The sequence below is a fragment of the Silene latifolia genome, chromosome Y (genome assembly GCF_048544455.1).
Source record: "Silene latifolia isolate original U9 population chromosome Y, ASM4854445v1, whole genome shotgun sequence".
NCBI lineage: Eukaryota > Viridiplantae > Streptophyta > Magnoliopsida > Caryophyllales > Caryophyllaceae > Silene > Silene latifolia.
The window spans coordinates 205,861,671-205,933,759 of record NC_133538.1 but is presented as its reverse complement, the minus strand read 5'-3'; the positions used below and the strand labels follow the sequence as shown (position 1 = coordinate 205,933,759).

Genomic DNA, 72,089 nt, shown 5'->3' with positions numbered 1-72,089 from the left:
CTTGCTCTTTGTCTTGCCCTGTGAGCTACTAGTCTCACCAGGCCCACTCTTACCGTTTCCTGGCTTCTTGAACTTTGGCTTACCTACAGCTAGGTCGCCATGAGCCTTGCCCTTACCTTTAACTTTGTTGTGAATCTTGAGAACATCCTTCTTCATGCTCCCACTCAATTTCATATCCTTCTCGGTCTGTACGAGAAGGGAGTGTAGCTTATGAGGACTCTTTTTCAAGTCATTCATGTAGTAGTTCGCCCTGAAAAGGGCAAAACCATCGTGAAGAGAATGAAGCATTCGGTCAATGACAATGCTCTCACTAATTTTACAATTCAGTGACTCCAGTTTTCGACATTCTCAATCATGTGAAGAATGGCAAATGATATTGTAATAAAGTTAGTAGGTTTTATGAGATAAAATAAGCTAATGATCACTAACCTACAACTAGCCTTACAAGCCTAAGGTATAGAAAAGAACAAAAAGAAAAGTGAAGGACCATATATTGGTCCCTTTTGCCTCACCAAACCGTGTGGCCTCTCTTCTAATTAGAGGGCTTTTGTTCTTTTATTATCATCACACTCTACCATTCAAAACACATGCAAAAGGTTCATGAATTATTTATCTCTTTAATCTTCATCAAAAAGGATGAATTTTTGATTCAAATTTGTTCAAAAGATTACTAAAATTATTAATGTAATATATGAGTGTTAGTAATCAATTTTAAGGTAAACCACAATATAAATATCTAGTACATATTAGTTTGTGAGTTTGAGGGATAGTCTTGGGTGCAACTAATTGGAGGGCTTCTATTTTGAGGTCATGTATGTTCATCCAATATTGGAAAGCTCAAGAACTAACAAGAAGGAGATCTTGTTGGTGCCCATTTGACCGAAATTCATATGGTGAGAAAATGATTTCTTCACTTATTTATTTTAGTTTGCATGCATAAGATCTAGAATTTATTTTATGATTAAATAAATTTGAAACATATAAGAATATGGTAAATAATGAGATATAGATTTATAACAGTTATTGCTTATTACTCCCTACTTTGTATCTATAAATGAATACTCTAATAGTTAGTAGTATATAGTCGATGACGGGTAACACTACTTTTAGGCTGTTTCAGTACCGTCGCCGGTAACCTCCGTTTTTTTGAATGATTTTGGTGTATTTTGCTATCATCGGGTTGATTAGGGTATGTAAATAGTTGAGGAACTCATCATGGGTAAACCTAGAGACGTGTAGTGCTTGATGTTGGTGACTTGGTGGCCTGGTGGGTCTTAATTCGGTACTAGAATATTCTTCCAAAGCACAATCGAGCGACACAACCAATATTCGTCTAAAGCTTTATCAAAACGGTTCAAGATGCATCGTGTGGAGAGTCTGGTCACTATGTTCAGCATAAAAGATACCTTAGGCTTCAAATATCCTGACAGTTTCTTTGGTGAACAAAATGTTCGTAACCACCATCAATCTCAAGTAAAGACCAAGTTACCGAAATTGCAAAAATAGTTATGTACGGCGATATTGCGGGCTTTTTTCTTTGCAAACTACTGGATAAGCATTCAAATAAAGAATGTGTATATAACAAGGGAAGGGAGAGGAAGATAATGGTGGTGGTGGTTTGTGGTTTGGTAGTCGGAGCAAGGAGAACGAAGATGAAGAAGTAGGCATGCCAAGGAAAAGCAACATACACAAACCTCTCGCTATATCACGTGGCGATAAGTTTTTGAAATTAAAAAAAAAATACATCTCGCTGAATCATTCGTCGAGAAGTTAAAAAATCTATAAAAAAAAGGTGCTCGCAAGAAGCTTAGCCTCAGTCTTGTCTGCCGTGGACTCATTTCGTGTAAATAGTTTAAAATAAGCCCTATTTTTATAAATATTTTGGTTTAGAACGCCATTTAAGAAAAAAATTCCCATGTTAACACCATGCTCCACAACCAATGACATCTCAAACTATAATTCGCCAGACGAGACATTAATATGATTAATACGAATAATTACAAATCGCCTAATCAAAGTTTCGTTATTACTCCCTTATTCAATTGTTTTTTCATCTTTCATTATAATACATCTCACAAAAAAAAAAAAAAATGACTCATACTTTAGCTCAGATGAGCTACATCCGGTTCAGTTTAATTCAGTTCAGCACCATTTCGTTTAGTTTAGCTCCTTCCAGCTGAAAAGAACATGATCAAACTTTGTTCTTTTTGTTTTGTTATCAAATCCAACTTAGGCACGAATTTGAATGTGCTAGACTATCAATACTCAGTTCAAACCATTAAATTTAACCTACAAGTAATTTTATATTCACTGTCCAACTTAGTAAGGTGTAAGGTGTTTGAGCGAGAGATTGGAGTATGGAAGCAATGCATTATTGGACTCGGAACTTTGACAGTCTTACCGTCCCATTTACAAAATAACCTCAAGATTTGTTGGTTAAACATATTGACCACTTGAAATTAAAGTTGAGTTTGATTGGAGGTTGATTAATAAAAAATCAGTTTGTGTAAATAAATGAAAGGTCGTTTTAAATATAGCGGTGAAAATCAAAAGACAAATAAAAAGGAGTTGGATCAGTTACTTTATTTAAACGCAAGATGTGAAAGATCATACGACAAAAGTAAAAGCAATTGATATTTTTAAAATCTTTAAGTAGAATATTAAAAATTGGCCCGTGCATTGCACGGGCATTAAATCTAGTATATATATAAAAGAGGCTTTTTTCAGGCAATTCTAGAGACTCAAACTATTTTAAAACACTTAAATAAAATAATCAATAAATAATAAATAATTAAATCGGCATACTTAGAGATAAATATAATTTAAGGGTCCAAGTCTTATCTTGCTATTAACTAAATCATATATAGAATTTTTCATTCATCATCGTGTGCGAAAACCCTCCTCAGTGCGGTGACGGTCTCTCTTTTTTCCTTGCACCCGTAAACTCTTCAGTTTCTGACTAGGGATGGCAATGGGTCGGGTTGGATCGGGTTTTGCAACATCCAAACCCGATCCACTTACTTATTGGATCCCAGATCCATATCCATACCCGATCCATATCCAAAATTTTAAAATCCATACCCGCTCCATTATACTTTTTTCAAACCCATACCCGCTCCAAATCCATACCCGATCCACTGCATAATCCAAAACCCAATACGAAACTTGATTTGACTACATAAAAAATTAATCTTATATAAGAAAATTTAAATTTCAAGGTTAATAGAGCCTAAGTTTTCAATAATATCCACTTGGATCGGGTTTGGATTTGGTTCGGGTTTTTCAATAGTGGATATGGATATGGATTTTTAAATAGTGGATCGATAATGGGTTTTTAAAGAGTGAGTTTGGATCGAATTTTTTCCTTCGGTTCGATTCGGGTTCGGTTCGGTTTCGGTGATAATTGCCATCCCTATTTCTGACAACTCAAGTGGCCCGTATCTCGAGTTAGTTTCAAACCAGTCATATAATGATCCAATCAAAAACCACTTTGTGGCTGTCGAGTTCGACACCTACAAGAATCCTTGGGACCCAAGTGATAATCATGTCGGTATAAATGTGTTGGGTTATTCTCTCTTCAATTGAGGGAATTTACACAACAATTAATCTAAGATGTTTCATATGAGATGAAACTCATCTATTGAATGTGTGAGTTAGATGCATTGTTTTCTTCAATGCTCAAAACGCCATCATCGAATGAATGTGTGAAACATTCATTTAAGCTTTTAAGGAAGTAGTAACTCTCTCCTCATGATCACCTATAAATACGTGAGATTAGAGAGTTCATTTCATCAATCACAAAAATACAAAATATATTATTAATCCACAATAATTAGTTTATTATTATTGTGAGAGTTATCCTCTTTGTGAGAGAAGAAAGCCATTATTAATAGTGAGAGATATCCACCTTATTAAGGTGACGACTTGTAATCCTACTACAAATATTATAGTGGAAGAATTGGACTACTCGTCCCGCGGTTATTTACCTATTTGGGTTTTTCCGCGTAACCAAAAATTCTATTGTGTCTTTGTCTCAATTTAATTTACTCACTTTATTTATTTTTCCCGTAATTACACAAAGAGGGAAATACGAGTTTTTCCCAACAAAATGTTAATTCCATAGTTTCAGAAGCTACTGTCAAATGGAAGAGTAGCATCAAGAATGGATCAACATCGAATGCTTGGATAACATATGATGATTCTTCTACAAAGAATCTGAGTGTTTTCCTAACTTATGCTCCTAACCCTATTTTCAGGGGCGATTCTATTACAGTCTGTATGTATGCGCACAGGCATTAAACAGTAATAAGAAGATTATTATTGTTCATGACCATTGTATGAGGCTTCTATTTGATTGATTCACGTCCTCCTATATAAATCCTAATAAACTATCAGGATTGTTATTTTTTTATTTTTATGTTTAGGCAAATTTACATATTAATTCTTTTATTATTATTTTTTTAAAAAAATTTACATATTGATTGTTGAATGATGACTAAAAGGGTTATCAACAGCAAGTTTAAATCAAAGGGTTTGATTTCATAAATTTTTTATTTAAACAAATATATTTGTGTAAGATGGATTTACACAAATTCATGGTAAAATAGGATCCTTTATTAACAACTTTTACTCATTAATAAGGCTAGAGGCGGATCCCTTTTACAATTGGAGTAGTAAGAAACCGTCTAAGATCACATCTTTGGCATATGTAAAAGGGAACGAGGATGCGAGCCCCCATCTTCCGCATATCTTGTGATACGTGCATATTATATAGTCTTTTTAGCCTATTTCAGCACGTATTTCTATGCATTTTTGTACTGTTTATATAGTATTATGCCCCGAATTGGCTACTTTGGTTCGTTTTGTCCATTTTGTAGAAATGAACGCGAAAGTAGTGGAATCGTACCCTTCTTTGTCCTTTTTGCATGCATTTAGAGGAGACGGGATTTTCCAGAGTGAGATACTGCATTGGGAAGCGTGAAGGCACGGATTACGAGGCAGTCAGGCATGGACTTGAGCTGAATTGAAGACAGAAGACTCGATCGAGTAGTTTAACCACACGATCGAGTGATTTTTATGGTCCCAGTTGGTCGATCGAGTAGTTTTCTACTCGATCCAAAGGTGCTGAAATGAGAGTTACTCGGTTGAGTAACTATTCTACTCGATCGAGTAGGTTGTCCTGAGTTTTGCTCGATCGAGTGGTTTTATTCCACTCGATCAAGTGGTTTCTGCTGTCATGGGCTTTAATTAGCCCGTGAGTTATTTTATTTCGATAAACTTAGTTATTTTCCTATTTAACCACGCATTAGCTAGGTCATTAGTATCATATTTTATTCACTACTTAGCTTTTATCTAATATTAAAGACTGCGTTACTTTTCCCTATTCACTGAAACCTTGTTCTCGGGATTGTTTTGCTCGGATTTTGTGTTCTTTACGCCAGATTCGCACAATTGTAATCCCTTTCTCTTTTCTTAATAATAATCTCTCTTTTGCGTACTTTAATTTCTTGTTTAGTTTCATTTACTCTTTGCCCTAATTTACTTTTATGCACTTTATTCATCATCTCATTATGTTTATTGTTGATTCATCATTTGTTATTAGTTTTGGTATTAATAGAAATATGAGTAGCTGAATCTAATTCATGTTGGGATTAGGGGATCTACGGTAGGAATGTGACGATATAGTGAATAGTTTAGATGAGTTAATTGTGAGATCCTGTCACCATAGCAATTTAATTGTATTTTACCGACTTAGTTGAGTGCACGCTTCTGAGTCATTCCTTTAATCTGGCTAAAATTAATCCTAGATCGAAAGATTAGACTAAATAGGCCTGCTATGAACAGTAGACTACCCTGACGAGGATGAAAGTTAAGTTAGTGGTAATTTAAGATAGAAAGTGGACCGAAAGGACCTTTCTCTTATCCGTCTCACATTAGTTTGTCTAAGCTGTTTACAGTTGAGTCACTGGACTACCGTAGTGAACCGAATTCCTGACATGATCCCTCTCTATCTGATAGTTTAATCTATTTCCTTGCTTTTACTGCTCTTTTCTCTACTTCTCTTCCTTTAAACCTTTAGTTTAGAAAACAATTCAAACAACCCCCCCTATTTGTGACCAAATAGACGGACTTTTACAGATATCTTGCCTCCCTGAGGAGATCGACCTGACTTCCCTAGCTATATAGTTAGTTTAGTTAGTTTTTTTTTGATAGGTACACGAAAGACGTATCAAATTTTGGCGCCGTTGCCGGGGAGGCAATTGCCCTATCTGTCTTTGTATCGTTTATTTTATCCGTCTCATGGAATTTTTATTCCTTGGGGCAGTTCTTATTTATTTTCTTTCAGTGTTGTTTATGCCCAGGTCAAACAGGTTTGAATTAGTTTCAGCTGATTCAGAGCCAGAGAGATTATTCAAGCATAGACTCCGTCTGCAGAGAAAATCACGAAAGGAAAACTTGAGTACTTTCGAGCCAGAGCTACATCATTCTCTTTTCGCAGAAGACATTCCTATTTTTGCCGATCAACAAGTAAAGATGCCAAAGCTTTCCAGTCATTCGGTGCCTAAAGCATCCTCAATTCCAAAGGGTTTCAATCTTCAGACTGAGGACGGGAATACATTTGACATCCGTCCTTCCTACATCAATCTGGTGGAGCGAAATCTTTATAGAGGTGTGGCAGGTGAAGACCCAAGGAAACACATGGAGGTCTTTACAGACTACTGTTCTACTATCCCAGCCACTAAGGGGGTAACTCAAGACAAGATTAAGGAGGTTCTGTTCCCTTTCTCTTTAACTGACTCAGCCAGGGAGTGGCTGACTGACTTGGACCGCACAGCTGCAGGGGTTACAGATTGGGAGTCTCTTCCTCTTGCCTTTTACAAGAGATATTTCCCTCCACAGCGCACCAATCAGCTGAGGGCTAAGATTACCAGCTTCAAGCAAGCTCCCGATGAGAGTTTATATGAGGCGTGGTCCCGATTCAAGAAATTGGTGAGGTCTATTCCTTGCCATGGTTTTGACCCAAGGTTTATATCTAATCAGTTCTACAATGGGCTGTATGATGACCACAGAGCCATACTTGGTGCGTCATCTAATGGGAGATTCCAGGAAAATACCGACGATGATAAGGGATGGGCCCTTATTGAAGAGACAGTGAATCATAGTGCTGAGTATGGAAACCCGAGGGATGGTATTAGAATAGTTCATGCAATCGATAAGCAGGTTGTGGCTCAGCTGGAAGCCATGAATGCTAGATTTGACAAGTTGGAGCTACATTCTGCTGGGGAGCCTTAGACGGTCCATATGCTTACTAGAGGGGAGACCGTTACATGTGAGAGGTGTGGGAGCAATGATGGTCACACTGCTGTTGGCTGTCTTATGGAGAAGGAACAAGTCCTTGCCTTTCAACAATATAGGCAAGGAGGGGGTTCCTATTACAACAACCAAGGGGCAGTCCATCCCAATTTGAGGTGGACTAGTCAAAATGTGCTCAATCCTACCCTCCTTCGCACCAAAGCAGCAATTGTATGTTCCTCCACATAAGAATCAACAAGGCTTTCAGAAGCCTCCTTCCTTCCCTCCTCCCAATCATGGTGCATCATCTTCCGGTGGGGTGAGTTAAATAGGTGAGCTAAAGTCTATGTTGCAGTCTTTTACAAAGCAGTGGCAGCTGAGTGATAAACAGAAAGATGCATCCATTAAGGCACTTGAAACTCAAGTTGCCCAGTTAGCCACGAATCAATCCACACGAAAGCAGGGTCAATTACCGTCTCAAACTGAGAAAAATCCACATGAGACGGTAAATTTAATCAATTTGAGAAGCGGTCGTTCATATGAGGGACCGAAAATGCTGAAATCAGACCCGAGGAAGGAAAATATGGCTGATGAACAGTGTTCTGCCAAGGGAAATGAGCTGACTGTAACACCCCCATACTCCAAGTGCCTTACCAGGACCACTCAAGTATAAGGATGCTACCATCTCGCTTACCCGAGGCAATGATAGTCAAATAGACAATAACGAAACAACATTTAAATAGAAATATTTTAGTGAAAGGTTACAATCTCAAAACCAAAACCAAAATACGAATACATGTTCTCAAAACCAATTGTCTACTGAATTAACTAAAATGTTTATTAAACTACTAAGCTACAGCGGAAGACTTCTATCATTAGATGGTGGCACATCCCAGCTATCCCAGTAACTCGACTCATACCTGCTCAATAACTGCTCACCATCCCCGAATGGATCACCACAGTTTTTAAAACATTAAACGGGGTCAAGATTAATCACATAATTTATATAAACCAACGATACAAGAAAAACAAACAAATCAATCATCACAGATATTCTCCGAACTCCAAACCCAACTCCACAATCCCGACTACACACTAAAGTGTGTAGCTCGCTGAGTGCCCATCGCAACAGTCACTCCTCGCCAGCTGGGGGACCGCAGCCGTTCCCACCTAAGCCCTGCTCATCTCCATCGAGCGATAAACCCAAATCCATTAATGTGCACATCCCTTCTGTGGCGGGTTCCACAGAAGGCAAATCATGGGCGTGAAGCCACTCCCGCAAGTGACTCCACTCAGCCATGGACGCACCCCGAAGAACACAGACAGATACAATCAATCACAACTACTATCAGCAACCAAATCCAGCAATCGTCACGATACGAGTATGATAATATTCAACAACCACAAAACACCACAACACATTATGGGACTAATACTGAGTAGGGAAACCCTACCTGGAAAGCACAACACAGTCAGCCGATCTCACAGCTGATATCAAAACGCTTCATCTACGAATCCTCCTCCTAACATACAAACATATAATCACTACTAAACACAAAGTACAACAAAACCCCCAATTCCCATCATTAGGGTTTAACCAACTTTAAGGAAATGCTATAAAAACGGTACATAGATCTTACCCTCGACGCAAGGATCACAACGGTACAAAGAAAGGTAAAATCCGACCTTCCAAGCTCCGGGATTTGCCAACAATGCGATTGAAGCGAAGAACGTATTTTGATTTCTCTCTTTGAAAGTAATTAGGTTTTAAAAGTGTTTAAAGAAAAGTGACGGAAGTTATTATATACTTAATTGCATTATTAACAAAACCCGAGAAAACATCCCCCGTAAACCGGCTACTCGATCGAGTAGCTGAGGTACTCGATCGAGTGCTCCCTTACTCGATCGAGTATCTACGTTACTCGATCGAGTACCCAACAGGTTAGAAACTATTTTAAACTGCAACTCACCCTTACTCGATAGAGTAATGCCTACTCGATAGAGTACCCAGAGACTCATAAATCCGTAGTATTACAGTCTTCCTTTCTTAAAAAGAACTTCGTCCCCGAAGTTCAAACCACAACAAAAAAAAGACTCACACTACAACACTCCCGACTCAACAACCAAAACAAACTCAACATAAAACATGTTACTAACTCAAACTCAACCCGACTCCACGACAACAACCATACCGACACAACATAAAAAGGTATAAAACTCTTAAAAACTCTTTGCGATCATCTCCTACCTCCCTAAAAGAAACAAGATTACGTCCCCGTAACCATACATACCTGATAAAAAAGGAAAGGGTAACGCTCTCTCATGGCCTCCTCTGCCTCCCATGTAGCTTCCTCAGTCTCGTGGTTAGACCAAAGGATCTTAAGCAAAACTGTCTCACCACTCCTAGTCTTCCTAACCTTCCGGTCAAGAATCTGCTTAGGTACCTCAAGGTATGATAAGGACTCATCTAGCTCTAAGCTCTCTGCCTCTAACACATGTGATGGGTCACTCACATACTTCCGCAGCTGCGACACATGAAACACATTATGCACTCTCTCTAACGCAGCTGGTAAAGCCAGACGATATGCAACCTCTCCAACCCGCTCTAAGATCTCATAAGGCCCGATGAACTTCTGACTTAGATTGCCCTTCTTCCCAAATCTCATAACCCCACGCATAGGAGACACTTTCAGAAGAACCTTATCCCCAACCTGAAACTCTATATCCCGGCGATGTAGATCTACGTAACTCTTTTGCCTATCCTGAGCTGCTCTCATCCGTTCCCTGATCATCTTAATCCGTTCAACCATCTCATGTACCATCTCTGGTCCTAGAACCACTGCCTCGGCACTATCGTCCCAACAAATCGGACTCCTGCATCTCCTCCCATATAAAGCCTCAAACGGTGCCATGCCAATACTAGTGTGGTAGCTGTTGTTGTAAGAAAACTCTATCAAATCCAACCTCTGTTCCCAGCTACCACCAAAGTCCATCACACAAGCTCGTAACATATCCTCAAGGGTTTTGAATGTTCTCTCAGTCTGACCGTCTGTCGCAGGATGAAAAGTTGTACTCATATTCAAAGTTGTTCCCAAAGATTCTTGCAACTCTTTCCAAAACCTTGAGATAAACCTCGCATATATGTCAGATACTATGTCTCTAAGGACTCCATGTAACTTAAGCACATTCTTCCGATAAGCCATAGCTAATTGTGCTTTAGTCCATGTATCTTTCATTGGAACAAAGTGAGTTGACTTCGTCAGTCGATCCACTATTACCCATATCATGTTGTTACCCTGTTGACTCTTTGGCAAACCCACGATAAAATCCATAGAAATGGATTCCCACTTCCACTCAGGTACCTCTGGAGTTTCGCATCAAAGAAGCGACAGGTATGCTCATATGTAACGATTCTCGGTGCCTTTGAGAATTCGTTAGTGAGCGTGGTGAAAATCTTGTTTGCACCTTGGGCAATGAAGCGTCTCTGCAAATTGGTTTCCATTGCAAAGATGAGTACGTTCTTTATCGCACCCGCTTCCATAACGAAATCACTATAAGCGAGTGACTCGTTGACTCCTGCATTTGGGCATGGGTTGACCGGTATTGGCTCGGGCTTAAATACCCGAGCTTACCGTCAAAGATGGCGACATTCCGTAGTGCCGCCGCCCGATCCGCAAAATTGGACCCATCATTCTTCATTCGAGTGGACTGATTCATTTGGTCCATGAACATTTTAAGCCAGGACGAACGATCTAGTGTGGCACTAGGCATTGGGATTGCGTTATTTCCACCATTTGTTGTAACAAAGATTATTGATAATAAGCGTGTTCTACATCACGAAAGAAGAATAAAATAATAAGCATGCATCGTTTTTATTTTAAGTCTAATGAACTAATGTCATAACGCGAAGACTCAAAAACATTTATACAATTGACCTCCCTCAAGAATTATATAAATGACCCCAAGACTCAATTCTCAGAAATTGATAAGCTAACCTTTTAGCTAATTCTACCGTTAGAATTCTTGGTCGATAAATTTATGTAAATACTATCTTTAGTCCATCATAATCACGAGAAACTCTTCGGACTACAATGTTGAGGTAAACTAAGTCAACACAACTACTTACCCAACGTAGAAGGGGTCATATTAGGCCTACCGACGAAGAAGGGATTCATAGATGTTTGCCCTTATAAAGACTAATCTCAATTTCCATTTTAGAGGAAGATCCCATCAACTATTTTTAATTCATTTTAAGTGAACTATCATCTAGCATGCGAGAATGATTTAAACTAAAGTGATGGCTTATAGACTGTGACATCTGCATGTCCATGAAAACTAACATACAACTATATGAGTCAATTTTCATGCATTTTAGTAGTAGGTGGTTTGGTTTTAGGCGGAATATGATGCAATTACTAGCATGTGAATGAAAAGCAATAAAATGAAAAACGTAAAAAAAAACAAGAAAAGTCCTAGTGTGGCCTATCCTATCAAAATGAACAATAAATACAAGTTTGGAATCCATCCTTGGACCCGAGAAGCTTGTCTTGATGTTCCATCTTGATCCATGTAGCGGGAGTGAGCTTGAATCTTCATCTTTAGTCTTCTTTGAAATTACAATAATTAAAATTACATAATTGACCTATTAATTACATTCTAATTTCAAAACCCAAAACTAAAATAAAGGAGATTCGAGATCTCATAATTACATAAAAATCATGTTTCCTTCATTACGAAAACATGATTGACTAAGGCCACACTAAGTATTACAAATTACAGCCGATTGCAAAAATTAAATACGTAAATAAAATTCATTCATTCGATTCATTCAACAAAAATAAAAGCATCAACTAAAATAAATTAAACATACATAATACAATACATTAATTATGTTGATTAATTTATCCAAACCACCTATTTAAATTGAATTAAGTGACAATTCCGCAATTTAATCACATTAATTCATACTCAATCCATATTAAACTTGTAATATGAATTCTATCCGTCAAAATTTTAAACTGCTTTAAAATAACTCGGTATCATTAAATTGTGAACCGATTCACAATAACAAATTGGCCAAAATAAAAAAAAAACAAATTTTTTTTTTAATAGTCACGGCTGAAATAAAAAAAAACAACCCCTTTCCTATTTTAATTTGGTAAATAGGAAAAAAAACAAGGAAAAACTTTCCATAAAAATTTTTCTCCATCTTTTTCGGCAAAAGGCAATAAAAAAAACTTTCCTAATTTTTTTTCTTTTCTTTTTCTCGGTTTACCAAAACCAAAAAAAATTAACAAATTTTTTTTTTTTTTCGGTAAACCCTAAAAACGCCCTTCCTTTTTTTTTCTTTTGCGGCACTTATGCCCTAATTCAAAGATATGATGAAAAAGTTTAAGTTGCTATTAGGATATGATTTAGCAAATACATTAACAAACATGATTAATCGTATATGCTAAAACTATATAGCAAAAACAAATTCTTATATCAATGACATGATGATACTATATGTAATTTAACTTAATCTGCATTAAATCAAAATCTACCAAATTCTTCATATGATAATTTTAACCGATTAAAACAATGATATGATCTATAGAAATTGGTTATATATCATCAAACAAAAGAAAAAAACGGCACAATAAAAATTTCGAATCACAAAAAGAAACCCTAATTTTTTCGAAAATCAGGTTATGTTTACATACAATTTTTATGAAAATCATCAAGATTAAAATCGTAGCCTAGTGCTCTGATACCATTTGTGGGAAATAATCTGTATACTTCCCCTTAAATTAGAAGTATTATAACGATTTAATAAAGATGATCTAAGGTCATAAAATAAAATACATAAACATAAGTAAAAAGATTTAGAATTAACCTCCGGTCCTAGCAAATATGGCCTAAGAACAATACCAAAGTAGGTATTCGCCTATTGGTTGCACCCAAGACGATCTGAGATATGCCCTTTGATTATGCTAGAAATCAATCTGAAATTTTCTGTAAAATTTTATTGTCTTTGTGTTCTTGTGATGAGAAAGAGGAGGCAAGGTCAGAAAAAGTATTAGGTTAGAAATAATTCTCTACCTTTCTTTTTATATAGACCGAAATCCGAAATCAATTAGGAAAGAAATAACCTCCTAATTTTCGGCCAAACAGACCGAAAATAAGGAGTGTATTTTCCTTATTTTGGTCTTTCCAAAAATATATAAATTGTGTTAAATTGTCATCTAGTGAGGATCGAACCCATGACCTCTTGGCTTGTGTACCCTCACTATTACCACTATGACACATTCAACTTGTTGATATTAAATACAACTGATTATATTTAACTACGAATTAACAGATTAATTCGTCCAAACTAACCTTATATATATTTAATTAAATATAACTTATTATATTTAATTTACGAATTTACAGTTAATTCGTCTCAACTTAATATTATTTAATTTTCATTAAATAATTATCTCATCAACACATTGACTAACTTTTTAGTCATTTTGGGCATCAATGTAATTTTATTTCTATAACCACATTTCTCAAATACGTCCTATAGGTGTGACCTTTAGGGACCAGTTGATCACCGCCATCTGTATGATAATAACGTCAAACTTTCTAGCAAGCCAACCATTATCAGGTAAACGTTAATCAACTGAGTAAATATACGAAGTATACCCTTGTGAACCTGTAAGAGATTTACAAATGTTATCACACTAATTTGTGGAGGACACCAGCTCCAACATCCCCATCATCCTAAGAAAGTAACGGGCAGGGGGAAGGTGGACCTGTGCGAGCTTTCGCTCGGGAAAGGTGGTCTGGGCCAAGGTTCTCCAATGCTGACGGATGACCCTCCTAGGGGCTGTAGTGTCGCCCGTAGAGAAAAGGCCAAGTCTGCGACCAAACTCCTCCAAAGTCATCGGAAAGGTCCGGTTGAACAACCGGAAAGACACCGAAGAAGTAGTAGGGGCAGCGTCGTGTGCCCCGGAGGAGAAGGTGAAGGAGCTGAGGAACTCAAGACTCAGCTCCAGAAAGGTACGACCGCTCATAGTGATAAGTCCGGCCATCCCCGTGCCCCGTAGAAGCTCACAAACCGACTCGTAAATGCCGAGTCTCTCAAGTGCCGGTTTATCTAAAAACCGGGAAGGTACAAACTCACAGCCTAGGAGGTGATAAAACCTCTTACGATGAACATCGTTAATAAAAATTACTTGCGGATAGTCGGGGTGAGAGTCGAGGGAGGTGTCCTCTCGGACCGTAACCCTGCCAGAAGGAGAGGCAGCTGAAGTGGAGGGAGCGGCAGAAGTAAAGGTAGCAGGAGCTGGTGTAGAACGGTAATGTCCACGACCTCGGCCCCGACTTCTAGAACCCAAAGCAGAAGCCCGTGCAGTGACGGTGTGAGGAACTAGGGCCGCTCTAAAGGTAGCTGCAACTGCAGGCGAGTCCGCCACAGGTGTGAAAACGGCGGCTGGAGTAGAAGCTATGGCTGCTGTGGCCACCACTGACGAAGAAAGGCTAGCAGCAGTGCTAGTAGTAGTGGTGGCCGTAACGGAAGTGGCAGCCGAAATAGAGCTAGCAGCAGAGCTAGCTGGAGTAAAAATGGTACCGGCAGCGGAAATTAGGAACACGGGTGCTGCGGTACTAAATGAAGTGGAGGCGGTGGTAACAGCAGGGACCACCGTCTCAGTCAAGGATGGACTAGAAGTCGGGCTAGTGGAGGGCAGTGAGCTAGACTCCATCCTGTATACCAAGGGCAGGGGAATTTTATAAGAAAGACTATGAAAACAGTGTGATAATCAGCCTGGTAACAGCATGACAGTTCCCCTACCAATCGAAAAATTCGACTTACATCACAAAAGTCCCAACTTTCCTCAAAAATTTCGAATCATAGCATGTAAACAGCGATAGGGGCGGGAAAGCAAGTATCAACAGCAACAATTAGACAACAACTGAAGATAATTAAACATGAAAGCATGAGAACCCAGTATGATAGTCGAAAAATTCGACTGAAACAACCCTAATCGCGAATTTCGCGCAAAGTCCGAATTAAACATGTAAAAGCAATGAGGAAAGGGGATTGATCATCAAGCAAGATAGACAAGGGCAAGCAATGACAGTGTAAGTCGAAAAATTCGACTAATCAAGCAATTTCGAAACCCTATCCAAATTACCTCATAAAAATTCGAAATAAATGAAATTAAAATGCAATGAGGATGGAGGAATTACTTACTTGATGAGAATAACCTACAAATTGCAATTAATCTTCAAATAACAAGCTAAAATTGGCGATTTTTTGATCGAAAACCGCAAACCCTAAACCCACTAATAAACCGAGAATAATGGCACAAATCAAGGGGAAAATAAGGGGCTTTGAATGATTAATTAGCAAGAAACAAGATGTAGGTGACGGATTTGGTATTAGAGCAAGAAAAATGGGGGATTTGGTATTTTTTTTATCGCAAAAGAGGAAGGGGATGACGAAAGATAGGAGTAAAAATGAAATAGAAATCAAGAATAAAGGAGTTAAAGGAAAACTCCCTGCGCCTCTTGCGTTTTCACTCGATCGAGTGGTTTAGAACTACTCGATCGAGTGCTTTATGGATCCATCTACTCGATCGAGTAGAAATTCACTCGATCGAGAACTCCTCATTTGTGCTTTACTCGATCGAGTGAACTGGAATCACTCGATCGTCCTCATTTCACTCGATCGAGTACAAAAAGTACTCGATCGAGCTCTTTTTCTCGTGTAAGCTCTTTAATTCGTCATTCTTCCTTTGAATTTGCGTAAAAATTCCCCAAACCTGCATAGAAACACGCACAACAATATTCCAAAATATCAAATACGCGAAGTAACAGTCTATAGTCTTAAATCTACGCTAAAAAAAAGTCTAAAATCTAATTGTCCTAATTAAAAGCAATAAGAGAAATTCAACGAAAAATTCAAAAATTGTTTTTACAAGGTGTTACACGGGGCATTTCCCCGCTCACTTCCCCAAGCAATTCAGTAGCCCCACGGAGGGCTCCTAACTGGAGGATGTCACCTCAGCAACATTGATCGTCCTTTTCAGCTTCCATGAGCTTGAACTTGAATCATTCGGAGGAGAATAGTTCACATCCACATATGCTCGAACTTTTCTCACCCTCGCTCCTTTATCACCAGCTCTAGCATCGTCACTCCCAACTTGACTGACGTTAATTGCACAATGCCCTTTGACAGCTCTGATGGGTGCATTTTATATAGACCTTTTAGGCCATATTAGCACGCATTTCCATGCTTATTTCGTAGTAATTTTACTACAAATATCCCCCGAATAGTCTACTTTGGTTTGTTTTGTATTATTTGCAAATATGAGCCGGAGAAGATCATAATCAAGCCTAAAACATGTCCCTACGCATGCATTTAGGAGATGAGTTGAGTCAGAGCTTGGAAAGTGCTATTTTGAGATGCGCATTGGAGTAAGGAAGTTAGGCGAGCCAAGAGAGTGCTTCAATTTGCTAGTTCCTGCTTGTAAGAACCATATTTCGAGTTATACAACAGCTATTAAGGTGATTCTAGTTGGAGGTGAAATCTTATCCTCTTAGCTTTCCAACGCCACTAACCACGCATTATTTGTCCAAGTAACGAAGAAATGGCGGCCATTTGAACTTTGGTGCGCAAAGCAGAGTTACGCGCTGAGCTCGATCGAGAGCCCTTCCTTTTGCATCTTGATCGATCGAGAGCTTATGTACTCGATCGAGAGCTTATGTACTCAATCGAGAGGTCTAGTGACTCGATCGAGAGGGGTTATCGCGTGAGCTTTAATTCCGTTTTGTAATTAGGTTTGTTTAAGTTAGTTTTAGTATAAATAAGAGGCGAGAAGTCAGAATTAAGCCTCTTTTACTCTCTCACGCCTTATCACTGTTCCTATAGCGAGGAAACGGAGGAAACTCCGTCTTCCATTCTTATTTATTTTCCGGATCTAAACTCTTGCAATCATTATTTATCGGTATTAATCTTAATTCCTTCTCTCTTTTCTTCTTTTATGCTTTGGTCCTTTATTATGCGTAACTAAATTCCTTGCTAGGACATTAGGGGATCCGTGATTATATTAGATTAGCAATCGATTTTATTATGATAATGCTAATATGATTTTTGTTGTTTTCGCTGCAATTAATTGTTATAGTCTAATTGAGTCGACGCAGTTAGTCTATAGATCTCAGTAAACCTTGACATGGACCGAAAGGTTGGAAAGGGTGAGACTCATAGCGATACTTTAGGACGCGGTAGTGAGGGCGAGAGCTAAGCTATTTGTGTTTTAGGGCGAATTAAGGACCGAAAGGTGACGTTCGTTACCCCTTAAATCTTTTTGCTTGACCTTAGACCTTGATTGCTAAACTGATTAATCATGGTGAACCGACTCTCTTAGCTATCCCTCTTCCCTTGCTTTTCTCTTACTCTCTCGAACTCGTAGTTTAGAAAACCAATTATTTAAAACCCCCACTTGTGACCGAATAAACGAACCGTTAAAACAGATATCTTGCCTCCCTTCGGATCGACCCTTATTACTACCTTTTAGTAATTTGGTTTTATAAATATTATTTTTGATACTAAAACGACGGCATCAAATTTTGGCGCCGTTGCCGGGGAGGCAATTGCCCTATCTGTTTTTTGTTTCGTTTATTTCTTTCCGCCTCGGGAATTTTATTCCTCATGCGGCAGCTTCTTATCTCCTTTGCTAGTGTTGTTTTGATAGGTCTTACAGGTCCTATCGGTGGTATTTCGGAGGAGTCCACCTATGTTCCGTTCATCGGAGCAACAGGTGGTATTTTGTGAGAGATGTGGCACCGTGGGACACGATGCAGTTTACTGTTTTGCAGATCGTGACCAAGTTTATGCTTATCAACAGTATAAGCGAAGTCACTATGTTTCGTTCCCACCTTGCAGTTATACACCGCCACATCCGTACTATCAACAAGGCTACCAAGAGCCTTCTTATTCCTATTCACCGCTGCAACAACAAACGCCCCCTCCTGCTGTCCAAAATGAAGAGATGGATGAATTAAAGTCGCTAATAGCGACACTTACTCTTCAAAAGCAACAAGTTGAAGAAGCAAGAGAGGCCTCTATCAAAGGTCTTGTGCATCAATTTGCGCAATTGACAACTGAGCCAGAGGATGTTATTTATGACTCGGATTTCGATGACTCGGATTTCGAGAAAGTCTTCAATGTTGCTGCTTCTGATTCAGCTATGGAGTTGGTCGATCGAGCAACTGAAACAGCTCGATCGACTGATTGGGATGAGGATTTCCCTTGATCGAGTGACTCAGTTGCTCAATCGAGTGGTTTTGTTGAAGAGGGTTCTCGATCGAGCGACCACATTGCTCGATCGATTGGTTTTGGTGAAGAAGGGACTCAATCGAGTGATTTATTCACACGATCGAGCACAGTAACTTTGGTCAGCACTGTTTCATCACCCGAGGTTGTCCCGACTAGCGATGAGAAGGTAAACGAAGGTCATTCCAACGCATTAGAAGGTAATATTTCTTTTGTTGACCCCGCTATAATTTGTGTTATGCCTTCCGTTAATTCATATACTGCTTTTGAATTTACGCCTCCGCCCCAACTCGGGAGCAATTTGGAGGAAAATCGTTCTGTTTCTTCTTGCGCAGGTCTAGTGAAGTTGAAGGACCCGGGAAGGGGATCGCAAGATTCTATCCCGCCAAAGAAGAAAGTGCGGAAAAGGGTTGATAGAAGAGTGTTGGACGCTATAATAAGCCGCTGCCGTGCTGTTGCTGTGCTTAGGGGGCCGATTGTGAAGCTCTTAATGGTCGAAATAATCGCGCATTGATCGAAGCCGAGTAAGAGGCCGTGGATTTGCTGACGAAAGATGGTCAAGCTGGGACCTATCTGCAAACTAGCGGTGTCCGGGAGGCAACCCGGAGTTTTTACTATTTTTATTGTTACTTTTTAAGACTTTCGTTTTTATTTCGTTGTGTGCTTAATAAACTGCGGAATTTTTAGCCTTGGTATTTGGCGGTATTTTTGGGACGTTATTAGTTGATTGCAGGTACAACTACGCTATTTTGTCGCTTGCTGATGCGACAAAGGATTCGGTCGAGTCTTTACTTACTCGATCGAGCGACAAAGCCACCTGAAGCACTCGATCGAGTACCTCCTTACTCGATCGAGCAGTCCCAATTTGCATGCCCTCGATCGAGCTCCTTCCTTGGTCGATCGAGAGAAAAGCTGGCCATATGTACTCGATCGAGCGGCTGTTTTGTCGATCGAGTACCTGCACCTCCCATATCTGGTTCGGTTTGGGGAGGTCCGTGGTTTGCGCGTTTTTGTAAGTTTCCGACTCATCCTCTCTTTAGTTTGCATTTTCTTTTCCTTTACTTTGTACAATGGGGACATTGTACAGTTTGTTTTGGGGAGGGTATGCATCCATATCGTGTCTGCATGTTGTTTTTACTGCATTTATGTAATCACGTTTCAATTTCTGCATGCATTGTTGTTTAATTTCAAAAATAAAAAAATTCATAAAAATCAAAAAAAATTCGAAAAAACCAAAAATATTACGTTTAATTTTGCATATTACATTGAGTCGGATTGGAGTAATTCATTGCTGATAATTGTTTTTTCTGCTTGAGCCTTGCATTGTTTCACATCTTTTAGCAAAAGTCTTTTGCAATTTCTCGAATTTCGTTTCAAAATTTGTTGAACAAGTAGACTTGACTGAAATTTTGGCAAACTACATTACTTTCTCGAGGTTTAGAGTCGATTTAATCGGTGTCATTTATGACCAGTTTATTTAGGATTGTGAGTAGTTACTCCCTGCATGTCGTGTAACATTAATTTGCACAAGTATGACATTTAATTGCTTTTTGCCTGCATACATTCGGGTTAGTGGATGGTGTCACAGGTTGGAGAGTACTTGCAATTTCCTTTTTCTCATTCTTACCCATTAACTCCACTTTTAGCCAAAACTGCCAGTTGACCCATAAACTACACCCAAATCTTAGCCTACCTTGCGTTGAGCTAGTTTAGTGTTGTTTTGTGGTACATGTTTATCGTACCTGTTTTGGTTTATATTCATTTGTTGTGGAGAATTTGGAAGTTGATGTCGGAATTGGTTATATGGAAATATTAGCTGAAAATCAAGAGATGAAAAAAAAAAGAGACTGAAAAAAAGGAGGAAAACATGAAAAAGAAAAGTGAAATTCCCAAGTTCTAATTTGTATTTGTGAGGGAATTGTTAGCGCATAATAAGCTAATTGGCTTTTTGTTTCCGATTCATCTTCTATTTGGATTTTAGTGAGTTTTATGCCAAGGATGGTACTGAGTTTATTATTATTGGAGTAGTAAGTCGGATGGATTTATTTGGTTTGATAGGTTCTAGCTTAACGCTTTAACTCCTCTTATCCAATATTGTTTTGCCCCTTTCTACCTATTACCTCACTTATCTAAACTTTTGCAAGTATTCGGCATGTGATTGATCCTGAACGGTTGGAATGTATGCGTACGGTAGTTAGAATTACTTATCATACTATATTGCATGCACGATTGTGTTGGTCGCAGTTAGGTGAGCGACTGTTATTTCTTCTTTCTCTTTTACATATAATTTGCTTACCATTTGCTTTGTTGAGAGAAGAGTGACCCGGGAGAGTCCAATTTTGAAGTCTTGCAAGGTCAAACGTTCAACATCTTTTTAAAATATGCATAAGTTCGTTTGCGTGACATTGAGCTTTTAGTAGTTGATTCATGAGCATTAAATTGGTTCAAGTCGACGGTTTTCAGTTTGTCCGTGTTTTACTCCTTTCTAGTTAGTCTTTAGTTAATTGCATGAGTTTGCTTGAGGACAAGCAAGGGTTTGGTTTGGGGAAGTTTGATGCGTGCATTTTACATAGACCTTTTAGGCCATATTAGCACGCATTTCCATGCTTATTTCGTAGTAAATTTACTACAAATATCCCCCGAATAGTCTACTTTGGTTTGTTTTGTATTATTTGCAGATATGAGCCGAAGAAGATCATAATCAAGCCTAAAACATGTCCCTACGCATGCATTTAGGAGATGAGTTGAGTCAGAGCTTGGAAAGTGCTATTTTGAGATGCGCATTGGAGTAAGGAAGTTAGGCGAGCCAAGAGAGTGCTTCAATTTGCTAGTTCCTTCTTGTAAGAGCCATATCTTGAGTTCTACAATAGCTATTAAAGTGATTCCAGTTGGAAGTGAAAGCTTATCCTCTTAGCTTTCCGACGCCACCAACCACGCCCTATTTGTCTAAGTAACGAAGAAATGGCGGCCATTTGAAGTTTGGTGCGCAAAGTAGAGTTACGCGCTGAGCTCGATCGAGAGCCCTTCCTTTTGCATCTTGATCGATCGAGAGCTTATGTACTCGATCGAGAGCTTATGTACTCGATCGAGAGGTCTAGTGACTCGATCGAGAGGGGTTATCGCGTGGGCTTTAATTCCGTTTTATAATTAGGTTTGTTTAAGTTAGTTTTAGTATAAATAAGAGGCGAGAAGTCAGAATTAAGCCTCTTTTACTCTCTCACGCCTTATCACTGTTCCTGTAGCGAGGAAACGGAGGAAACTCCGTCTTCCATTCTTATTTATTTTCCGGATCTAAACTCTTGCAATCATTATTTATCGGTATTAATCTTAATTCCTTCTCTACCAAAACTGAAGCTTTTCAGAAGAAGTCTAAGCAAGCATCCCTCAACAAAAGAGGAGGAAAGGAAGACGGCGTGAACGAGCCTACTCATTACACGGTTTCACGATCGTTCTGGGATAAAGTATTGGGTGTAAGTTTGTCTATTATTTCACACTTTTTTTTGTTTTCAATGCAACATGTTTATTTTATGTTAGATTTTTTGTTGATTTTCTAACATGTATGTTTTTTTTTTCATTCGAAAGGAAAGAAGAAGTCAAAGCCGATTGCGACGTGCGAACCAAGTTTCGGACACGCATTCCAGGGTTGACCACAAAGGGGTTAGAACTTGGACTAAGCCAAAAGACAAGCAATTATATCTAAGTTTTCCCTAACACTTAATTTTTGTTAATTTATTCTCTTTTAAAATGTCGTATATAAGGTGGTTACCATATTAACTTACAACCATTTGTTTAATATTGTAGGAAGCATTTGAACAAGAAAAAGCCGCCAATCCAGAAAAACCGGATAATGACATATGGTATGAGTTGGTGGATGGCTTCAAGAAAGGGCAAGTGTATGGTACCTAAGTTCAACACCGCTTTCTATGAGAAAACGCGTAGAAGATCGACTTCAACAATTCCCAGCAACACGTATCAACCGAGAATTATTAGTCAACTTCAAAGTCAAATAAGAGAGCGTGATGAACGTGATGCCAAATGTGATGAAGAACTTGCCAAACGTGATGAAGAATTCCGCCAAATGAAGGAAAGAATGGAAATGTTTGAGAATTGGTGGCAAGGTTGTAACCCCGGACCTAGATCCAACTACGATCCAAATGATCCGCATGGTCCACATGGGGGGAGTGGATCCGGTGTTGGCTTCCAAGTAAGATGATTTTAGCATGTAAGCTTGTAAAACTTGAACTTTAGACTTGAACATTAGAATAGCTTAGCTTGTAAAACTTTCATTTTCAATATATGAAATGAAGTTTGAGAAAATGGGAGGTGTTGGGTTGAAATGTATGGTGTTGTGTGTGTTGAAATTTGGGATGTATGGTGTTGTGGAACATCGGTTTGTATGCAGGTTGTAAATATTTGGCTAGCAATGAAAACGAAAGAAACCACCAAAACATACAAAGGGCTTTGGCGATCGAATTGAGATTTGGCGATCAAAATTGGGCCAAAATTGGCGATCGATTTGAGGTAGTCGCCAAAATGGCGATCAAGTTCGATCGCCAAATCTGATTTCGCCGCTAAATTTCCTCACCAAATCAATCGCTCGTCACCCAAATTTGGCGACTGAATTGAGGTTTGGCGACTGAACTTCAGTCGCCAATTTGGCGACTACCTCAAATCAGTCGCCAATTTGGCGACTACCATATCAGTCGCTATTTTTGTCATTTGGCGACTGATTTTTCAGTCGCCAAATTTGGCGACCGACGGTAGTCGCCAAAGTTAGAAAAGGCGACTAAGGTCCGCGACTGACGTTTGGCGACTGATTTCAGTCGCCAAATTGATTTTAGCGACTGATTTCAGTCGCCAAAATCAGTCGCCTGTTTTAATTCTTTTTGTAGTGTGGTCATTTTTATGTGGTCGATCTCACCATATTAGGGTATCATATCATAGTATAATTTGTGATTGGAATTAGGTCATTGGCACTCTAGAGTGTAAGCCCCTTATTCATGTTCGGTAATGTTAAATATACATCCAATCAAAACTCTCTAATGCATATCCTTTAATCCTTTGTTAATGTTTAAACAATGGCAACCTACTCATAATCAAATTTCATTCGTATAAATTGCATTAACTAATAAAAAAATTTGAGGGAGATTGGAGATAGTCTCTAAATAGGTTATTGATATAACATTGTAATCATTTATCGTTTTCATGGCCATTATATAATTATATTGTTAATCATGACTTGAAACAACTCTTTAACTTTGTATATATTTTTATAATAAGTGTACTCATTTTATTTTTAACTATGTTTTCATCTATTTTATTGCCCGTGGTACTGTTTTGTATTATAATTATAAAATAAGCTCATAATAAATTTATTGTGAGACCTTCTCTAAAGACATTTACCCAATGTTTCTCAAATTCAATTTGTTAGTTGTTAGATTATTCGATTTACTCGTGCAAGGAAAGGGGAGATGCTGTAATAACATGATAATCGAAGATCGGCAACAAAACACTAAGTTCACAGTAAAAAAATTTAATCAAGATACTATGGCAATTGTTATTGTTTTATTAATTAGTATAGATAGTTAGATTGAAAGTTATGAACACTTCAACATGACTGGCCACTTTAACAAATAGCTATTCACATAGGTTTAAAAACGTAAAAGAAATGATTTTGAGACTAACAATTATCTAAATTGCATGATTAAACAATATTGTCTAATCGAGTAAAAACATAATGCCTAAAAAATTTAAATTCATGCCATCAAACAATTGTATATACTATATAGGATATGAATTTTTTTTAAAAAAACCCACAAAATTCTAAAATTATGATAATATGAAGAGCTTAAAATATAGAGAAGTTAGTAAAAACAACAATAAAATATGGTGGTATAAATTTTATGTTAACAACAAAAAATAAATTTTGTATATTGGGCTATTTAGTTAGTGGGCCTATTTTTAAGGAATCCTAAAATCTATATTAAATGTGGATTGAGGTTTTGGAGGGAAAAAAATGTTATAGTTGTTGTTTTATTATTTTATATAGATTATTCAACCATATTCTAATATTACAATATATTATTACTATTGTAGTAATACAATATAATTGGAATTATTAAGGATAACTAGTATATTAATCTAGTTAATTAATATAATAGTTTTAAGGGATTGTTTTGGGTGTAATCAAGAGGAGACTTTCTATTTTGAAAGTTTGAGTTTATGGAGGATCATTCCAATGTATTAAGCTCAATAACAAGTGAAGGTAGAAGTCCTTACTTGTGCCCAAAATTCGGTACATTTACAATGTAAGGAAACTCGATTTTCTTCCTTATTTCAGTATTTTGTTATGCATGAACTAGATCCACATAAATATAAATTATGGGTAATTTATAAAATGAATTATATGAACCAAACAGATATAAATTACATACATAATTTATATGACATTCATTCAAAAATGAAGCAAGTAACATAAACTTAAAATGCTATAAAAGTCATGCTAAATCGCCATTTTACAATCTTTTGATATTTACGCTCGATTTTAGGAATTTAGCGATTTTTAACCATTAAAAATAAAAAATCAACAATTAAATCATATTTAATCTGAAACTAATTATCTAAACTCATTTAGAACTAAAAATTTAGTCCCCACTAATTTGTTGATCACTAATTAGTTCGATTTGATTCTAATCGCTAATTTTATCGGTTTTATCATAACTATTATGAAATAAATCCAAATTAATCATAACAATTATGAAAAATTTGTAACAAAAATTTTGTATACTTTGTAATATTTCCAGAAACCCAAAATAGGCAAAACATTTGTCCAAAAATCAATTTATATCAAATACACAATTTAATTGTCTTTTTCATAACTTTTATTATATAATTCCAAATTCATCATAAAACTTATGGAAAATCATGAAACAAAAAATTTAAATATTCTGGAACATTTTCCAAAACCTAAAAAAAGCAAAAGTTTGACCCAAAATTTTTGAAACATTTCCAAGACAAATACATCCACAATTTATCGATTTTTATGGAATAAAAACCAATAAAGACCCAAGATTAATCAAATTAATTTCTAAATTTCACTTCTAGTAAGTAAAATATGCATGTGACCACATATAATTTTCTCATGCCCAGAAAAATTCATTTATTAATTTTTCACAAAAATAATTACATTTATCGATTTTTATCATATAAAAATCAATAAACATGCAAAATTAACTAATTAATTCCGAAATTTGACTTACACTAAGTATGATATGCATGTGTGACTATATAAAATTTTCATAGCAAGAAATAATATGAAATTATTTTTAGTTAACTTTTAATCAAAATTGAGCATTTTGACTCGATTTTTAGTCGAAATATGATAATAATTAGATAAAATTCCATAAATCTCCAAATTTGACCATAAAAATTTTAAGGTCAGATTATTAATATGCAAATGAAATTATTTGAATAAAACCATTTTTTATCATATATTTTTCCGTCTCACCAAGTTATTTCATAACTTGATGAAACAATTTAAAATGAACACGCGTGAAATAACTGAGCTCTGATACTACATGAAAGTCCTAGAACGCTAATTAGACTCTCTAATTAGTTACTAAATTACACTAATTTTGTAATACCCGGATTCTTTGGTACCCGCAAAAATACCTCTGGGTGCGCGAGGGACCCACAGTGGACCTAGTGGAATATTGGATGGACCGAGTGAGTGCGCACTAGATCTAGTGTGACCTAAACTAGACCTAGTGGGGCTCCAGTGGACTGAGTTAAGGGTTTACTTGATCAAGTGGCTGACACTTAGTCGAGTGAGTGGCACTCGACCGAGTGCCATTGTGCAGTACCCGATAAACACCAATTTCGGGATTACACTTTATCTTATCCAAATTATTTCCTATCATATGAGGAGCAGGGTAAGTACAGGTTGTTAAGATGTCACGCGGGAGATAGGACGAGCATCAGACTTGGAGTCGAGTAGCATAGATAGATGGCTTAGATGGTAGACAAGTTGTATAATGTCTAGATCACATTTATTATTCATTCATTCATTCATTTGTAATCACTAAACTTGGTATTTATTTAAGTTGTTTCTTAATTGCAACACCGATTTCACCGCCTCGGGAAACCGAGATGGTAACATCCTCCAATTGCCTTGACCGGGCCCGAAGAAGGTGTTACAAATTTAGTATTTCGGTAATCTAGTTACATGCATACAAAAATAAATATAAAAAGATTCAATAAGATAAAGTGTACAACCTATTCTTCATCAAGATACTGAGGCCTAACACCCTTTTCCCGCATTAGTCTCAAAACCTCTTTTTACTTTGTAGCCAAGGATCCATTACTCTCATCAACATTAACGCGAAATCGAATCGAAATCTAATCGAAATTGAAAATCCGGAAGAATACACGTCAAAATACACCCAACTCTTCCTATAGGGATCAAAATACACCCATTAACCTTCCACGAATTAAAAATAATATTAATTAACAAAAAACTAAATTGTATCCAACATCGATTTCAACTATTCTACCACAGAATAATCACATCTTCAAAAAAAAATTCGTTAATTGCATAGGAAAGTAAGATTATTACATGAAATGAGACAACATAACCAAAAGAAAAAGAAAATGAAAAAACACAAAAAATTGTGCAAAATGAGATCATACTCATGATATTACAGCTACACTCTATGAATACGATTCATGTAAGCTCGTCACAACTCAATATGGATCATCCGAAAAATTGCTTATAATTTAACACTGAGATTTGGGTGCAACTTTTACAAAAACAAGGTAAAGGCTTTAAGAAGCTACAAGAAACGAATAAATAATTTATTTGTTTCGCAAAGTTGACAAAAAGAAAAAAGAAATGATAATGTTGCTGCTGTGGGTCATAGATAAGACAACAGGGAGAGATAGAAAGTCAGAGGTAGAAGAGATAGGACATAAGAATTGTTGGATAATGTGCTAAAATAAGGCGTATAAATCTTGCGGATACATGTATCCCCCCTTAACTAAAAGTAAGACTATATACTATTCACTAATGAATAGTATTTTTGGGATGAATAGAGGAACTCTGATAGATGATTTTGTGTGTTTGGTTGGCGGGTCAATGCGTTGGGCTTAGCTCTTACCTAAGAAATCAATTGCCCTCTATTGGCTCAATACGCTGCGTTTTACTTTGTTTTGTTAGCCCTCAGTTTTTCCAACCTACCCTTACTCTTACCTCTCTATTTCTTTACAATTAGTCTCCCTTTTGACATAGAGTATCCGTCACAAGGGAGAGAGAGGTGGGTTTGACACCACACTGTGTTAAATGGGCGAAAAAGACCCGTCTAAAAGCCTCCCCACATTTTGATAAATAAAGAAGAGAGAGGGGCGGATTTGACATGTCAATATTAAACAAATAATAAAAAATCTTTTGCCTTCCCCATGTGCACGGTTTTTTACCCAATTTTGCATTGTAACCACAATTCTACCCACAGTCCTCACCTCTCTCATCAATTTTTCAAATTATCATTCTTCTCTCTAAAAACCTTTAATAATACCAATCAATTCTTCATCTTCATCTTCATCGCCTAACACCGTCTTCTCGCCGATCATATTTAATTCAACATCATTGTAGTAGTCCAGAGTTAGGTGCTAAAATCTTCCTCTGTTTTCTCGACAATGGGTAAAAAATCAATGGCGAAGAGGACTCCTCCGAAGAAAGTTGCGAAGAATACTATGTAAGGTATTGTTTAATTAATTGTTTGTTCAAATGGTGAAAAAAACAATGGCTATAAAAACGCCCCCAACGAAGTCTGCGAAGAAACAAGTCGAAGGTAATTTAATTCATCTTCAAATCTTAATTTGTGTAATTTTATTTGGACATTCGTACGTATAAAAATAGCGAGGTATTTTTGTTTAGCACTTAATGTTAAAATAGTCACATTTGTAAAAAAAAAAATGGTTAATGTTAAAAAAATTTGAATCTTTTGTGTAACTAATGTATAGATCTAGAGTTGTTATGTCAAAAAATGATGATTATATCCAAATCGGAGAGTTTTGGAATTATAATCTTAGTTTCATTTGTAAAAAATGGTCACATTTGAAATAAAAAATCTTAGTTTCAAGATCTTAGTTTCATTTGTGAGAAATCACATTGGTTTAATTATTAATTTTTTTGGTGTACTAATTTTTTCTTTTATTTGTAAAAAAATCTTAGTTTCATTATCTGAGTTTTATTTGTCAAAAATCTTAGCAACTTTTGTTGGTTAATAATAGATTTATTTGTGGTGTACTACTAATGGTTTTTCGTCGTCATGTAGTAGCGCTTAACACCGTCTTTAGCTGCTGGCACAAAAAAGAAGAGCAAGAGACCGATATGTGAGGAAGAGGTATGACTGTAATTTGGAATATATTTTTGCCATAACCTGAGAAAAATGTAACCACCTTAGTGTTGATATTGTGACCACATTTGTTGAGAAATGTACCTACGTTTGAGTGTGTTGCTATTTATATTTATGTTTATTTGGGTTTAAAATAAATCTTAAGACGCTAACAGAAATGACTAAACATGGTGACATATGCGTGTGTTGAAAATGTGACCAACTGAGTTGAAAAATGTACCTACGTTTAAGTATGTTGCTCATTATAGAAATGTTTATTAGAGTTTAAAACGAATCCTAACATGATAACATAAATGAGTAAACATGGTGACATATATTTTAGTGTTGAATATGTGACAACCTTAGTGAGAAATGTACCTATTTTTGAGTGTGTTGTAATTTATATTTATGTTTATTTGGGTTTAAAATGAATATTAACATGTTAACATAAATGACTCAAGATGGTGAGAGATGTGTTAGTTTTGTAAATGTGACCGCCTTAGTTGAGAAATGTATCTATGTTTGAGTGTCTTACTTATTATAGAAATATTTGTTTTAGTTTAAACTGAATCTTAACATGTGTGTTAGTGTTGAATATGTGACTACCTTAGTTTAAAAAATGTACCTAGTGATAACATATGTAACCATTACATTATATGTTTGTTTGGATTTGAATGAATGTTATAGTGATAACATCTAAGAATAAACATGGTGACATATGGTTTGTGTTAAAAATTTGACCATCTTAGTTTCGAAATCTAACCCTATTTAAATATTTTCATAGTAATGAGGTTAGCTTAAGGTGGTCGCTTGTTTTCGTAAAACATGGTGGCATATTTAATTTTAGTGAAATGTGACCATCTTAGGTAGTAAATGTGACCATCTTATGTCTTTAATGTAGCATAGTTGAAAGTTGAAATAAATCTTAACATATGATCATATTAGACAAGACATGGTGACATATATATGATTATTGTCAATCTGAACACTTTTTCTTATATATGTAGCTATGTTTTAGTGCTTTGACCTTACCTTAACCTGATAACATTTGATTAAAAGATGGGGACATGTGTTAGTTTTTCATTTCTGGCCATCTTAATTCAGAAATATACCCATTTTAGGATGTGGTTGATTAAATAGATATATCCATATTTAGGATGTTTTTGAATTGTGGCCTGCTTAATTCAGAAATGTGACCATCATAGTAGGGGTAACGAGTTTAGCTTAATGTGATCACTTTTATTGTAAAACATGGTGGCCTATTTTACTGTAGTCAAATGTGACCATCTTATGTAGTTAATGTGACAATCTTATGTAGTTAATTTACCATAGTTAAAAGTTGAAATAATTCTTAACATGTTATCATATTAGACAAGACATGGTGACATTTATATGATTATTGTCAATGTGACCACTTTTTTGGAGATATGCAACTATGTTTTAGTGCTTTGACCTTACTTTAACCTGATAACATCTGATTAAAAGAGGGGGACATGTGTTAGTTTTTCATTTGTGACCTGCTAAATCCAGAAATGTGACCATCATAGTGGGGAAATGTGACCATCTTATGTGCTAATGTACCTATTTTAGGTTGTGGTTGATTAAATGAGACATCATCTATAAATAGTGCAATGAGTGTTTTCCTAGCAATATTATTCTGAAATGTGACCATATGTCTAATATTTTCATATTGATCCCGTAGAGATTAATATGAAACCCGAGCCGCTAAAAGTGGACAAGACAAAGTCAATTGTTAACCCATCGAGTCACAAGGTTAATATACCGTTGGCCGTCCTCCAAAGCCTAGCAAGATAAAATGAAACAGGACACGGTCCTTTTATGTAAGCCTCAGTCTGTAATAATTAAGACTGTTGGTTTGATCAAGGTTGTGTTATTTTGGGTCACACTTTTTAGTCCCTCTTGATGTTAGGGAGGATGTGAAACACTCCTTCTTTTGTAAGTATGAACAAATGTGGTCCTTTTTTCTACTAAACAATTAAGGTCACATTCTGAACAATGTTGTGACATATGTAAACCAATATGGTCACATTGTTAGCAGTAAAGTAGTTATATTTTGAAGATGTTAAAAAATGTGACCATGTTATCAAGCATAAATGTTATCATGTTAAGTTTAAGTGAAAGCCCTCAAACATAAGTACATATCATCATAAGATGGTCACATTTTCAACAATTACGAATATGTCACCATATTTAGTCAATTATGTTAACATGTTGATAATATTGGTATATTTCTTAAACGTAGGTACATGTCTTTAACAAGGTGGTCACATTGTCCTCAATGACATGTCAATAATGTTTACATATTAATAATAATGCTACATTACTCAAACAATAGAACATATTTTTGATAAAGTGGTCAAATTTCAACAGTCAATTATAAGTGACCCTTTTTAGTATCTTCTGTTTACATGTTAAGAATAATTTATAGACATATTAGGATTATTTAACATGAATAATCCATCATATTGGTGTTCGGCTTATATTAATCCAACCTTCATATTAACTCACAATAATACAAACTATCCCACGACCTGCCCATATTACACCTACACGAAGGGCTACCTGTTAAACAGGTAAACCCTGAACTAAAAGGTCATTTTTATCACTTTTCTCCCTCGCTCTCTCTTATTTCTCAGCCTCATTCATCTTCATTCTCTCGCTTTTCTGCAAATCTCCATCAAGAAGCTTTGCTCCATTTCCTCATTTTTGCCCTTGAATCCATATGCTGATATTTTTTTGATCTCCGTTGTAAATTCAAGGGAAATACCACCACCTACTTCGTCTTTGCTTTACCCTCCCTTACTTTTGTTTACTTTCCCTTTACAGTTAACACCATGGATTTGGATTTAGTCGTTATTGTCTATAGTCACCTGTAATCGACAAGCCCTTTTTATCGGGCTTTTTAAACATCTATATTTTAACACCACCCTATATCCACCCCAACCCTTGATTAATATTTCCCCCAAATTAAATTAGAATTTTAGGGTATTGAAAGAGAGACGATGGATGACGGCAATAAAGGGCAGGCAAGGGTGGCTCGATGGTGTCGGGTTTCGGTGCAGGATCAGGTGTGAGAGGGGGAGGGATTAAGGTTGTTGATTGGTGCGAACTCGGAAGCTTGTGCGAGGTAGCAAGAAGGTGCGGCGGCGAATGGATGATGAAGGACGACGTGTTCGTTGGTTTGTGCATGGAGTTTGACCTGCGGTGGTTGATTTAAGGAGAAGCAAGTCGTCGATTATGGTTGGTTGTTCTAAATGAAATAAAATGAGAAAATGAATTCACATAGGTTATTCACATGGTAGAACACTGACGATGGTGTTTCTAATGGTGTTGAAGGGTGGTGTGGAAGGATTTTTGGGTGGTCTTGGCGTTGTATAGTGGTGGAGGCTGGAATACGGTTATATAAGATTAAAGAAAAAGAAAAAGATGATGAAATGAATTAGAATGAAAGGCAGCCAACTATTAAGATGACCGGATTTAGCAGGTCACATTAGTGGGTAAGTGCAAGCTAGGAAGGTCGTGGGATAATTCGTATTATTCTGAGTTAATATGAAGGTTGGATTAATATAAGATGGATACTAATAGGATGGATTATTCTTGTGAAATAATCCCATATCTTATTTGTACATATCTTTGGTAAAGTGGTCACATTTCCAACAAGCACTGATATGTCACCATGTTTAGTCTATTATGTTTAGATGTTAAGAATAACTTAGAACATTCATTTTTATAATCTTCCAAAAAAGCAAATGATTGGTAGATTTCAGTTCTAAATTAGCAAAAACATACAATCAAACATGGGCACATTAGTAACCTAAAATGGTGACATTATCAGACGCGGTACAACGACGTACATTGAAGTCCCCCCTGACCGAACCTCAGTCCCTTTCCTAGCCTTCTTTTTCGGCCCCATAATCGGTTTTTTTCGTTGGCTGCGACCCTTTCTTGGATAACGTAAGGGGTCAAGAATAGGAGGCACGATCACCTCTATGGTTGGTTGATCTTCCTCCATGTTGAGGTTAGAAAGTAACAATTGCACTTCTTCGTTAGCCTTAATGAACAGCTTATGGCATTTTGTGATTAGATAAGTTTTGGAACGGACGATCATCCTTTAATTTCCCAAAGTGAGATATGACATTTTGTGGAATGTGCCACTGACATAGACGATGTCTTGTTGCTGGATAAACCTGTGAACAAATGTTACCACCCATAGTAGTCAATGTAACCATAATACCAATGCTTTATTGGTCTTAGCACAATATGATACAATGTAACCATGTTAACTTATATTGCTACATAGTAAATATGACAACATTTATGAAGGAAGGTGGTGACCTATAAAATAAGGCACAATGTAACCATATTTCCTTACAAAGCTAAACACTAACATGAAAACATTTATGTAGGAACGTGGTGACATAAGACAATATCATGTAATGTAACCATGTTAACTTACATTGCTACATACTAAAGATGGCAAGACTTATGTAGGAAGGTGGTGACATAATAAAATAAGATGCAATGTAACCATATTACTTTACAAAGCTAAACACTAACATGGAAACATTTATGTAGGAACGTGTTGACATAAAATAATATCTTGTAATGTAACCATGTTAGCTTACATTGCTACATACTAAAGATGACAACATTTATGGAGGAAGGTGGTGACATAATAAAATAAAACACAATGTAACTATATTACCTTACAAAGCTAAACACTAACATGGAAATATTTATGAAGGAACATGGTGACATAAGACAATATCATGTAATGTAACCATGTTAGTTTGCAATGCTACACACTAATGTAACCATAACATTAGTACATTTCTTAGTTAAGGTGGTCACATTTGAACAATCACTTATATGTCACCATGTTAGTAAGGATGACGATCCATTTTGAAAAATATGTGATCTCATTTCAGTTTTGTTCTAGTCTTAAAATGGAAACGTAAATGAACTCAAATGGTGACATATGAGTTTGTGTTATAAATGTTATCACCTTAGTCAGAAAATGTAACCACTTCAGAGACTTCTAAAATAAAAAATATATATGGATACAAATGGTGACATAAGAGTATGTGTACAATATTATTATCTTAGAGTACAGTTTTACCATTTGGATACAATTACTCTGCAATTATGTTCTACTGCTAACAATTCAGAGATTACTAAAATGGTAACATATTTTGTTAAATTGGTGACATAATGAGGTGAAATAGTAACATTTTGACCAGATCTTATTACAAAACGTTTCTTATACATGCTGTAAATTCGTACACATCATATACATTCATACACATTCATATACATTCATACATATTCATACGTAATATGAATAATAAACGAAGATTTGGAAGAGATCAGAAAATTAAGTCAAAACTAATTAAATGTCAAGAAATCATGCCGAGATTAGTAAATTTCGTCAATTGATTTCCAAATGATATAAATTTTTTTAAAATCCATTATAATTAAATTGAGAAAAAGAATATCAACATTAGCCAACAATAACAACAACCCCAGCAACTTCAAAACAACGAAAACAAGACATAATAATAAAAAAATAAATAAAAAAAATATCCCCAAAGTAAAAGAACACAAACCTTTAATCATCAAAATCATCAGAACTTCATCATTATTTGCAATATTATTGTCTAAAACTTGAACACACATGGCACCATCATCGTTTTCGCCATCGTCAAGTCGAGGTGATCCTCTAGAACCATCTGTAAAGCCAAGTTACCACCTCGGACGTTTTGATATTTTATGGGTGAATAATATTTGGATTTAGATGTAGATTTAGAAAGCAAATGGTTTGTCGTTGTTCTTTCAATTTTTCATGAAGTGTTGCAAAATAGGGGCTTCTTGAGCCAAGTTGGTTTTTTCCAATTGTCCTACATTGGTAGGGTAGTGTTAGTTTTTGGGGTTTATATAACCAACTCCTCCTTACCATATCACTAGTGGGTAAAGGGAGCCTTTTGTAGAGCTTTTGCAAGGCGCTTAATTCAGCATGCACACGCGCGGGCGCGCCGTGCCCGTGCTTGAGCCCGGTCCGGCCCGGATCCGAATTCGTGATTCGGGATTTGGGATTTGGCAATTGCTTGCGGCAGGCTGTGCCGATCTTTTTGGGCTTGCGGTTTTTGTCATTAGTAATGTTTCTGCTGTGGACTTGGTCAGTCAAAGCTGTTAGTGGGTTGAGAGCTTTGCTCCTCCATTTACTCGGCTTGACTGTTAAGTTTAAGGAGCAGTTTTGGCTCCTCTAAACTGCTCCGTTTGTGTATAAATAAGAGCCTCTGCTCAGCTATTTGACACATCTATCAGAAAAAATGACAATCTCCTCTCTTCTTTTCTTCTCTACAAACTTTCTGGGTTAAAGTAATAATTTCTGAACGTTCGATAAGCTCTCAGTCTCGAGTGGGCGCGTCTGGGTGTTGTAGTGTAAATCCTTGGGAAACTACCGGTAAATTTCTGATCGCCACCATGGTCGTACCGAAATAGTTTTCATGGCAGTGGCTCTCATACCACGTCACTACGAATCGGGTTATCTCTAATCTTTTTCATTGTTACTACAATTTCCATCTTACAATTTGAAAACTATTTAATTGTTGCTGTGACAATGTCGGTTCTGTCAAAAAACCTACCTGATCTGTCAAAATTGGAACCCTTAGATGGTCATAATTAGAAGAGATGGTCTCAAAAATTACTTATGTTTTTTGAGCAGTTAGAGATTGATTATGTGTTTTTTTGCTGCTGTAACCGTACCTAATACTACGTCTGTTGGGAGCACCCCACCTGTTATTTCTACGGTTAAATCAGATGAAGAGGCTATTAAAAAGCATGATAAGGATAATAAAACGGCTAAGTTTCACCACCTGAATAATATGACTAATACGCTTTTTGACTTATTTATGGTTCATAAATCTACTAAGACCATATGGGAACTGCTAGATAAAAAATATGGGGCTTATGATGCGGGTAAAAAGAAATATGCCGTTGGGAAGTGACTTGGGTTTCAGATGGTAGATGACAAACCTATTATGGAACAAGTTCATGTCTATGAGAACTTATGTGCTGATGTCGTTAATGAGGGGATGGAACTAGATGAGATTTTTCTTGCAAATGTGTTACTCGAAAAATTCCCTCCTTCCTGGTCCGACTATAAGAACCATCTTAAGCATAAGAAAAAGGACCTTTCACTCCAAGATCTAGTGGGTCACATGAGGATCGAGGAGGCAAACCGTCTCAAGGACAAAACTATTAGTGTGTCCGTGAATGCTCATGTTGCTTCTGTTAAAGCTAATCTGGTTGAGTTTGGTGGTCCTTCTTATGCTGAAAAGTCCAAGGGTAAGGGTAAGTCCAAGGTTGGTCAGACTAAGAGACAGGGTCCAGCTAAGAATAATGGTCCAGCGAAGCACACTAAACCGGTTGCTAAGATCCATAAAGCTAAAGGGCCAATTGTTTGCTATGTCTGTGGAAAAGCTGGTCACAAAGCCTTCTAATGCCCCGAAAAGAAATCTGCTGAAGCCAATACTGTGACTGATGATGTCATTGCTGCTGTGGTTATGGAAGCTAATCTGGTGGGTAATGTTGCTGAATGGGTCTTGAACACTGGGGCTTCTAGACACCTCTGTGCCGACAAGGGGTAATTTCTGAGTTCGAGGAGGTAGCTAATGGGGAATGCGTTTTCATGGGTAATTCTTCATCCGCAATGATCAAAGGCAAAGGCAATATCTTTCTCAAACTCACCTTGGGGAAAACACTTGCTCTAAACAATGTTTTGTATGTACCCTCGTTCGTCGAAACCTAGTGTCTGATGCCTTATTAAACAAAGCTGGTTTGAAACTTGTTTTTGAGGCTGACAAGGTGGTAATGTCGCGTAATGGGGAATTTGTGGGCAAGGGTTATCTGTCTGGCGGTATTTTTGTATTGAACACTGATTCAGTTTCTAATAATATTGCATCTACTTCTGCTTATATCGCTGAGTCTATTGATGTTTGGCAGGGTAGATTAGGTCATGTGAATATTAATTATATTAAAAAACTTAGAACTATGAGTTTAATTCCAAGTTTGACGATTCAAGAATTCTCTAAATGTGCTACCTGTGTTGAAGCTAAACTCACAAAGAAACCTAGTAGACCAGTTAACACTAGGAATACGAGTCTTCTTGAACTAATTCACACCGACCTAGCTGACTTCAAGAATATTGCAAGTAGAGGCGGGAAAAATTATTATGGGACTTTTATAGACGATTGCTCGCGATACACCAAAGTATATTTTCTTAAAACTAAAGATGAAGCGGAACAATGGTTTATAAATTTCAAAACTAAAGTCGAAAATCAACTCGATAGGAAAATCAAAAGGGTAAGGTCTGACAGAGGAGGCGAGTATAATTCTAATTATCTAGTCGAGTTTTCTGATAAAAACGGTCTAATACGTGAGACTAGTCCACCTTACTCACCTCAGTCTAATGGAGTAGCGGAACGGAAAAATAGAACATTAAAAGAAATGATGAATGCAATGCTTTTAAGTTCTATCCTATCTAACGATATGTGGGGGGAAGCAATTCTATCAGCTTGTCACATTCTTAACCGTGTACCTCATAAGAAACTTGACAAGACACCCTACGAGATTTGGAAGGGCTATCCTCCTAACCTGAGCTTCCTTAGGAGACCTACCGTTGGACCGAAAATCTATGATTGTGTTTTTATTGGTTATGCTCAAAATAGTTCTGCATATAGATTCATGTCTTTGAGTCATCGTTCTATATCTGAAGCTAGAGATGCTGTGTTTTTTTAGCATGTTTTTCCACTACAGAAGAATGTTAATTCACCTCCTAGTTTACATGTTACATCTAATGATATCTCTTCACATGCTAGTAGTAGCACTTTTATTGATCATATTGCTGAACCTAGAAGGAGTCAGAGACCTAGATGTCCAAAGAAATTTGGAGCTAATTTTGTTTCAACTTTGCTATCTGAACATGGATACACTGTTTGTGCTAATGATGATTTTATTTCAGCTTTTTTAATAGAAGATGATCCAAAAAAGTATAATGAAGCAATGAAATCTATTGATGCTAAATTTTGGAAAGATGCTATTAAAAGTGAACTTGATTCTATTGTGTCTAATCAGACTTGGGAGTTGACTGATTTACTTAAAGGTAGTAAACCCATTACGAGTAAATGAATCTTTAAAAAGAAAATGAGACCTGACGGTACAATAGAAAGGTTCAAAGCTAGACTTGTGGTTAGTGGTTTTACACAAAAGAAAGATATTGACTATTTTGATACCTATTCACCTGTGACTAAAATTTCGACAATTAGAACTCTTGTCGCCATAGCTGCTATTCATAACCTTTTTATACATCAGATGGATGTCAAAACTGCGTTTTTGAATGATGAGCTAAGGGAAGAGATTTATATGTCGCAACCTAAAGGGTTTGTGGTAAAGGGTCAAGAGAATAAGGTGTGTAAACTGAACAAATCACTATATGGTCTAAAAAAAGCACCTAAACAGTGGTATGAGAAATTCAACAACACCTTGGTACGTAATGGGTATATGGTTAACAATTCTGATTCATGTTTGTATTCCAAAGTGGTAGAATCTGATTGTGTTATCATATGCTTATATGTTGATGACATGTTAATACTTGGTAATAATTTGGAGGTAATAATTAGAACCAAAGATTTTTTTATCATCACATTTTGAGATGAAGGACTTGGGAGAAGCTGAGGTTATTCTAGGAGTTAAGGTCATTCATAACTCAAATGAAATTTCTTTGAGTCAATCTCATTATGTGGAAAAGGTGTTGAAAAAATTTAACTGCTTTGATGAAGTACCTGCTAGGACACCCTACGATGCTAGTATACAATTATGTAAAAACTTGGGTAAGAGTGTATCCCAAGAAGAGTAAGCTAAAATCCTAGGTAGTGGGATGTTTCTTATGAACTGTACTCGACCACATACTGCATATGCACTTAGCAGACTGAGTCATTATACAAATAACCCTAGTAGTGAACATTGGATTGCTCTTCGTCGTTTACTAAAATACCTAAAAGGAACGGTTGACCTTTGTTTGCATTATAGTAAATTTCCTGCTGTGTTAGAAGGATTTTGTGATGCAAATTGGGCTTCAGGTAACGATGAGATCTGTTCTACTAGTGGCTATGTGTTCACCATGGGTAGAGGTGCTATATCGTGGAAGTCCTCAAAACAGACTTGTATTACACGCTCTACCATGGAGACGGAGTTCATAGCTCTTGAGTTGGCAGGACAAGAGGCTGATTGGTTGAAAAACTTATTAGCAGATGTACCAGTGTGGGGATGACGGCAAACACCGGTCTCCTTACACTGTGACTCACAAGCTGCAATCGGTGTTGCTAAGAATAGTGTCTATAATGCGAAGAAACGACACATTCGAATTAGGCATGCTGCAGTTACACAATTCCTAGATAATGGAGTAATCACTTTGGACTATGTGAAGTCCGAAAGCAATCTAGATGATCCCCTTACTAAGGAGTTGACTATGAGACTAGTCGTTGAAACGTCGAGGGGAATGGGGCTTAAGTCCTTAAGTCAAGAGTGACTAGGTCTAAAGTCCACATTCCTATGGCGTTATATGATTCATAGCCTTAAATGGTGGTGCTTTTGAGAAGCACTTGATGAATTATACACCAGGTTGGACTTAGGTCCTTAATGGCTCGCGTGAGAAGTGCTATTAAGAAGCACTTGAGCTACCTACGTAGGTGTAATAATTATAAGATTATGAGAAGTTGTGTGAATACATTTATTAGTGCCAAGGTAAACGCATGGCTTTAAAGAGCGCGTTGCACATTGAAATCGCGGAATAATCACAATTTTGAAGGTATGATATGGGTTATGGGGGGGTATCGACCGAAGCTCAGCTAGGAACTCAAATCGCAAGATATTCTCTCACTGTAAGTAAGTTGTTTCCTCATGTCACTAAAGTGTCAATTCAAATCGAAAGATATTGATACCTAAGTATCAAATCCTTCCTTTACCCAAAATTTTTCCTTTCTCTGTCTCGACGCCCCTAGTGGGGGATTGTTGGAAATAGGGGCTTCTTGAGCCAAGTTGGTTTTTTCCAATTGTCCCATATTGGTAAAGTAGTGTTGGTTTTTGGGGTTTATATAACCAACTTCTCCTTACCATATCACTAGTGGGTAGAAGGAACCTTTTGTAGAGGCTTTCCGAGATGCTTAATTCAGCTCGCACGCGCGTGTGCGCTCTGCCCGAGCCCGAGCCCGATCCGGCTCAGATCCGGATTTGGGATTTGGCAATCGCCTGCGGCGGGCTGTGCCTATCTTTTTGGGCATGCGGTTTTTGTCAATAATAATGTTTCTGCTGTGGACTTGGTCAGTCAAAGCTGTTAGTGGGTTGAGAGTTTTGCTCCTCCATTTACTCGGTTTGACTACTGAGTTTAAGGAGCAGTTTTGGCTCCTCTAAACTGCTCCGTTTGTATATAAATAAGAGCCTCTGCTCAGCTATTTGACACATCTATCAGAAACAATGACAATCTCCTCTCTTCTTTTCTTCTCTACAAATTTTCTGGGTTAAAGTAATAATTTCTGAACGTTCCATAAGCTCTCAGTCTCGAGTGGGCGCGTCTGGGTGTTGTAGTGTAAATCCTCGGGGAACTACCGGTGAATTGCTGATCGCCACCACGGTCGTACCGAAATAGTTTTCAAGGCAGTGGCTCTCATACCACGTCACTACGAATCGGGTTATCTCTAATCTTTTTCATTGTTACTGCAATTTCCGTATTACATGAAGGATCTTAGATGAGAATGAACATGAATATTATTTGGAGGGAGCATTGTTTATTGTTGTTTTTGAAAAACCAAAGCATGCTGATGGAATGAGAGACTCACGTCAATAATGTAAAGTTGATGTGGTGGGTGTAGGGATTGTACTTGGGATTTGCTATATCACGCCCCCTGTTTTACTTGTTACGCCCCCTATTTTTTCATTTATTCCTATTTTGCCCTTAGATTATGTTTTTAGTTAAGTAAAATATTTCTAGTTTTTTATTTTATGATTTTTGGAGACGGTTTTTAACAAAATTAAATTAAATTAAATCGTACTCATTCATTCAAGACGATTTTAAATCGTTACAAAAAATCGTCTTGAATGAATGAATGAAAAGATTATATCGTTTTAAGAATAATGATTACAAGATTTAAAAAATAAAATAAAAATTAGCGGCACACATAACACGATTTAAAAAATTACGGAAATTGGCCTGTCATGTAGCTTACAAGACACAGCCAAGAACCCGTCATGTGGATTACAAGACATGGTCAAGGACTTGTCGTGTGAATTACAAGACACAACCATGGCACTGTCATGTGGCTTACAAGACATGACCATGGACCTGTCATGTAAACCACATGACACACCCACGGTTCTGTCGTGTAAACCACACGACATGGCCATGACACATCATGGCCGCGTCTTGTAATTCACAAGACAAGGCCACTTTTTTTTTTTTTTTTTTTTTTTAGTGAAATTTGAAGTAAATGCAATAGTTGGTGAGAATACGTCTTTTTAAGACCGGGTACATTTTAAATTAATTATTCTAAAAATCGCCCCAAACTCAGTTACGACAAAGCGGTAATTAAATAAAAAATGAAAAGTTCAACAAAAATCATTTACTATAATACAATTATTAGTTATTGTAAAAGATATTACCAAAATCCAATAATTATAAAACAATAATTTAAAAAACGTCTCCGTTTATAGTTTTGTAAAAACCGTCTCCGAAAACCATAAAATAAAAAACGAGAAATATTTTTTACTTTAATTAATTACATAGTCCAAGGGTAAAATAGGAATAAATGAAAAAGTAGGGGGCGTAACAAGTAAAACAGGGAGCGTGATATATCAATTTTGTTCTATTTTTATAAGGAGAAGAATATTTATGAAAATTTTATGGAAATTTGTATGCTCGTATAATTGAGCATGCAATTAAGAAACTACGTTATTTATAATGAATATATAAATATCCTTAACTTATAGCCGAGATTGACATAGAAAAAAAATAGAAGCAAAATCAGAAAATTCTTGCAAAGAGAAAAGCTAAAAGACATAAACCCTAAAAACCTTTGAAAACTTAGCAAAGATGGCGACGACGAACGAGAACGATAGAAGAAGTAGTAATCGAAGTATCGATAGGCTTAGTTCTCTCCCCGACGACATTCTTATCGGAATTATTTCCCTTCTTCCTCTCCAATTAGCCATCGCTACCGGAACTTTATCCCGTCGATGGCGTGGTCTCTGGTCCAACACAACCTCTATCGACATCGCCTTCCGCGAGACTTATAAATTACGTAATCTCGATAACACATTGAATGATACCATGAGACAAATTTCCTCACCTTTTATCCATACCTTCAATATCGATTTTAAAAAATCCTTTGATCTCGACTATTGGGCGCCTCTCATGGATATTGTAATTCGCAACGTTTGTAACCGGAACGTCCATCAACTTAAGGTAACATGGCGTGATACTTCTTGTTGGAATATATATACATTACCAAGTGTTATTTTCCAAACGCAGTCGCTAGTGTCGATTGAATTGGGTTCCAAAAGTGGCTCGTATGATGATTGGCGATTCCCTAAGGATTCTGATACCATTAATCTTCCAAATTTGAAGAACTTAACCATTCACTTTGGTCAGAATTATCAATGGATTGAAAAACTAGTTAAGGCTTGTCCGTCACTTGTAAAATTGTCGTTAGATTGCTGGGCTAGCAATATCGATGTGACTTTGCGAAGCGGTACAATTGTGATTAATGCCCCAAATTTAGAGTACTTGGCTATTTTCGCTCCAAAATGCTTAACCTTTTCTTTTGAGGAGGAACCGATTATGCTGCGTGAAACGAAAATTGAATTTACTGATCTTCACCAATATCAATCAGATATTTATGAGGCAATTTCCAAAGTAAGGATCCTTACCATTGATATTTCTGCAGTAGATGCCTTATCTACGGTGTTACACAATGTTACTCGGCTCACAATTAATATGAAATCGAGCCATAGTTTAAATACTCTGTTGTCATTGTTAAAGATGTGTCCTAAAGTAGATGTTTTGACCCTGAAATTTTGGGGTGTCAATAATTATAACGAGCCATTGTACCGAAATACTGGCAATGTAAGCACCCCACGACGAGCACTCAGAAGTATAAAGTCGATAAATGTGGAAATCGATAACTGGGTAACTTATTGCAAGCCCGCGAAATCATTAACACGCCTTATAGTGCATTTGTTAAGAAGCACTTGCAATTTGGAGCACTTCAATCTTAGAGTAAATGATTTTCATCAAGACTGGGACTGGCTGCCGTCGGCTAATTGTTTGAGTAATCAAGAACATGAGTTAAAGTTGTGCGAGAAACTCTATCGATGGCCAACGATCTCCAGTTGTTGTGATGTTGAATTTAATGGGAGATTTTTCAAGATGTCTCGAAAAGATGGTCCCAAAATTACGACTACAAATGGCGAAGCTATCTATTTCCATCCTTCCCGGAAAGGTTTGATTTATAAAGAAAAATGAGTTTTTTTGGTATAATAGAAGTATGTATTGTTTTCGATGATGTTGCAAAGATGTACCGAGTATTTAAGTTTCTGCTATACTAATTTGGTTTTGAATCTTTGTTTGTTAAGTACTACTCCGTCGTTTATTTAAGATTCTGCTATATATTTCTATCAAAATGTTTCCTGTTTCCTAATAAGATAAAAATAGTTGGGTCTCAATCATCAGCATTTCGAAAGTGCTCGTCAGTCATCATGATTTGATCTTTGCCATTGCATCAACAAAGCGTCCTGCGATGAACTCGTAGAAATGTAAAATACTCGGTTTTATACGAGTATAAAATACTCCGCTTTATGTAAAATACTCGGTTTTATACGAGTATAAAATACTCCGCTTTATGTAAAATACTCTGTTTTGTTCTGCTTCTCACTTTTCAGTCCTAAATTTTATCTTTACTACTATAGATGACGAAAACGACGAAAGCGGGATGGTTAGTCCTTGAGTCATTGCAAAACTGAACCAAATAATTTCTCGAATTCTAACAATGTTGCGGAAGGTGGCTTCGGTATATCTACAAGGTGAAATTACTTATGACTCAGAGTCTCAGACTATATTTCGTGTTGAGATGCACAATAATGTAATGTCTGTTACCTCAATCAGTAGACTTTACCATCAATTATATGGTTTAGAATCTGAGCTCTGTACTAAAGTTTTCGACTTTTGTTTCAAGGAATCTGAGCTTTACTCTAAAGTTTCTGAATAACACACTTAAACATAAAAAAAAATAAAGTTTTAAAAAGCTCAGAAAAAGTATACATATGCTCGAATAAATGTATAGTGGTTGTACAATACTTATTATACAACTAGAGGTATAATATTATTTGTGTTTGGCAATGAGAAAGCAATTGCGATTTTTTTGTTCATAATCATCCCAAAGTTGCTATTAATTGAAATGGAAGTGATTGTTTTTTTTTTTTTTTTTTTTTTTTTTTTTGGTACATAAAAAGTTTAGGTTCATGGGTATGTCTTTTACCCAGTCCAAGGCCTGGGCAGATCACCGACCTCTTTGATGACGGTTTACAAATCGCATACCAACAAGTCTATATTTTAACTCGATAGAAATCAAACCCCTGGCTTCAAAAGATCAGAAGGTGGACTCTTTATCATCGGAGCCAACCATGTTGTGGGCATAAAATGGGTGGTAAAACAAAATGGATATGATTTCGATTGGGCCATATTCAAATTAATGGGGTATTTATATAAATGAATACACGTAGTATAACATAAGACAAGTGAAAAACTAATAGGCTATAATATCGGAATAATATCGGATAATATCACAACGATATTAAACGATATTATCACGATCACATTATTATTGTATTCCCTAATTACTAGGATTATGCTCACATTGTAAGCCTTATAAAAGGCCATCGATTGATTGAATGAAATACACACTTCACCTGATCCTCTCCTCTACAATCTATACTCTTCTAATCTTATCAAAAACCCTGAAATGTTAATAGTCAATTAGGCTGCCATAACCTTATCGATGGCCGTCAAAGATAAAGTAGCCAAGAGACGGAGAACAAATAGCAACTCCGAAGGCGAAGGCGGAGATCGAGGAGAAGATCGACTGAGTACCCTCTCAGACGACATTCTTATCGAAATTATTTCCTATCTTCCTCTCCGATTAGCTATTGTTACCGGTTCTTTATCTCGTCGATGGCGTGGTCTTTGGACAAATAGAACATCCATCGACATAAACAACCGTACATTAGGAGTGTCTCCTTATAAATTCTCTTTCTATATTGTTTTTCGTAACATCACGAAGCAAATTAGGTCACCTTCCATCCAAAGTTTCTTCCTCGAATTAGACATGTATACTCCGTATTGGGAGACTACTCTCAATTCTTGGCTTCATCAAATTTGTTGCTCCAATGTCCAACAACTCAAGTTAACGTGGCCGGATTTTTATTCTCATCCCAAGCCTATATTGCCTTGCAACTTTTTTCAAGTACGCTCGTTGGTATCGGTCGAATTAGACCAAATGTTCGGTTGGGTATTTCCTGAAAATGGTGATCAAATCAATCTTCCCAATTTGAAGAAGCTGAGCCTTAAATTTCATGGTTCGCAACACAAATGCATAGAAAAATTGATCAAGATGTCTCCATTACTCGAAGATTTGTCTTTAAAGTTGGAGGATAAAGGTACGAGTTGCAATATAATTATGAACTATTCGCATCAAAATTTAAGGCGTTTGTCGTTGAAATTGGATATCAATTACAAAACCGAAGTTGTGATTAATGCCCCAAAATTAGATTATTTCGATGTTTGTGGTCGGTATGACACGGTATTTTGTTTTGAGGAGGAACCAGTTGCGTTAAGCGAAGCAAAAATCCAACTTGATGACGACATGCCTTATGTTGAAGGAAAGAGGTCGATGATACAATTTTATGAAGCGATTTCTAATGTCGAAACTCTTACATTGGATGTTTTGGTACTACATTATATCTCTACTGTTTTCAGTAATGCAACTCGTCTTAAGCTTAATATGCGAACGTGCTATAAAATTGAAATACTGTCGTCATTACTGGATATGTGTCCTGCGTTGGACGTTTTAACCATAAAATTTGGAGATGTTTCTAAACATTTCAGATGGAACTTGAATCCCCCGAAGCATGACTATGTACGCCCCGTACCACGAGTTCTCAAGCGGATAGAGATCGAATACTTTTTGGGCGAAGATTATTACAAGCCTGTACAGTCTTTCTTAGAATTAGTTGAATACTTGTTATTTAGCAGCAGCATTGCTTCAGAACACTTCAATTTTAGTTTAACCGGTGATAAATATCGCGAAATGGAATGTGTAGACTGTGAAAAAAGATTGGAATTAGACTTGTGTAAGGTATTCAACAAGCTTCCATTGATTTGGATAGAAGGTGAGATCGAATTTGTAGGGGAGTATTTTAAGATGTCGCGAAGAGCTGGTCCTAAAGTTCGAGGAGCAAGTCGCAAAGTTATCAATTTTAGTTGTTCGTCAGGAGACAATTTCAAATTTTAGAAAGAACTAGTTTTTGAACCCGTGCACTGCACGGTTGGCAATGTAAATTGCTATTTTTTTTTGGTGAAATATAAGTACATATCAAAAGAAACTGTCGCAATGCAACGGAATCAAGCTAAACAGTGAAATACGACATTTGTGACTCAGTCCAACAAATAACGAAAAAAAGCCCAATACAAAGTACCGATACCAATCACATAATAAACACTAAGATATGTATAAAATGATGAAATCTTGTGGATATCAATGACGGGACATGTAACGTGTATAATGTATATTCATTGCCATATAACAACTATTTCGTCTCATAATTTTATACTTAGGTTGTGTATATCAGGAAGGTCTGCTTCATAGTGTAGAATATAAAAGAGTGGCCTATTATTGTCCACTATAATAAGAATTTTGTGACTAAATAAATCACAATCCCTTAAAACTGATCTTAGGCATCATATTTAGATCGGAAAAATTTACTAATAGTCATTTGTACTTGCTCTAAAAACAATTGCTTTGTAGATCTCGTGACCAATATGCTCATACTTCGTCCATCTCATTCAGATGTTTATCTTAAAATTGAGAATATTTTAATCATAGGTAAACAAATGATTAAGAAAAAATTACATGTTTTATAATAAAAGTTGCAACTTCAGTCTAAAACCCGTGCACAATGCTCATAAATAAATAAAATCGTTAATGTGTTTAAAAATATGGAGTACGCCAATTATCTTACTCTAACTTGTACTCCTATTGTACACGCATAGCATAATACCCATATCCTCAAATAATTTAATTACCCCTGGTTCACAACTCTGCTAGAAAAGTAAATTTAGCCTCTTATTTTTTTATTTTTTTTAGCAAACAGGAGGTTCTTATTATAGCAAATCAATCTTTGCCAACTTGCCAACTTCAGAATGACTGTAAGAAAGTCGGATACATAAATAATTAAAAACCATGAACAATTCCCCACTTTTCATTTAGCTAATTCGTTCACAATCTTTGTCGAGTCACTTTTAAGAACAATTCTTTGTAGTCCAATCCGCCTGGTTATTTCCATTCCGAACTGAGCTGCAATTCCTTCCACGACATCCACCTTCCAACTCGCTCGCCCTTACCGTGCATAGCCACAATCGTCCCTTTTTTGTCCTTTTCCAAAACTCCAAGACCGACTACTCCACAATCAAAGAGGGTTGCATCAATGTTAAATCTAATGCAATCCACTGGTGGTGGCACCCAAGAAGTTAGGGAAGCCCTTAAATTTTCTATATTTCCTTGAATAACCTTGTCTGCATACTGAGAGTAATCTGTCTGCCTCAAGTCTGTCGAATTCGATCAGTATAATTAAAGGATCAGGGGTCCTAAAAAATAGTCGCATTCTCAAGATATCAATGTTATAAAAAAACACATTAGGATAATTCTACCTAAATTATATTACGATACTATTTTTCAATTGGCAACTTTGTAAGTGGAGTGTGTACCACCCGAATCTCAGTTGTTCATTTGACGTAAAAAAAAAAAACATAAGTTGTATATACCAAGGTTTTGATTTATGCATGATTAATGGGAGAAATTAAGTCCTTCGTGACATTCAAATAAGAACAAAATTTTCTAACTTTCATGTCTTCACATATTTGGTCGAGGAAAAATTATGTACAATAAAGAAAAAACAGGGGCACTTACATGAACAAACCAAATATAAAGAAAAGAACAATGAAATCATATGGAGCAAAATATCAAATGTAGAAAAAGAGCAGTGGTAATATTTTTCGAAATCTTTCATAAAAATAATTCATATTATATAAACAATAAGCCATCCATCATTTTGTATCAGAAGAAACTAACAATACTCATGAACAATGACATACGTTGTTATAGTTCAAAACCAATTAGATATTATTTTTAAGGTATTTGGCAAAATCCATTTAATCTTATGGAGAAGGGAGTTAATTAATTCAAACTATCTTAATTGAAATGGAAAGATGAGTCAGAATACTAACAATATCACATCTCAATGGTCACTGAAACAAACAATCAAACACGGGTATGAATGAAGCAATGAACTTGAAACTCGAGCAACGCCTAATTCATGCTCTCTTACCGTATCCTTAAATTAAGTAAACTAATGAGGCATAAATCAGCAACAATATTAAAACAATAACAACGATACAAATAAATTAAGCAGATTCCTCTAGCAAAATCCAATCTATAATCTATATCAAACCATTTTCATACAAAAACAAATCCATCTTCCCTTGATCCAATTCGTGTTCAATCTAGATATGATAATCTTTAGTTGGTCATATTTCAAGAATCATTTTGAAGAATGATTGATGAAAATTTGGGGAAAAAAAAAAGAAATAACGGAGCAGATTAGTGTGGAAATAGATGAAAAATAAAATGTTGAATCAAAGATGTAAATTAAAATTAAAATGGCAAGAGAATAAGAGGACATCAATAGGTGGCGGCTAAAAAATACTCCCTCATATTCTACATAAACTTCCCTCTTTCCTTTTTCATCTATTCACAATTCCTTCCCTATTTTCTTGTTTAGAAAAGTTTTATACTTATTTTAATCACTTTACCCCCACAACAATACCCCACCTCACCCCACAACAATACTTATTTTAATAAACTTACCCCACAACAATACTTATTTTAATCACCTCACCCACAATAATACACCACAATACATTTCCCTCTCTCCAATTACCAAACCCCACTACAATACTTTACCTTATTTTAATTTCCCTCCTTAATTCTAGTGCCCCCATGAATATGGAGGTTTATGTAGAATAGGAGGGAGCATGAAGGTTCAGACATATTCTAGGGTTACAGCACTTGAGCGGGAAAACTTTTCATAACATAATGACACGTGTATAGTACAATGAGTAGTGGTTCTTCTATTATAATTGTATATAGAAAGGTTATAGAAATATAGATATTAAATATTACTCCCTTCATGCGGTTGAATTCCACACATTTTAGTAAAAAAAACCTCACGCATATTGAAAAACACATTCTTATTTAAGACGGGTATATCTATGTAAAACTTAAGACATGTCAAGTCATCTGAATTGGACAAAAGCATAATGCATTGGGTAAAGTAACAAAATTGTCTTATGTACACAAGTGGGATGATACTTGATCGCGTTTCATTGTTAAGACGAATACAAATACATCTAGTCTTAAGAAAGGTTAACAGATTTGAAAAAACATATGGAAATCAACTAACGGAGGGAGTATATAATGAGGATGTATCTTATTGTGTTCATGTATAATCTACCCATTTTCATAAGGAAAGATTAACTGTACATCGATGATCTTACATTATTTCCAGCGCTATAGAAGAAAGTAACCAATAATTGTGCATAAGAAAATATTGATATATATCCTGACAAAAATAATCCTATTAATTTCTACAAATATATCTTCAAACATCCATTGTTGACTCGATAGGAATTTGATTAATTGATTCACTATCAAATAAATATGACTGAAAATGAGTTTTAAATTTAAAAAGTATCACTAAAATAGCAAATCAGTATTAGAAAACACATGATCATAACCGGTACGATGAAGACTACAAAAAAAAAATAAGTCAATGATCGTTAAATGAAAACTATGCTTGGTAGTGAACAATTACAGGGTTCTGACTTCTGAGTTCTGAAACGTGAACAAACAGGTGAGAGTGCACTTATATAACTGTCAATAGCATGAATAGGTTGTCCTATTTGCAGAACCAATGAGGCTCAGAGTTTCAGATTATTTAACGGGTACAATACTAAGCTTAAACTATGTATTCACAACTTAGAGAGAAATTCCATGAGATAGAACATTCTATTATAATGTCCACTATGATGGCTGAGTACCATGGTCAAATCCTTGTGATAGATAAACTGCTACTCCATATAAACTACACCCAATAAAGGAACATGTTTGTTCTCTTGTGTAGATCAAACTCACAAAGTGAATGTAGGTAATTAATAGGAGACAAAGTAGATTAGAAAAACATATGCGTTTCAAGGAGAGAACAAAAAAAGCAAATCTCATAAATAAACAAAATGAGCGATTAAAATTCTCTTGCAAAATTAATCTAATTCAAGGCTACAACCCAAAATTTTGATAGTCAAACAGAAATCAATAAAATTGCATCAGTAACATTATTGTGAATTTATATCAAATATCATCCCAATATTCTTGACAGACATAGAAATAATCATTCATATAAGCATAAATCACATATCGTCAAATTCCGTAATTTATTAAATATGAATACAATTATGAAGTATGCCGTAGAAAACTCGGATTGATAAAAAAAGTGCGAAATTGAATAGCTATGGAAAATTAACCCATGAATCAATCAAAATAAAACGCGATAAAATCAAAACTAAGTGTGGGTAAATTACCTGAAATAATAACCTTCATTCCGAGAATCCATGAGCAGACATTCGGCGGAATCAAAGAGCATCAAAGAAAAGCTTCGTATAAATAAATTACACCCAATAAAGGAATCAATTGATCTTGAACCTGCAAAAGAAATGTGTTGAATGAATTGAACTCGGAGAAGTAATAAAACGCACCACTTTGTAATTACATGAAATAAAAAGTAGAAAGAAATATGGAAATAACTTGAGAAAAGATATCATTAGTTTAAAAGGAAAATAATCAGGGAAGATTGTTTTAGGGTAGAAGATTATACAAAAGAAAAGTATAGAACGACGGCGGATGAATGATACAGGGAAGATTGTTTTAGGGTTAATGAATAGTTTTTGCTTGGGTGGGAAAAAAACAAAGGAGAGAATGCCGTCTAGGATAGTGTTTAGTGGTTGCACATTTTAATTTTAATTGTTTATGTTTTAAATAGAAAATGACACGTGGCATGGGAAGGAGTTGTGACACGTGGCATGCAATGGAGTGGCCGGTTATTGTTTTAATATAATATATGATAATTGATTTTACGTTTTTTTTAAACAATTGTACCTTGTTAATTTATCAATTTGCTACTACTTTTCTATTTTTTATTTGTAGTTTACATTGTTATTGATCTATTCTTTGCAGGAGTCTTTGAGACATTGCGATGAAATTATACGAGCTCGTTGTTAGTCATTACCATCAGGGGCCGCTAATGAATTATAGAGGCCCTAAATTACAATCACTAAAATATTAATCCCTCATTTGTATGAGTTAAAACGCAATTAGATTCGAGAAAAGATATCGAATTCTAAAACATAAAATTGTTAGATTTGAAATAGCGACCCTTAGACTAAGTCAATTAGAGAAAATTTATCAACTATATTAATCAAAGAAATCGGGGGAGAAAACAATGAAATTATGCATACCCTAACAAATACAGAAGCAACAAAGAAATCAAAATATAAAAATTAACGAAAAAAATAATACCGTAAAACTAAAAACAAAAGAAATAAAATCAGAATAAAGTTTATACTCTTTTCTGTCCCAATCATTTATTTAACTTTGGTTTTGACCCAAATATAAGTGGATAATAGGTTATATGGATAATCAAATTACCCTTTAAAATATAAAAAATACTCGGAGTCTAGGGTTTCCTAGGGTTCGGTCCTAAATTCTTCGCTCATCCTCTTTTTCGAGGCTCATCTTACGATTTCGATCGTCAGATTGGTCTTTCTTTGCGTTTCTTTGTTTGTTTCTTGTTTGCTTTCGTTTTAATTGCAGGTTGCTAATGGAGGGTCGATCAAGGGGCCAACGTAGGGATGGAAAACAGCCGATGGGATCTGAGGAGGGGTTGTTTGAATGGGAGGAGGATACGGGAGGGAAAGCCGTGGAGAAAAAATGCGTCCTGGTGGGAAAACTCCGGGCATCGAGAGCTATCAATGTTAAAGCGGCGGTTGATACGATGATTAAATTATGGAACCCATAGAAACCGATTATGGGGAATGTGATTGATGCGAAGGAGAAGACTTTCATTTTTAGCTTTGGTGCGGAACGTTACAGGGCTAGGGTTTTAGAAGGGCAACCGTGGCATTTTGATAAGTTCGTCTGGTGCTTTGATGAACCAAATCAGTCAGGTAAGATCTCCGACGTACCCTTATTCCTTTTCCCAATTTGGGCACGCATATATGACCTACCTATTTTGGGTAGAACGAGTCTTGAGAATGCGAGGAAACTTGGAAATTGTTTGGGAAACTTTATGCACTTTGAACACGGTCCGAATGCTGAACTGGATAGGGCCATCCGTGTGCGTGTATTATATGACATTAGAGAACCTTTGAAGGCCTCTATACCCATAAGGATGAAGGGTGGCTCCACGAGTCAATTTGCTGTGAAATATGAACGACTCCCTACCTTTTGTTATGGGTGTGGCCTTATTGGGCATGGGGAAAAGGACTGCGATAAGGGACCATACGATGAGGAAGATTTGAAATTTGGGGAATGGTTGAGAGCTTCACCATGGAAAGTGGTTAAAACGGAGAAGGAGGGAGTGGGAAAGGCTGCTAGGAACTTAAGGCCGATATTCGATGAAGTGGGGAAGGATGACTCAAGGGATATAATTTCAAGCATGATCGAAAAACTTCAAAATATTGCGCTGGACTTAAAATCGAAAAAGCATAGTGAGAAGTTGAATGGGAGCACAGAGAGGGATGGGGAGGAGGCAGGAGTGTCACATGTGGTAAATGGTGAGGGGCAGCAAGTTGAGGAGGTTGGGAGGGGCAGCAGCATAGGAGAAGTGTGTTCGTTGGAGGGGATGGGAGGAAGGGAGGCTACTTATGTGCCTTATGCTGTGGAGGTTTTGATGGGGGAGGGAGAAGGAGGTGAGAAGGAGGATACAAGGATGAAGGGGGGCAGGAAGCTGATGATAGGGGTGGATGTGGTACAGTGCGGGGTTGGAGGAGGTTAGCAAGGGAGGGAGTAGAAGAAGAGGGGGTGCAATATGGTTCGAAGGAAGCAGGACTGTTGGCTACTAAGAGGACGAGGGAAGAGAGTGATTTAGAGGGTGGGCAGAAGAAATATAAACTAACTTTTGATGGGGGCGTCTTAGAACCTACGGCGGAGGTTGACGGTGGTCAACCCCGCCGGGCCCAATGAATATCATAAGCATTAACTCTCGGGGCTTGGGCAACCCCGACACGGTGATTGCGCTCCGTGAGCTGGTACGGAGGGAGGCCCCGTCCATACTGTTTTTATGCGAAACAAAATTGTGTGGTCGTGAAATGAGGAGGGTGCGTGAGAGGATAGGTGGTTACTTTGGCATTGAGGTTGATAGTGTCGGAAGGTCGGGAGGGTTGGCTTTTCTCTGGAGGAAGGATATTGACTGTACTTTTATTTCAGCATATGTTCATCACATGGACTTTCGGGTTCGTGGGGATGGAGGGGAGTGGAGGATAACTGGGTTTTACGGGTGGCCATCTGTGACGGATCGTCACTTATCGTGGGAGCTTCTTCGTTTACTTCATTCTCAATCGCAACTTCCTTGGGTTTGCATTGGCGATTTTAATGAAATAATGTACTCAACTGAGATGAAGGGTGGAAGCCGTCCACAATGGCAGATGAATAATTTTAGGAATGCACTTGATGACTGTGGATTACGGTGTATTGCTTGGGAGGGGTATAATTTCTCTTTTGATAAAGGGCGGGCTGGTGAAGCAAATAGACAAAGCATGCTTGATAGAGCGGTGTGTACGGGAGAATGGACATATTTGTTTCCTTTTGCCCGACTGCATTACCTAGCTCGGGATTGGTCGGATCACGCACCTATAAAACTCGTCCTTAATATGAGGGAGATGGGTGACAGGCGGGAAAAGGGATTCAAATTTGAACAAATTTGGGTGGGGGAGGAGGGAAGTGGGGATGCAGTGGCTCGTGGGGTGGAGAGAGGCAGGGGTGATTTGGTGTCTATCCAGGAGGCATGCGCGAAAGTACTGAAGGCGTGGAAAGGGACGGGAATTAAGCAGATTAGTCGGAGTATTGGGGGAAAATTGAAGCAGCTGTCCAAGTTAAATGAGGAGGTCCGGTCCGTGGAAAACATTCAGAGAAGGAAAAAGCTGGTTGCGGAATTGGCAAAGTTACGGGGTCAAGAAGAGAAGTTTTGGAGGCAACGCTCGAGGGCACTATGGCTCAAAGACGGGGATAAGAATACCAAGTTTTTTCATACAAGAGCCGGGGAGCGGAAAAGCAAGAACCATATTGCCAAGTTGATCGATGATAACGGGTTTCAGCGTGTTGGGGATGAAGAAGTAGCAAAGGTAGCCAACGCATATTTTCAGGGGCTTTTCCAGACTACCCAACCCATGGTCACGGATGATATTCTAGCGGGAGTTGGAAATAGAGTTACTGCTGCCATGAACGAAGGCCTTCGACGTGAATATACCGAGGAAGAAATCACTGACGCGCTTAATCAAATGCATCCTTTGAAGGCTCCGGGACCGGATGGCATGAACGGCCTTTTCTATCAAACATATTGGGATCTGGTAGGTCCATGTGTTACGAGGACGGTTCTTGCTATTCTAAGGGGAGAATCATCGCCGAGGGAGATAAATAAGACTAACATAGTTCTCATTCCGAAGAAGAAAGCCCCTGATAAAATCCGAGAATTCCGACCTATTAGCCTTTGCAATGTGGCTTATAAACTGGTATCAAAAGTCCTTGCAAACCGTTTAAAAGCCTTTCTTGGTGATATTGTCTCGGAAAACCAAAGCGCATTCACCCCGGGAAGAGCCATTTCGGATAATGTCCTAATTGCCTTCGAAATTTTCAATTTTATGAAGGGCAATAATGGAAGAGAGGGTTTTATGGCTTTGAAACTTGATATGGCAAAGGCGTATGATAGAGTGGAGTGGGTCTTTCTGGAGCGGGTCCTTAGGGCGATGGGTTTTGATAGGGCATGGATTCGAAGAGTAATGGAATGCGTCTCAACGGTGTCCTTCTCGGTCCTAATAAACGGGCAGCCATCGAGTACTTTCATACCATCGCGGGGCTTGAGACAAGGCGATCCCCTTTCACCGTACTTGTTTATCCTTTGTGCGGAAGTTCTCTCCAGTTTGATGCGACGGGCTGTGGAGCAACGCAGCTTGCATGGTGTACGTATAGCGCGGACTGCTCCACCGATATCGCATCTTTTATTTGCTGACGATAGCATCTTTTTCATGAGGGCCTCGGCTGATGAGGTTGAGACTGTTTCGAATGTGCTTAGACGGTATGAAAATGCATCTGGGCAACTGGTGAGTCGTGAAAAAACTACGGTTTCTTTCAGCAAGGGTATACCGAGACAGAAGCGTAGTAACTTGGCTACGAGGTTGGGTGTAGTGGAAGTGGAGGAGCAGGAGAGATATTTGGGACTGCCCACAGTGGTTGGTCGATCTAAGAAGGTGTTAATGGACATCTTGAGGGATAAGCTGAGTAAAAGACTAAGTGGGTGGCGCGGGAAAATATTGTCTAGGGCTGGTAAGGAGGTTCTTATAAAGGCAGTTACCAATTCACTCCCTACCTATGTTATGAGTATTTTTAAAATTCCCGTTAGCTTCTGTGGCGAGCTTAGATCTTTAATCTCTCGCTTTTGGTGGGGCCATGACGAGGGGAAGAAGGGAATAAGCTGGGTAGCGTGGCGAAAGTTGTGTAAACCGAAGAGTCTAGGGGGGATGGGTTTTCGTGACTTCCATATGTTTAATGTTGCTTTAATTGGGAAGCAGATATGGAGATTGCTAACAGTTCCTGACTGTCTGTTTACTAAACTTATGAAGGCCAAATACTTCCCTAATGGAGATGTTATGTCGGCTACAATTGGCAGCTCCCCAAGCTATACGTGGAGAGGGATGATTGAAGCGAGGGAGGCGCTTATGACGGGTTGGAGGAGAAGGATAGGGGATGGGCTCTCAACACGGGTTTGGTTAGACGCGTGGCTGCCAGGAACGCAAACTGGACGAATCATAACACCACCGGTTCAGGGGTTCGAAGATATGCAGGTGGCTGATTTTTTAGAAGGTGATGGGTTACGCTGGAGTCATGATTTGCTCGCACAGTGGCTGCTGACAATCGATAAAGATCGAGTCACCAATATCCGCATCAGTCCAAACAAACCGGGTGATGTTTGGTATTGGGTCGCGGAAAAGGATGGCCTCTATTCTGTGAGATCAGCTTACCGTAGGGCTGGCAAGGGAAGCGGAGTCAGTGGAGGTAGGAGGGGCGTCTGATTGGGAGAAGGAAAAATGGTTCTGGAATCGGCTGTGGAAAATCCCGGTTTGGCCCCGAGTGAAGCTCTTTTTTTGGCAGCTGTGCAGCGAGGCGCTAGCAACAAGGGCAAATATAGCGACGCGAATTCGAGGTGAGTGCTCCTTTTGTTCTCTTTGTAATTCTTATCTTGAGTCGGCTTTGCATTTGTTCCGTGATTGTGCAGTTGCGAAGAGGATTTGGGAGGGTTTGGGCTTGGACGAGGAGACAGGGACTCGGTTGGAGGGGTGAGAGATTGGGTGGAGGAGAAATGGAAGACTATTGGAGGGCGTGAGCATTCGATCTTTATGGTAGGTTGCTGGGCTCTTTGGGAACATCGAAACAAGGTGGTATTTGATGGGAAGGAGGTGGATCCATGGGGGGTTATTCGCAGGGTGGAAGACGTGATGGAGGAGATTGAAGGGGGAGGTTTTGCTAGGCTGAAAGATGGAGCACGTGAAGGTGGAGCTGGTGGGGGGGGGGGGGGGGGGGAAGAAGCGAGGATGGGTGGCTCCTAAAGCCGGGTATGTGAAGGTGAATGTGGATGCGGGAGTGAAGGAGGGAGTAGGTGTGAGCGGTGGGGCTGTGTGTCGAGACGAGCGGGGTACAGTGCTTTGGGGCTTATCGTGGGTCGTTGAGCAGGAATGGGAGCCTCAAATGGCGGAAGCTGTTGCGATCTATGAAGGAGTGCAGGAGGCTCTACGGAATCACCATTCTCACGTGGTGATAGAAAGTGATTGTAAAACCCCTGATTTTCGGCTAAATGAAAAGTAACTTTTATATGTAAAACTCGCCGAAAATACAGAAATGTTATAATTTTAATATATAAAGTCTCTTATTACAAATCCTTTTAAATATAAAATAATACAAAATGTAAACAAACTTTTTAAAAACTTTAAATAAATTCTTCACTTCATTATCTTCACTGGGCATTTAAAATGTCGGCTCGCCACTGCGGGTTATGAGTCAAACTTTAATCTTCACTGGGCATTTAAAATGTCGGCTCGCCACTGCGGGTTATGAGCCAAACTATAATCTTCACTGGGCATTTAAAATGCCGGCTCGCCACTGAGGGTTATGAGCCAAACTATAATCTTCACTGGGCATTTAAAATGCCGGCTCGCCACTGCGGGTTAAGAGCCAAACTTTAATTCTCTAATCTTATAGCTTTCAATTTTAGCGAATACGCTAAATAAATTGTAAAATTCTGAAACAAAGCGGAGTTGTCATATTATTAAGAATATAGTATAATTACTTCCAAAAATAATATAACTCGGAAACTTAGTCACTTTGCTTAGATGATACTATAAAATAAATAGAGGACAATCATCACTTACAAATCAATATTTTCAAAACAATAGAGTTTAGTCCCTTACCTTCAAAGTGACAATACCTGTTCTAGTGGTTCAGAGAGATTCTTCTATAAACTCTTCGTCTCAGTTTTATAGTTATCCTTCTATTAGCCGCTAATCAATGCTATAAACTTACAACATCATTTTTTTACAAGCAAAATATAACTAAAGAAAACTTACTACCACTAATTAAGGTCAAATAAAACGATAATTTGAACACCAAGAAAATTATAACCGTCCTACCAGGAATTCAATACTTTCAATCTATAAAACTTGGTTTCCTTAACAACCCATTACCCATCTCAAACTCAATATCGATATTGTCAAATATTCCATTAAAGAAACTGCTCAACACTTAAAGTACAAGACTTTAAGCTACTTACCCGCGAGTCGAAGGTCAAAGGAACGAAGATAAAGACACAACACTAAATTTCCACAATCTCAATCGTTATTCAAACTTAACTGAGCATTAAACTTTCTCGCTAAACTAATATGACGACATCTGACACACTGGTAATTAGCAAACTATTTATTTCTATCTCCTCTTCCACATATACCTATATTCAACATTAACTTATCCAACATGTATACACACTAGTCACTAGCTAATTCCCCACATAATCGTGATAACACTCTTGTCTCCATTATCTCGTGAATTTCATATTACACACGGATTATAACCAATTCCTTAACACAACTCCGTTAGTCAACCCGTCTCACAATTAATTAAAGAAATAGAAAAATTTAGTTATATTCACATAAAAAACCAATCGCTAATAACTAAACACGAATAACTCCTCAGCGCATAATAATACTAAACAAATTAATAGAAGTTAGCAAGTAATTCCTATAACCTCGAACAATAATAATAATATTAGGATCGGTAGAATTGTGTTACCTTAAAAAAATAGCGGAATCAACCTCGAATAATGCAAAAACGTACTCCAGAGTAAAAACCCAGATTAATTAAAGGTGGATAGACACAAGATTAACATGATGATAATGATGGTACGACAGCCTTAACACAAGTTGGAGAGTATCTTATGAATAAAGACGATGATGCATGGTGTATTGATAAATTGGTGACATGAAAAAAATCTGATGCTTTGTAATTTTGTAGGATCTCAAAGAAGACAAAAATTGGGTTAGGCGGCAGACATAATTCATGAAATAAGAAGGGAAAGCAAGTTGAGTACATGCCAAAATAAAACGAAACGGTTTAAGTGATAAGTGTGATAAGAAAAATAAAAGGCACCGCTTCAAATGGATGACCAATATTAAGTTCACATTTCACTATTTTTTTTTTTTTTTTTTTTTGGAAATTTAATTATTTAAATGAGTATTAAAATATTTGGGTTATTACAGTGATTGCCTGTCGCTTGTCGAGGCGCTTAAGAAGGAGGCACCAGGAAGAAGTAATCTTGCGTTAGTTATTGCGGATATCTGAACGCTTTGTAGTTCCTTTATTTCAATTCAATGGGTGTATACTAGCCGTACGAACAATAGTGTCGCCCATACTTTAGCTCATGTTTTACCTTTTGTTGCTGGTAGAGTTGTATGGTCGGATAGTTTACCGCCGACTGTGAACAATGCTGTTTCATTTGATTCGTTATCTATGCAGTAAAGCCTTCGGGGGCTTTCCCTTTCAAAAAAAAAATTACCCTTTAAAAATATACCCAATTTTAAAAAATAACCAAATAAATAAGACACCCTTTCCTTAATAGAATATGTAAATAAATAACGGGAAGAGGGAACTATAATTATTCTTGTACGGAGAAAAGAAGAGTTGTTAAAGGTGGAAGATGTGAGAGTAACACAAAAGAAATAAACAATGAGGAAAAGTTAATAGTCTTTAATGAGGCATATTTGCGGAATAAAGAAATATTGTTTTGGGCCTCAATATTTATAAGGGTTTTTATCGTCAATGTATTCTTTTGGGCCTCAATATTCCTTCTAACATGCTAAAGGGTTGAACTCAGAAATTTGGGGCCCTTTCTTTTATGGGCCCCGGTGTGGCGAGCTGAATTGTTTTACCTATGTGCCGTCTCTGATTACCATATATAAGAAGTCTCAAAGGTTTTCCTTTAGAAACAAACGAACATTAAACTAAAAACTTTCACAAATTGTAGTGTAAGACTTAAATTTAGATAAGACTGACCAATAATTTTAGGCCCATCAAAATTACTTAGTAAAAATATAAAATAATATTTTTATTTTAATAACTTAATATTATAAGTTGATAATATACAAATTTAAATATGTTAGTTTTCAAAATAAGTTATAAAGTTTTCAAAATAAAATAAAAAGCTTGATATATTAATGACTTATGCTTGGGCCTTCTCCTATTGTGCCAGTCTTATGCTATAGGACGGTCCTATAGGAGAGTTGCTGAAAAACTTTTCATTAAAATATAACTTTTTATCAAATTAAATTAATTTTTTAATTAAAATAAAATAAAAGTCGAAATACAAATTTCTAATCTTTGTTAGAGAATAAATTGACGCATATTTGCTCTATATAAAAGAAAATATAAACTTATATTTTTAGATATGTGAACAGGAAAAATCACTAAAGTAATTTGAGAAATTTATAAAATGAAATTATTGGCTTAGTGATAAAAAAAATCCATTAATGTACACATTTCATGACATTATTCAATTTTATTAAATAGTTTTGCAGTTCAATATTTTTTCTCACATCAAAATATAATAATGTGAAATATGAAAAATTAATGAATTGTTTATTTAGCATAATAAGTTAGGTAAAAATAAAAACGCTATAAATACCGCGCAATGATCTAAATTAATATTTAAATAAATGGGTTAAATTTATTTTCATTTGTGGTAAAAGTCAAATTAGGTTATACTCAGTCAAATCATAAATCAACCAAAACACTCGGAAAGTCGGAAGATCTTGTGAAAGAGTGAAAACCCTTAAACGTTAAACTTCAGAACTCTCTTTAGCCAATTTAAACCTCATCGATGGCCGTCTAAGAAAAGGCGAAGAAGAGACGGAGGAAAAATAACAAGTTTCAAAGTGTAGAACAAACAAATGACCTGCTGAGTTCACTCCATGACGATATACTTATCGTGATTATCTCCTGTCTTCCTCTTCGATCAGCCGTTGTCACCGGGTTACTATCCCGTCGATGGCGTAGTCTATGGAAGAACATATCCTCCATTATCATGACCGATCCTAAGTCCGATTATAAGTTTGTATTCTCTGATGTTTTTCTTAACGTCATGAGGCAAATTAAGTCCCCTTTCATCCATCGTTTCCATCTCGTATTTGAGAGCAATGTTTCGAGCAGGCATTGGCATCCTCCTGACGACTATTCTTGGCTTCGCCGAATTTGTGACTGGAATGTCCGTGAACTCAAGTTAACGTGGCCTTATTTTTCGTATAAGTCTCAGGTTCTGTTGCCTAGTTATATTTTTCAAGCGCGGTCACTGGTATCCATTAGCTTGGACTCAACGTTCCGTTGGGAGTTGCCTATTGGTGCCGATTCAATCATTCTACCCAATTTGAAGAGTCTAAGCCTTCATTTTCATTATTTTAATTGCGAGTGCCTAGGAAAGCTTATCAAATCCTGTCTATCGCTTGAAGAATTGTCTTTAAAGTGCGTAGATAATTCGTCAAATGGTTATTTGAGATGTTCGAATCAAACTCTAAGACGATTATTTATAAACTTGAGGTCCGAGTGTAAAATCAAAATTGTGATTAACGCCCCAAAATTAGAGTATCTGAATATTTGTGCTCCGGTAGCTGCGGTAATTTGCCTTGAAGAAGAACCAATTGCGTTGCGTGAAGCTAAACTCCAAATTAGTGAAAAGCATTATCGTCTAGACGATGAAGACGATGAAGAAAAGAAGTTGAAATCAAAATTTTACGAAGCGATTTCCAGTGTTGGCTTGATTACTCTGGATGTTGCAGTACTAGATTGCATACGTACCGTGTTTCGCAACGTAACTAGGCTTACATTAAACATCAAAAATTACGTCGATACCCTTGATACTAATTTAGTGTTGTCATTACTGAAATTATGCCCCGTGCTAGACGTTTTTGCTCTAAAACTTGAAGGCGTTTGTACTAATACTAAGAATATACCGTGGTTGAAACTCCCCTTCACATTCTAGCCGTTCAAGCACCTTACGACGAGTACTCAAGAGGTTGGAGGTAGAAATCGACTGGTGGGATTACAGAGTCCCATCAAAATATTTCGTGGAGTTAGTAGGATTCTTGTTACTAAGTAACACTATCGATTCAAAGCATTTCCATTTTAGGTTACATGCTGCAAGATATTGTCGAAAGGAAACTGTAGAATGTATAAAAAGAATGGAAATAGATTTATGCAGGATATTTCATCAAGCTCCAATGGTTTCTAAGGGACATGAGGTTGAATTTGTAGGGGAGTTTTACAAGCTGTCTCGTAATTCTTGTCGGAAATTTTCAAGAGCAAATCGGGAAATCATCTATTTTAGTTGTTCGCAACCGAAGAGAAGATTAGTGTTTTTTTTTTCTTTTTTTTTTTACAATAGTGAATGTTGCATTTTATGCAAAATATACTTTTCATTGTTTAAGTTGCCGTTTATATTATCTTACAAAGTTACAATAGGCCGGAAGTCTTTGAAACATTGCGATACAATGAGTCAATGATTGTTTAAGTTGCCGTTTATATTATCTTACATTTATTGTTGGTTTCGTGATGTTTCCGCTGCAAGTTCATAACTCTGACAATTTCCGTATCATTAATTAAATAGATGTTTCTCATAAATCGATAAGTTAACAGATAGAGCTAAGAATAAATTACAGAGTACATATAAATACCATAGAATCATGATACACTCATGACCTCAGTTCAAACCCTGTAGCCTATTAACTCATGTGACTCCCTTCACACACAAAATAAGATAAAATTGCTTGTCAACCTTTTCAACCGACTATTCGAAACCTATTTGTGAAACATCCCTAAAAATTCAACCTCATATATAGTAGCTTGCACAGATTCAACTCCTCTTTTCGTCTAAGATTTAAATTACTTTTCGATCTGTGCGAAATGTTTAGGACAGCCCACCCTTAAACAGAAGTGATCTATGTCTATTTCGCCGCTTAAAAAGTACCGTGTTAACTTTAGGAATGATTGTGCAACCTTATGATATGTCCAACCACCTTCGATCTCTATTCTCTTGAGTACTCGTCGTGAGGTTCCTCCTACACGGCCAGGATTCATTAGGGTTCTATCCTCGATACTTATATCCCACAAGTCTAGGATAAGAACGTCTAATAAAGGACACGACTCGATTAATGACATCACGATCTCAATGTTGTGGCACAATTTCATATTTAGTGCAGTTCGATTTACGTTGCCAAAGACGGTAGACACATTATCTAGTACAAAAATGTCAAGCTTGAGGAACCTAGCATTACTAATAGAGTAATAGCCCCATAAAATTCCGACATTGCCTTGTTTTGATCATCGCATAGATGTTCATTGCTGCCGGTGTAGATTTCTGCTTCATACAACGAAAGAGGTTTCTGTTCAAAGCGAAATATGACGGGTGTTGATCGAGTTCGATACATTATTTCTTTGAAAACTTGTAGCTGCACAAATCGCTCATCAGTAGTTTCCGATCACTATATTTCGCGTTGAGATGCACAATCATCCCAAAGTTGCTATTAATTGAAATTGAACTGATTGTTTTTTTTTTATCGGTGCATAAAAGTTTAGGTTCATGGGTATGTCTTACCCAGTCCAAGGTCTGTGCAGATCACTGACCTCTTTAATAACTGTTTACAAATCGCATACCAACAGGTCTATATTTTAACTCGATGGGAATCAAACCCCTGACTTCAAGAGGTCATAAGGTGAACTCTTTACCATGGGAGCCAGCCCTTGTTGTGGGCTTAAAATGGGTGCTAAAACAAAATGGATATGATTTTGATTGGGTCATATTCAAATTAATGGGGTATTTATTTATATAAATGTACATGTAGTACTTTCTCCGTCCCGGTCATTTGTTGTCTTTTTGTTTTGGCACAAAGACTAAGAAAAGAGGAGATAACTAATTACTAAATGATATATGGACCTAATTGAGTGTGAATAAGCAAATTATTTATCAAATGCACTAAAATGGAAAAGGACAACAAATGACCGAAACGGAGACATTATAACATAACACAAGTTAAAAAGCCTGAAATGTTAATAGTCAACAGGCTGCGTTAACCTTATCGATGGCCGTCAAAGATAAAGCAGCCAAGAGATGGAGAACAAATAAAAACCCTGAAGGCCTGAATACATGTTAGTATAACATATAGAAAATTTTCTAGAGCAAATCGCGAAATCATCCATTTCAGTTGTTCGCCATGAAGCAGATGAATATGAAGCGATTTCGGTTCTATTATATGCTATTATCAATAGATTAGTGTTTCAACAATGACTCTTCGTAATCATTCTAGAAGGCAATCGATTTGTAGATGTTGATCATGATATTTTTCGGACATTGCTCTTTCATACACGGATTATAATTAAATGCTCTTTAACAGTTATGCCATTAGAAATGTATTACTTGGTAACATGCGTGCTTTTCTTCTAAGAACGCCCGTCATAGGAGTAACGTAATTTGGCCTTCTTTTTGGGATTTAAAATCAAAGTATGTACATTACATAAAAAGAAGGATTAATATGTTTTTCAAAATTAGCATCGTTGGCTAATGGATGTTGTTTTATGAAGGACTATTGAGTCAATTCCAATAACAAATTCTAAGGATTCCTCAACACTTGAAATGTCTCAATTACGGAATTCAATTCCAATTCAAGGTTCCAAAATATACCATAAAGTAATTTGAGAAATTTATAAAATGAAATTATTAGCTTAGTGATAAAAAAATTTCATTAATATATACATTTCATGATATTACTAAATTTTGTTAAATAGTTTTGCATTCAATTTTTTTTCCTCACAGAATATAATAATGTATGAAAATTTAATGAGGTGTTAATTTAGCATAATTCTCCGTAAATAACAAAAAAAATAAAAACTCTATAAATACCGCGAATTCATTGCGCGAGATCTAAGTTATTATTTAAATAAATGGCTTAAATTATTTGGGATATTCTACATGGTACTCCTAGATTTTTTTAATTATATTCTAAGGAGTACCCCTTCTTTCTTGCTAAAAAGCTTTGACCATGCATAATTCATGGTAATGAATCGGAAAGCGACATAACTTTTTTTCAAATTGATCGTCTTTCCGAGATCTTTTAATTTTAAAAAAAAAATTGTCACTTTATGAACCTTTTGCAAGAGTGATGTCGGTCAAATGTTTTTAACCAAATAAACTTTGACTAACTATATCCTATGGATACAAGTTCATAAAGTAATGATTTTTTTTTTCAAATTGACCGTCTTTACTATATGTTTAATTTGGAAAAAAAGATTTGTTGTTTTTTGGGTTCGTAAGCAAGAATTATAAACGTCAAAGATTTTTAGCTAAAAAAGAGAAAATCACGTAGAATATACAAAAACAAAGGGATACCCTATAGAATATCCCAATTTATTTTTGGAGAGAATATCCCAATTTATTTTCATTTGCGGTAAAAGTCAAATTAGGTTATACACTCAGTCAAATCATAACTCAACCAACACTCTCTTTAGCCACTTTAAACCTCATCGATGGCCGTCAAAGAAAAGGCGAAGAAGAGACGGAGGAAAAATAACAACTTTCAAAGCGTAGAACAAACAAATGACCGGCTGAGTTCTCTCCATGACGATATACTTATCGTGATTATCTCCTGTCTTCCTCTTCGATCAGCCGTTGTCACCGGGTTACTATCCCGTCGATGGCGTGGCCTATGGAAGAACATATCCTCCATTATCATAAGCGATCATAAGTCCGATTATAAGTTTGTATTCTCTGAAGTTTTTCTTAACGTCATGAGGCAAATTAAGTCCCCTTTCATCCATCGTTTCCATCTCGAATTTGATGACAATGTTTCGATCAAGCATTGGCAGCGTCCTCACTATTCTTGGCTTCGCCGAATTTGTAACTGGAATGTCCGTGAACTCAATTTAACGTGGACCCCTTATTTTTATGGTAAGCATAAGCCTAGATTACCGAGTTATGTTTTTCAAACGCGGTCACTGGTATCCATCGAGTTGGACTCAACATACGATTGGGAGTTACTTGCTTATCCCATCATTTTACCCAATTTGAAGAAGCTAAGCCTTAGTTTTTGTTCTATTACTTGCGAGTGCCTGGGAATGCTAATCAAATCTTGTCTATTGCTTGAAGAATTGTCTTTAACGAGCGTAGAGTTTAGGACAGATGGTTATTTGAAATGTTCGAATCAAAATCTAAGACGATTATTTATGTACTTGAGGTTCGGGAATAGAAGCAAAGTGGTGATTAACGCCCCAAAATTAGAGTATTTGGATGTCTGTGCTTCGATAAAAGGGGTAATTTGCCTTGACGAGGAACCAATTGCGTTGCGTGAAGCAAAACACCAAATTAGTGAAAATCATCATCCTCTAGACGATGAAAAAAAGAAGTTGATGTCAAAATTTTATGAAGCGATTTCTAGTGTTGCATGGATTACCCTGAATGTTGCGGTTCTAGGTTGCATATCAACCGTGTTTTGTAACGTAACTAGGCTTACACTAAAAATGAAAACGTACCCTGATATCCTGGATACTAATTTATTGTTGTCATTACTGAAATTGTGCCCTTTGCTAGATGTTTTTACTCTAAAACTCGAAGAAGGTTATATTAAACATAAACCGTGGTTGAAACTCCCCTCAGATTCTCGCCATTCAAGCACTTTAAATCGAGTACTCAAGAGGGTGGAGGTAGAAATCGACTGGTGGAATTACAGAGTCCCATCAAAATCTTTCGTGGAGTTAGTAGGATTCTTGTTACTAAGTAACACTATTGATTCAAAGCATTTCCATTTTAGGTTATGTGCTGTGAGATATTGTAGAAAGGAAACTGAAGAACGTATAAGAAGAATGGAAATGGACTTATGCAAGATATTTCACCAAGCTCCAATGGTTTCAAAGGGACATGAGGTTGAATTTGTAGGGGAGTTTTACAAGCTGTCTCGTAATGCTTGTCGGAAATTTTCAAGAGCAAATCGGGAAATCATCTATTTTAGTTGTTCGCAACCACGAATAGAAGATTAGTTTACTTAAAGTTTCAATCTTTATTATATTTTCATTATGTTTAATATTGTTATTAGAGTAGTAGTTAGCATATTTAATGTTAATTCAAGTATGGTTATTGAGTAGTATTCTCACTAGGGTTCGATTAGACCCAACATGTTTATTTTACATGATTATGTCTTGATTTTGATGAGTTGTTGAATAATCGGTTGGGATTGGTTAAGGGATAATTGGGAAGTTAGATGTGGCCCTAATGACTTAGACCATGACTAGGATATCATGGGAGTGGGTTCTAATTTTTTGAAGTACCATCATTGCGTGAATGTTATGGTTTGTTATGTACTTATAAATTCCAAAAGTGAGAGCTTTGGATACTTGGCCAACATGTTTCGCTATTGTGGTGTGGTGGATTTGGAGGTGGAGGAATTGTTGGAGTTTTGGTAGGATGGAGGATATCCCTCAAAACATGTTCACTTTCTTAATGCAAAGAATTTGGGAAATACGGAATGCGAAGGAATCCATTGACTTGCTAGCTGAACCAGGTCATTTGAAGTACCAAGAAACTTTTGTCAGGTGGGTTGCACCACCAAAATGGTGAATTGTACTTAATATCGATGGAGCCTCAAAGGGTAACCCGGGTCCGTCAGGGGCGGGGGGCATTTTCAGCGACACTTCAGAGAACTTGCTTCTAGCTTACGCAGAATGCTTAGGACTAGTGACGGTCACTAGGGCTGAGTTGATGGCCTTGAAGCGGTGGTTGATGATTGCGACGGAGAGATTTGGTGGTCGGCTTATTATGCAAACGGACTCAAGCACGGTTGTAACTATGCTGGAGGAGAGGGAGGAATTACAGGCGGCACATGCTCATTTGGTCCAGATTTACAAGTGTTTCCTAAACGACCATCCACGAAATATTGAGGTACACCATATTTATCGCGAAGCAAATAGATGTGCGGATTGGCTCGCAAATATGGGTGTTGGCGGGTTCAACGAGTGGTTGTGTGGGAGCCTGATGATATACCGAATCCGCTTTATCGTTTTATGCAGCAGGACATTGGAGGCGTGTCATGGCCAAGGATTGTCCCAATCAATAAGTCGTAGTTTATTTGCTCTGTTTTTTCTTTGTACTTTCCTTTTCATGTTGTTCGTTATCGTTTTCGCTTTTACTTATTTACTAGCTTAATACCCGTGTAGAATGCACGGGTATATATAATATCATTTGATATTCTCATAGCATAATATTCAGATAGTTTACATAGATAACCTCCTACGAATCAATTGACTCCTCCCGAGAAAAAAATATAATGAACAAATCAATTAAAAATAATATGAGAATGTCACCAAAATATGTGAGATAACTTGTAGTCTTGAACGCCAGTTTCAATAAGGAATACTCATGAATTCAAATTTAAACTAATTGATATCATAAACTAATTATCGAAATATACTTTCATCGAATAATCCTATAAATTGTCTACCAGCATTAGATATAAAGCTATTTTCTTACATCAGTTTAGATTAGTTAACGCTGTTGTCTGAATACTCATCAAACTTTTTCTTCCTTAAAGTTGCAAGAGAGATGATTTAAATTGGTTAATATCTATCAATACAAATTGATCAATTTTTCAGATCCTATGAGTCACTTTTAATGTTGACGTGAGTGAAGCCACCTAACATAATTTACTGAACTTCATCATTAAAGCTTCAGCAACACATGCCTCTACAAAAGCTTATGTTACGGTTAATGAGTGCCTGTGATAAACAAATCTCCCATTCTTTTATTAATTTCTTGCGACTTGCGAGTTATCACTTTCTCTTATAAAAGAACTGAGTTGGAGAACAATTATAGAGCACGAAGAAGGGAAGTACAATGATGATTACATATATTTAAAAACAAAAGAAAATGTGTGTTTAAGCATTTAGGGTTTTGGCTGAATGGGGAAGAAAAAAAATTCGAGTAGAAAGAGAACTTAATTAAATTTTTAAACATGTCATAATTGAAATGAAAAAAGAGGATGAATATTAGCCATAAATTTAAACACTGAACTTACATACTCCATCGTCATCATACTGTCTTATTCACCGTAAATGCTCGACCCGATTGCATTGTTTAACAAAATTTTAGTAATTGAAGCCTAAATTAGCCAAATCAATAATAACATACATACATAAACATCATGAAATCACTCTATTGAAACTAAATTATTCAGAAAATAGGTAAAAATAAAACAATACCAAGTAAATGATCAATAAACTTAGCACTCTGCCTCCGCTTATTAAAGGATAGGTATATGTGATATGAGTAGGCGGGAAAAAACACATGTGTGGTTTCTGTATTATAGATTAGTAATTAGTAATGGGCTTAATCCCGCTTCGTGTAACCCAAAAAAAATAGAGTTTTTTAAACGGGTTCGGGTACGAGTTCGGGTTCGGAGTTTAATTAACTTTGTCAAGACTCGAGTTTTAGGCATAAAAATCTTTGGTCCATATCCAAGTGAAACTAAACCCAACATCGTAACTCATAGTACAAACGTATAAATACCAAATGAAGACTTAGACCCCTAAAAATTTGTTAAACCCTAATCATGGCTGCCAAAAACAGAGCAGAGCAGAGGAGGCAGAGGACTAAAAAGAAGGAAGACGCCAAACAAAAACAAGACAGGCTAAGCTCCCTTCCCGACGATATTCTTATCGGAATTATCGCCTACCTTCCTCTCCCTCAAGCCATCGCCACCGAGTCGTTATCTCGTCGATGGCTTGGTCTCTGGACTAACCGTACTACAATTCAATTAAGCAACCGTAATTACGACTGCTTACTTGAATTCTTTATCGCTTTTGATGATATCATGACCTACTTTACCTCACCCGTCCTCCGTAGTTTTAGGGTGTGTTTGGATTGAGTGATTTGGAGGGAAAAGAAAGGGAGGGAGAGTAGGGAATTGAAAATCCTTTGTTTGGATAGCAAATAAGGGTGGAGGGAAATGGAGGGGGAGAGATTTGGAGGGTTCCATTTTCCCTCCTCCAAGGAAAATCATAATCTCTCCACAATAGGCAAGATTTGGAAAGAAATTGTATCCAAACACCCACATTTCATTTGCCCTCCCCTTCCCTTACCTCCCTTTCTCTTCCCTCCTTCCCCCTCCCCTTCCTTTCCCTCTACTTTTGCTATCCAAACACACCCTTAGTTTCGAGTTAGTTGGCGTGAATAACCATTCGTTATATCTGCCTTCCTTTGATTCGAAAGTCAAACAAATTTGTGAGCTGAACATCTGTGAACTTAAGGTAACATTCCATGTTAATTATGATGGTATGAATATCGTTAATTTTCCGAGTGTAGTTTTTCAAATGCAGTCGTTGGTATCGGTTGAGTTTTGCTCAACGGTTGGTTGGCAGTTGCCTGAATCGATCAATCTTCCTAAGCTGAAGAACTTAACTCTTTATCTTTGTCCTTTAAATTGCAATTGGTTCGAGAAACTAACCAAGGCTTGTCCATCACTCGAAGAAGTATCTTTAAACTACGAGGATCATAACTGTTTTTGTTGGCCGATACAGTTTGGAAATTATACTTCTAATATTGAGTGTAGCAATCGAAATTTAAGACGTTTGTTTATAAACTTGGAAAAAAGCGAATACCTTAAATTTCGTATTAATGCCCCAAAGATAGAGTTATTGTCTGTTCGAGCTCCAAAATCAACGATTTGTACCTTCGGAAAGGTACCAATTATTTTACGTGAAGCAAACATCGAATTAACCGGTGTTGAACCTCCAGCGAAGGTAGATTACGAGTTAATGGCAGAATTTTACAAGGTTATGTCTAATGCTCGGGTACTGTCGCTCCATGTTTTTGCACTAGCTAATTTTCCTACTACCTTGCTTCGAAAGGCTACCAGCCTTACTCTCGACACGAAATTGTGTAACGATGTTGACACAAAGATTGTGTTGTCGTCCTTCCAAGAATTATGTCCAAAATTGGACGCTTTGACCCTTAAATTTTCGGATTTTGGGAAGAATAACGATGTTGACACGAAGTGGATCCTCCCAAAACCTTCCAATGTAAGCACATTACCACAAGGACTTAAGACGATAGTGCTCGAAACTCACTGGTACGCTTATTGTAAGCCGATGAAATCTTTTTTACAGTTAATAAGATACTTGTTAAGTGAGGCCACATATTTAGAGCATTTCAAGTTCGATGCAAGAGGTTCCGAAGAATTAGAAGATTTCGAATCAGTAAGTGTAGAGAGTAAAAAAAAAACAGAATTGATGTTTTGCAATCTACTCTTCCATTGTCCTACGACTTCGTTAGGGTGTGAGGTTGAATTCGTTGGGAGATTTTTCAGGATGTCTCGAAAATCCGGCCCCAAAGTAACAAGTTCAGATGGTGAAGTTATCCCTTTTAATCGTTTGCCAAGCCTTATATATTGTAGTCGAGTTTATTTTATTATCAATCCTCTAGAATGACAAGAAAAAAAACCTATGGTCATAGGTACTCGTAATTGTGCTAAAGCTTATATATTATCGGTTTTTCTAACCTATGCCCACTAGGCATAGGATAAGAAGCTAAAATAGGAAAGTATTAAATGTATTTTTTGTGAAGAAAAGTAAAAGTGATGAGATATTACAATTTCCCATGAAAATATCATTTAATACTTTCTTTTTTTGGTTTATGGTTAGAAAAACCCATATATTATAGTCGAGTTTAATTTAAAAAATAAAATAAAATCACAAATACCTTGCGAAGAGAAAAGCTAAAGGAGGTTGAAGATATTACGGTAT

At 36.9% G+C, this 72,089-nt stretch overlaps 3 protein-coding genes and 1 long non-coding RNA gene across 4 annotated transcripts; 3 read left to right on the top strand and 1 right to left on the bottom strand.

Annotated features, from left to right (window-relative positions):
• Window positions 1-42,154: 42,154 nt before the first annotated feature.
• Window positions 42,155-43,585, top strand: LOC141629953 (F-box/LRR-repeat protein At3g26922-like). The gene has a single exon (XM_074442862.1). It carries the CDS (start codon window positions 42,155-42,157, stop codon window positions 43,583-43,585), a length of 1,431 nt encoding a protein of 476 aa, XP_074298963.1.
• A 1,531-nt stretch (window positions 43,586-45,116) lies between these two features.
• On the top strand, window positions 45,117-46,628 carry LOC141629952 (F-box protein At4g09920-like). Its single transcript, XM_074442861.1, has one exon. The coding sequence runs from the start codon at window positions 45,117-45,119 to the stop codon at window positions 46,626-46,628; it is 1,512 nt and encodes a 503-aa protein (XP_074298962.1).
• An 831-nt stretch (window positions 46,629-47,459) lies between these two features.
• On the bottom strand, window positions 47,460-51,422 carry LOC141633337 (uncharacterized). The gene is made up of 3 exons (XR_012538121.1): window positions 51,322-51,422; window positions 51,029-51,149; window positions 47,460-47,941 (listed from the first exon to the last, which is right to left on the bottom strand). It is a non-coding gene; the product is annotated as an uncharacterized LOC141633337 (long non-coding RNA).
• A 14,406-nt stretch (window positions 51,423-65,828) lies between these two features.
• LOC141629950 (F-box protein At4g09920-like) lies at window positions 65,829-67,334 on the top strand. The gene has a single exon (XM_074442860.1). It carries the CDS (start codon window positions 65,829-65,831, stop codon window positions 67,332-67,334), a length of 1,506 nt encoding a protein of 501 aa, XP_074298961.1.
• Window positions 67,335-72,089: the final 4,755 nt, after the last annotated feature.

Excerpts from the sequence above, each read along its gene's own strand:
- LOC141629953 (XM_074442862.1), top strand. The coding sequence starts at position 42,155 with ATGGCGACGACGAACGAGAACGATAGAAGAAGTAGTAATCGAAGTATC.
- LOC141629952 (XM_074442861.1), top strand. The coding sequence starts at position 45,117 with ATGGCCGTCAAAGATAAAGTAGCCAAGAGACGGAGAACAAATAGCAAC.
- LOC141629950 (XM_074442860.1), top strand. The coding sequence starts at position 65,829 with ATGGCCGTCAAAGAAAAGGCGAAGAAGAGACGGAGGAAAAATAACAAC.